This window comes from Pelobates fuscus, chromosome 8, assembly GCF_036172605.1.
Source record: "Pelobates fuscus isolate aPelFus1 chromosome 8, aPelFus1.pri, whole genome shotgun sequence".
NCBI classification, from domain to species: domain Eukaryota; kingdom Metazoa; phylum Chordata; class Amphibia; order Anura; family Pelobatidae; genus Pelobates; species Pelobates fuscus.
In genome coordinates, this window is record NC_086324.1 from 62,104,777 (window position 1) to 62,176,865 (window position 72,089).

Here is a 72,089-nt window from a genome sequence, read left to right on the forward strand (position 1 = left end):
TAATGGCAGAAAAGAGTAACGTTTATGAAGATCGCTGACAGGGAGCAAGGCCTACCCCCTGAGCGAATAGGTAAGGTGGAGGTTGACTGCTGCCCTAAGCGGTTGACATAGCGACCAAATGGATATTGTTGGTTTACAGCTGGAAGCAGGGAATTCTGGGAAAATTACCAACCTACTGGTGAACAATGCTGAGGGAGCCTGGCAGTATCTTTCCCCACGCACCCTCCCCAATGGTTCTTCTGTCGGAACCACTGCTTGTTCGGGTGCTTTATACTTATACTGCGTGTCTTTCCCTTGCCCTTCTTCTATTGTACCCGCTCCCCGTTCGGGAGCGCTCCTATGAAAAGAACTCCTTCGACTGCTGAACGGGGACCACTCCGATATCCTATTTAGAACACTGGTAGAACGTTCAAGTAGAACATTTTCACCTCTAGCGTAGTTGCGAAACCACAAGGGAAGCAATTAATGAGTGCTCCCCTGGGTGGCCGTCATTTCGTACAGACGAACGCCAGCCAGGAAGAGCATTCATGGATTGCTTCCCGACTCGTTCGTCTCCCGAATGAGGACCATCCCAGTGCCCTATTGGAGCGCTCCCACCAATTAATTAGAACGTTCGCACTCGCAACATACGTGTGAAACCGCAAGGGAAGTAATTAATGAGTGCTCCCCTTGGTGGCCGCCATTTCGTATAGATGTCAACCAGGGGGAGCATTTCTACCCCAAAAGGAGATGCTTCCCTGGCAGGTTTTAGCACAGGAATCTCGCGAACAGAGATTGCCCAGAGAATGTGCCAGTGTGAGGTCGCCTGGGGTTGGTGGGGACACTTTGGGGTGCTGGCTGGTTTGACGGGCTTTTCTGGGCCTGGGAGACAAAGAGATGGTCCCTTTTCCCGTGCTTTGTCTCCCAGGCACTGAGGCTCATGGGATGAAGACCCTCCGGATGTCCTGGGTGGGCAACCCCCCCCGCCTGAGTGGAGGATTTTCCATATTTGGGAGACAAAGGGACAGCGACTCCCCGTTCCCGCGCTTGGGCTCCCTGGTGTAGAGGATCCTGGGATACGACCCTGTTTGTGTGAGTGGAAGACCCCTTGCATGTTGCTATGCATAAAAGCTATGTGTGGCTCAATAAAATTGTGTTGCACCTCCAGAACTGTGTGTCATCCAGTTATGGTGGGGAAATGGGTCTCTTTATATTACTATAAGTTGTTCCTCAGCGTCTGAATGAAGGAATTAGCAGACTTAACCAGTCGGGTAACCCATGGACTGCTACAGTTCTGTTCTGGAATTGTTTGTGTTGTGTTGTGTTTTCTCTGTTTTTCATTTTGTCACAGCTGCGGGTTTACTGTGCCAGCAAGTCTGGTAAATGAATAATGCCCGGACGGGCTTGGGGAGTTGCAGCCTGAATTTGATTGATGACGAAGGACAGGCTGAAGTGGCTCTGGGAGAAGTTTAAAGTGTACCTGTCTGCTCGGTACCAGCAGCTGACAGTATTTGGTTATGCTGGTTTAACCCCTTAAGGACCAAACTTCTGGAATAAAAGGGAATTATGACATGTCACACATGTCATGTGTCCTTAAGGGGTTAAATAAAGCTGTGACCGTTGCCCTTACCTACTTAACATGGTGTTGAGTTACGTATTGGGAATGGAAGGGTAATGGGATTTGGTGATCGAGGGCATCAGCAGTCAAGATGATAGCTCCCTGTTCCAGCATAGAGGTACATACAGCAGTGTGGATTTGTACTGCTTAATTCTCTGCCATTTAGGAGGTAAATCACTTTGTTTGCTAGAACTTGCAGGAGCCTCCTGTATGTGATTAAAGTTCAATTACCAGAGCAGGAGATAAAAACTTCTAAAGTACACACACTGTAAGATCTGATTGAAAATTAGATCTTTTGTCATGGAGACTGTGTGAGTTACTGCCAAGGGAGGTGTGGTTAGGGCTGCATAAATAGAAACAAAAGTGATTTAACTCCTAAATGGCAGAGAATTGAGCAGTGATACTGCAGGGGCATGTTCTATACACCAAAACTGCTTCATTACAGTAAAGTTGTTTTGGTGCTTAGAGTATCCCTTTAATTTTTTTCCAGCCTTCAAAAAAAACAAAGTTTTGCTAAATATATGGTATGAGTAAACATAATATTAAAATTAAAAATCCAAAATGACAGCTATTGTAAAATACATACAACAATATGCACATTTTAATAGACGAGCTAGTGGCCCTGTCTGGCAAATTGGGCCCTGGGCAAGTGAGATGAGTGTGGTTGGTGGAAGGAGAGACTATTGGTTATAGGAGAGTGTAGGATGGAGCATGCAGGAATAATGGAGAACTTTAGATTATTGCCCGGTGCCAGATATAATATTGTTGTATAAGCTATTTAAATTATGTTATATTTTTTTATTAAACTTAAAAAAAAAACTTCCTCAAAAAAAATAATCTAAAAAAATATCATAAATAAAAATATATATCAATATATATATATTATATCAATATATTAAAAAACATCAAAATATAGCAAAATTTAAATATGCTTTATAATATTAAATCATCTTAAAAATGTATCCAAAAATATTAAATCATTTAAAAAAAGTATCCAACAATATTAAATTAAGTCCTTGGTTGGCTGCAATGTTCAGATTATTCATCGTGTAAAGTTTTGTGTTGACTACAGACATTAATTCCAACTTAACAACATGTTTTGATCCACACTGTAATAATAAATTCAACAGTTTGGTACATGTAGTGACTGAGCATATCGATTGGCCAGTTAGGTTTGAAACATACGCATTTTACAGCTTGGAACGTGTGTGGTATGTGTCACTCGGCAGGCCAGGATGGTATCAGCTATCATGGTAGTTACGAAGGTTTCCAAGAAACATAGTTTCCTCATTTCTATCTCTGTGACATGAGCCAGGGTTAAAGCCATAACTTAAGAAGTAGATCGAAGAGGGAGTCCAAGGAGGATGTAGAGGGCACTGAAGACGGTGATTTTTGGCAGTAGAATTATTAGTGCAAAGTGGATGATGATTCACAGTGTCCTTTCGATTGGATGAATTTAAAATATTATTCTATTGATCTACAGAAGCTAGATACCAAAGGCTCTGAGACAGACCGGGATAGTCCCTAAAGTGTGAATTACTAAGATTCCAAAGATAATCCATAATGAATTTACAATGTTCTAATTATAAATAGCTAAATTGGGAAAATTCTGTTATAGCTATATTATAATGCATCATACAGATAACACATTAGAAATAAGTACAAACGTTGAAACGAAAAATAAATAAAAGCAAAAAATTTAAAAAATGAAGTCACATACCTGCAAAGTATGCTTTGGTGCATTGTATGGTCAATCTCCTTGCAACTGCTGGGAGACCCACTCACACATTATAATGAGACCTCTATTATCTACTGCTATGAATGGGAGTAGGCTCAATAAGCTATAAGTACAATGGCTGAAGTACCGCCAGTGCAGTCAGTACAGTTGTAACCGGGGCCCATCACTAAAGGGTCCCATTAGGCATTGGCTTTGGGTGGCCCATGCCTTTAACAGTGCTCCATAAATGACAGAATGGGATAAAATGAGAGCCTGTCACTTCCTGCAAAAGAGATGTTGAGCCGCGCGGGAAAGAGCAGAAGAAGGCAGTAAGGAGGGGGTGCAGATCGAAAGAACCAGCCCATAACTCCCAACAGCCTCAGTCTGCATTATGGACCCAAAAGAAGCCACCATCCTGCACTCAAAAGGTAAGAAACTGGATGGTGGCTATAAAAGTGCACATTTTGACCACCAACATGTGTGTCATGTGTGTCTGTCTGTATGTCTGTCAGTGTGTGTGTCTGTGTTGTGTGTATATCTGCATGTGTGTCAGTGTGTATCTGAGTGTGTATATCTGTGAGCAGGGTCGGCCCGACCATTGGTCCCCATGGGACAATGGCTCCTGGCAGCACTTTGACATAATGCCGCCCCTGTACCTTTAACAAATGTGCTGTGCCGCCCATTTGCATATATATATTGAGTAACGCTATATATGTGTATATATATATATATAATTCAAAATTTGTAGCTTGGCACACCACCTTTAGTGGAAAAATCAATAGTACTTGCCTGGGTGCAGATCGTAGGCGTTAGGTCCATAGAGAATAAAATGAAAAGACCCAGGAGGGGTCGAAACGTTGATTTAATATGCACAGCATGTAATATTTGAAAATACACTTTTTTTCTGAATTTACAAGACCTGAGAGTGCATCGTGATTTATTTTATTCTCTCTCTCTCTCTCTCTCTCGTTCCGCGCGGCACGCAAAGCGTTACTGCTCTCACGGCTCGCGAGAGGAAAGGACTGAATACTGCAGCCAGGAGATGGAGAATCAGATCTCTGGGACCCCTCTTCACAAGAAACCTTCCTGTGCCACTGGATCACCAGGGAATATCGTGTCCCCCATTCCTGCCCACAGGTAAGAGGCAGGGAGGGGGGAATACATTTTATTATTCATTATACAAAAATGACATCCCTCCCCAGAGCCCACAAACACACATACACTACATCCAGTAGACAACACTACAAACACACAAACACTACATCCAGCACACACCACTACAAGCACACAAACAATATATCCTGTACACATCACTACAAATACACACCACTACATCAAGTACACACCACTACAAACACACATACACTACATCCAGTACACACCACTACAAACACACATACACTACATGCAATACACACCACTATAAACACACATACCCTACATCCAGTACACACCACTATGAATACACATACACTACATCTAGTACACACCACTACAAACACACATACACTACATCCAGTACACACCACTGTAAACACACATACATACATCCAGCACACACCACTATAAACACACATACAATACATCCAGTACAAACCACTACAAACACACACCACTACAAACACACATAACCTACATCCAGGACACACCACTACAAACACACATATACTACATCCAGTAAACACCACTACAAACACACATACACTACATCCAGTATGCACCACTATAAATACACATACACTACATCCAGTACACACCTCTACAAACACACAAACACACTGCATCCACTACACAAATACACACACTGCATCCACTACACAAATGCACATACTGCATCCACTACAAAGATACACACACTGCATCCACAACACAAATGCACACACTGCATCCACAACACAATTAAACACACTGCATCAACTGCACAAACACACATACACTACATACACTACACAGACAAACACATACTGCTTCCACTACACAAACACACATATACTGCATCCAGTACACACCAGTATATAAACACACACGCTGCATCCACTACACACACATAGACACTGCATCCACTACATAGATACACACACTGTGTTCACTAGACAAACACACACACACATTGCATCAACTACACAAACACAGACACTGCATCCACTACATAGACACACACACTACATCCACTACACAGACAATGCATCCACTACATAGACACACACACTGCTTCCACTACACCCACTGCAGCCACTACACAAACACAGACAATGCATCCACTACACATACACACACACACACTGCATCCACTACACAAACACAAACATTGCATCCACTACACAGATATCCACTGCATCCACTACACAAACACACACACTGCATCCACTGCACAAACAGACACTGCATCCACTACACAAACACACACTGCATTCACTACACATGTGTAACTTTATATCTGCATTTGTGTCAGTGTGTGTATCTGTGTATCTGCATGTGTGTCAGTGTGTGTATCTGTGTGTGTATGTGTATCATAGAGTGCGTGGCAGTGTATGTGTTTATGTGCATACATGGACACGCAAGTGAGTTGTGCAGCTATTGCACAAAATGATCATAGCTCTTCCTCTCTTTTATTATCACTTTTATTTATTCATTTTTTTTAAAGCTATTTTAGATTTTGCACATCTTTTTCTGCATTTTTACTGCATTATCTCTATAAACAAGGAAATATAAAGGGTCAGTTCTACCATGGAGTATTAATCATAAATGCGTTTAGTAAATCTACCCATTTCTCTATTTTATCCATTTCATCTCCTCCAAATTTGTTGTTGTGTTAATGTAAATATATATATATATACTAATGTACATATTATATAATTTACAGAACTTGAAATGTACGGGTATATGCTGAAAGCTCTTAAAAGTTACTTGATACTTGATAGTATATAGAAAAAAGGGAGAAAGGTAGTGCCAATAATATATTTATACTGTTAAAATCTATACAAATTGTATAAAAGGACTATTATAAAATATAGGAAATAGCAGATAAAAAGGTAAACAAAATTCCACAATAATCTCCAAAATAAATATAAAGTGCAACTTGCAAGGAAACAGGCAAGATCAAGGAAGATATTATTCTTGTGCAAAATCTTGGATCAGAATTGGCTTGCACTGTCACTTGTTGATAACGTAATTTTGACGTCAATTTAAAAAAATTGGTTTGTATGTTATCTCTTATATAAGTCCTTGTCTGCCAGGCTGACTATCTATTTCCACTTTATAAAACACTGTGTGGTGAAACGTGTTGTGGATTATATATATAATTTTAATACAGGAATTTTGGCTATTTTAACACAGAATTGTGCTATTTTCCTTAATTTTATTATTTTATCTTATTTTATTGTGTTTGCCTTGTATCCTGTTCTTCAATTTCAGTGAAGACCTCACCAAAGAATCTAGAGTGTGGATTATACCACCTATGCCTTATTCACTGAGTGGTCAGGCTGCTCTATAAAATGTGAGTAAGATTTACCTTTTCTATACTCCTAGTTTAATATATACGGAGAGCACTATTTTTTGTCTGTTCAGTTTTTCCTCTTTGGGTCTTATTACTGCCATACTGCTACAAAACCTGACCACTACATCTACTTATATATCCTAGAAGTGGGGATTATACCACTCTATGCCCTTTACACTAGAGCTTGTATTAGCTCTGGTAAATGTGAGTACATCTAATTTTTGTTTATTACCCAGTTAAGTTGATTGGACTATACTGTACCATTGGATTCTTTTCTCTACTTTTTTTATATGTTCACACGAACTGCAAACCACTTCTGATGCAAGATTTTGCACAAGAAGAATATCTTCCATGACCTGGCCTATTTTCTTGCAAGTTGCACTTTATATTTATATTGGACCTTATTTTTTTATTTTATTTTACCTTTTTATCTGCTTTTTCCCATTTTTTACAATAGTCTTTCTATACAATTTTTATAGATTTCAACAGCATAACTATATCATTGGCACTACTTTTCTCCCTTTTTCTATATACTATCTATTTACTTGTGAGGTTTGGGAGGGAGTCCCGTTGACCTAGGTGAGCTGCCCTTTCTTTGTTTGTTGGAGCCCAAGAGCGCTGATCCACAGTTGCCTTTCCTTTATATCCACAAAAGTTACTCACCTGATGTTGTATTCATATGCAATAAATCAACAAACTACAAATAAAATATTAAATAAATAAAAAATCAGTTACTTGCCACTGCAAGTCCGTGTATACTCGGTAGCGCTAAATTCTCACCGGGCAATTTTGATCCCTGTACATATATAAGATGCCAAAATAATTTGGCATCTTGTCTACTCTACTAATACGGCTAATCCAATCTGCACTATATGTATATATATATATATATAATTTTATTATTTATATAGCGCCAGCAAATTCCGTAGCGCTATACATTGGGATTTATATATATTTATACTTCAGATTGGATTAGCCGTATAGATTACACATCTATATATATATATATATTAGCCGTATAGATTACATATATATATTTAAATGTTCGGCGACCATGTGTGTTTTGTACATGGTAATGCATGCCATAGTTTGCCGACCCCTATTCTGTAGCATTTCTGAGCCTATTCCATTAGTGCTTTATGGGCACAGTAAGATTTTCAGGGATTTGTATTTAAATATCAGCTTTCCGCTGTAGAAATTTGAAGTTGAACTACACATCCCAGAAACCAAAGTCATGATATCATGTACAGCAGTATTTCTGGTGGAAAAAAAATTAAAACTGGATGTACAGAGAAAACAAAACAAAACAAAAACAACACCTATCAAACTAAATGCAGTCCAACATATATATTGCACCAATATATGCGGATGCCACTGTCTGGAGTTCCACTTAAAGTAAAATAATCCTCAAGACATACTTCTCTGAGACCAAATTAGAATTTATTCCAGGGACATTCCAGGACCTAAATTTACTGCCATGCAAATCCAGGACAATACTGGGATATGTTTCGAAGATTACTTTGAACGTTAGTAAATGTATATCAGTAGGACACAAACATAGACATGTATATTCATTTTACATATATTAAACACCCAAAAAGAAGCATTACTAGCATTTGCCAGAGAGGTTGTAGCAAAAAATACCTAACTGTTCTTTCTATAAATGAGTTCCTTGAATGCAGTAAGGGCTTCTGCTCAAATGTGTAGCATTACGTGTTCATATGTAGTACATTTATTTTAATAAGTGACATGGGATTGGCTAAGCTACCTCAGCCACTTCTTCGTTGAAATAGATAATGGCTGGTAAAATCCACCTGGCAGTGCCCCTTTAAGTAAAGGGACCATATGTGCTACGTAAGACATGAGCTATTATCAGCCTCACCAGTTGTTCTAAGGCTCTCCCTCTCCGTAGCCTCTGTCAGGACAAACGAATGTACAGACCAACAGAAACATGAGATACAATTTAGCCTTCTGCCCTCCAGGTTTATCATTAAGGTGTTTATTTAAAGGCCCAGCAGGTCTAATAATAATATCTGTGACTTTTTAACATAAAATGGCAAACTGGAAAAACGTAAACTAGTTATGTTAAGGTAATGATATTTGCTTAACTCTGCATTTTATTTCCAACCCATGATCAGTGCCAATGTCATTGGTCATATCTATCAGCGCAGTATGGTAGTCAGTAAATTAATATTGCATTACATTACTTTTTGCAGTATTATAGCAGTTTACCGTAAGTCACATACTATCACGCAACAGATTTGCTACTCATTATCCACACATGAATAAACGACTAGGAATTATATATGTGGTTACACTGTAACCCACACTCCCGATATGTCAAATGGACAAACAGGGATACCTTAATTGTACAGGTGTGAGTGGAGGAGAGGCCAGGGGAGGGGCTGCTCTGAGAAATTTTAGGGTACTTACTAATAAAAATGTATGCAACTGAAATGTAATTTAGAACAAGATCAATGTATCCTATTTACGCAGGCTGATTTCTAAAAACAATTGTTGTGGTTTAAAGACACATTACTGTGAGTATTATTGCTGTGGAGCTCTGTTACACTCAGACACGGCAACAATATGGAGATGAGGGGCATTAGGATAGAAAAGAGGGACAGAGGGATTTGAGCCCAAAACAGGGACTGTCCCTCCTATGTTTAACTTAATAAGCTTTCTGTTCCAATGACTGGTTTTGATCCAGGTTTTTAAACCAGGAAGACATCCAAACCTTAATGAAGCTCACTTGCCTTTCTATTTACAGGAACAAAAATTTGTATACTATAGGAACCCGCCCCGAGCGATGTAAAGGATTTAAAAAAAAACAACAATTTTTCCCACTTGCCTAATTCAAGTGCCAATGTCCCTCGTTGCTGGATCAGGCTCCTCCTCCGCCGATGTCAGGGGGAACCTAATGCACATGTATTTTTCGTACATAGGCCTTTGTCAGTTTTTTTATTTCTATTTGTATAGCACTGTCACTTTAATGGAACACCATGATATTTCATATACACATGGAGTGTTATACTTACATATGCTTACGTGCTTAGGGTAGAACAAAATGCGTTAGGTGGACAGGAAGGGTTCGTGTGTACACCAAATTTTTGCATTTAATAAAGAAGATTGTTTCCTTTTGAGCTAGCCACTACTCAGCCGATATAAATAGTTTCTGTTTTCTGTAACGTGGACTGCTGTGTTTGCTGGAACTCTGAGATGTGGTTTTCCTGGGGTTTTCCTATGGTAATGCTTGTGGGGTTTACCGCCTTAATGTCTCAATATTTTGCTTTATTTCAATGAAAATATTTTTACATGACCACAATTTTCTCTGGAGTCTATCAGTATTTCCGGATAGTCATGGGGGGGGGGGGGGGGGGGCATGAATCTTGATTACCTGGTGCTTCATTGGCTGCAGTTCACAGTCTGTACTTTCTGTGGTGCAGATCTTGAATCCTTCCATCTTAACTTTGGTGCTTTTCTGGTGGAACATTGCATAATACTGTATCTGGGAGGGTTAGTGGTGGTGTTTGCACCTGCTGGTGGTGCAGACCACAAGATCCAATGTGCTTTGGGCACTAGGGAACTCTGGTCCGGCTAACGAGATCCTCCAACCTCCCCAACTTGCCCATTTGGATCTGGCAGCCTTGTGTACCATGCAATGGCCCCCCATTACTGTCTAGAAACATTGATAGACCCCAGGGGAAATTGTGGTCATGGGGGGTGCCAATCTTTGTTATCCCAGTCTTGCGTCTTAAAGGAACACACGTTTACAGGACTGAAAATTAAAAAGGTTGTCCTTGCAGGAACTTTTGAACATTCTCCTGCTCATTGGTGGGAACAATAAAATGTTAACGGTGAATTGCCCCTTCCCAGCCCACATCTATATGGAGTTTATGAAGAGAACAAAGAGCAATTTGTGAATACTAATCCTTCCTGCTTAGACCTTACTCACTTATATTTAATGTGAACATGTTGGTGTAAAATTATTTTTTTTGTGAGAATACCTTCAGGGGAAAAACTGTTATTTAATTGTCTCGTACTACAAATTGTTTGCAAGCCTAAATTCTCTATTATCTGGGCAAATGGCACATTGCTGCTAGGCATTGCAGTAAGCTGAAACTAGGAAAATCACTAAAATTTCCCTAGCAGTGCATGGATTTACTCTATTCTTCAGTGAGGTAAAATGGGCAATATTTTTATAAAAAAATAAATTTAAAAAAAAGATGCAAATAAATCAAAAGGAACAGAAAAAGACATTCTGGTGAAGATTTACTGAAGCATTTATGAACTGTTTTCCAACGCTGGGGAAATTATGCTCTGAAACTTCAGAAGAGCCAGTGCCAAGTGTTGGATAAAAGTTTTATTAACAGAGTCATTGCTCTATGAACTGTTTGAGTCTACTTTACTCAACAGCTCTTTAATATGACAGAGGACATCGCTGAAAAGTTTTATGTGAGTCTTATCACTGCGTTCTGGCCCCTGAATGATTAATATGTCCCCAAAGAGAACCGATATATATAAATATATACACACACACGTGTTAATTAATAATATGTGTACCATTTTTAAAGAAAACATGAGTGAGCAGGCAAAACACATTTATTTTATTTCTTATGGGATTCATACCCAACTGTAGGTTATAACAGAATGTCACAATCATAAAACAAAGCATGGCAACCAAGAAAAAAAATGAAATGACCCCTGTTCAAAAGTCGGCATACCCTTAGTTCCTAATACTTTGTATTGCCCCCTTTAGCATCAATGACAGCATGAAGTCTTTTGTAATAGTTGTCTATGAGGCCCCTAATTCTTGCAGGTGGTATAGCTGCCCATTCTTCTTGGCAAAATACCTCCATGTCATGCAAAGTGTTTAGTCGTCTAGCATGAACCGCATGTTTGAGATCTTCCCAGAGTGGCTCAACGATATTAAGGTCAGGAGACTGTGATGGCCACTCCAGAACCTTCTCCTTTTTCTGCTGTAATAACTGAAGGGTCAACTTGGCCTTGTGTTTAGGATCAATGTCATGCTGGAAAGTGCAAGATCGTCCCATGCGCAGCCTTTGTGCAGAAGAATGCAAATTGTCTGCCAGTATTTTCTGCTAACATGCTGCATTCATCTTGCCATTAATTTTCACAAGATTCCCCGTGCATTTAGCGCTCACACCCCCCCAAAACATCAGTGAACCACCACCATGCTTCACAGTGGGGATGGTATTCTTTTCACTATAGTCCTTTTTGAAACCTCTCCAAATATAGCACTTGTGGTTGTTACCATAAAGCTCTATTTGGTCTTGTTACTCTAAATTACAGTGTGTTAGCAGCTGTGAGGCGTGTCAAGATGTTGTTGGGCATATTGTAACTGGGCTTTTTAGTGGCATTGGCGCAGTAATGGCTTCTTTTTGGCAACTCGACCATGTAGCTCATTTTTGTTTAAGTATCGTCGTATTGGGCACCTTGAAATAACCACACCATCTTTTTCAAGGGCAGCCTGTATTTCTCATGAGGTTACCTGTGGGTTTTTCTTTGTATCCTGAACAATTATTCTGGCAGTTGTGGCTGAAATATTTCTTGGTCTACCTGACCTTGGCTTGGTATCAAAAGATCCCTGTATTTCCCACTTCTTAATAAGTGATTGAGCAGTACTGACTGGCATTTTCAAACCTTTGGATATAATTTTATATCCTTTTCCATCTTTATAAAGTTCCATTACCTTGTTACGCAGGTCTTTTGACAGTTCTTTTCTGCTCCCCATGGTTCAGTATCTAGCCTGCTCAGTGCATCCACATGAGAGATCACAAAATCATTGACTATTTATACACAGACACGAATTGCAATTCAAAAAGGTGTGAGAAATTAACCTTTAATTGCCATTTAAACCTGTGTGTGTGTGTGTCACCTTGTGTGTCTGTAAAAAGGCCAAACATTCAAGGGTATGTAAACTTTCTATCAGGGCCATTTGGATAATTTCTGCTATCATTATGATTTAAAAAGGAACGAAACAACTATGTGATAGTAAATAGCTTCATGTGATCACTATCCTATAATAAAATACATTGTTTTGCATGATCAGTCATATTTTCAAAATTAATGGCAAAATTTCACAATTTCTGCCAGGGTATGCAAACGTTTGAACATCCAGTGTGTGGATGGAGATAGATAGGTATATATTTTTTTTCATCTATCTACATCCACACACTGACCAAAAATGTAAGCCCTTCCATGAAGATTGGAACTGTACTATGTTGGGATATACAATTCTGTTATTTCTGTGATTTTATGAGATGGATGTATGCAGGTAATTCTAAATTACAATTAGGTACTAATGTCATCTGCATTACAGTGATTCAAGCATGGTGGAAAATCTAAAAAAAAGCGTGCATGTCACACAGGACAGATTAGATACAAAAGGAATAAAATTCAAATACACAAAAGAACATATACAAGAAAATTAAACATTAGCCTTGATTGTCGCTACAGTTGGATCAAAGATATGCATTTCTTGAATTAGGCACGATTAGGTTTGGATTTGCTTATTTAACGAATGGAACTGGAAATTATCAGCATCACAACAGATTTAAGTTATTTGTTGTATATAAAATAAAAAACAGAATTTGCTGCAACTCTCAGACAAAATTATTTACTACAGTGTAAACCATTGGGAAATCTAAGTGAATTTAAAATTTACAACCAAATTAAGTGAACATGAAGTCTGGTTTTAATTTCGCTACTTTTGAATCCCCTTGAATTTCTAACAATTCAGACTTTAGGAAATGATCTTTTACATTCAGATTAATTGATTGAAAAAAGTTATTTGCCAGTTACAAAGTGAACAAATATTCTCAAAATAAACCCGTTGAGTTTCCAAAGCCTGGTAGCTCAGTTCATTTGCTGTACCCTTTGCATTCCCCCAGAAGCATCTTTACAGCTATTTATGGGCTTTGCTCCAAAACGCTTTTGAGCTTGATGACCAAATCCCATATTAAGTTACTGTCAGTCTTGTTGAGGCTCCCTCCGCTTTACTGCAAGGACTGCGACAAAAACCATTGACTGCACAACGACACAAGATAACCAATCACAGTTCCCCAGGACCAAGAAATCCCAAACACTCAGTGTTGGGTTCCCACCCCTGTAACTCAGTGTTATCTTAGTACCAAGTTTGTTAACCCATTCACAGAAAGACACAGTCCGTAACTGTATGTTCGTTCACCAGCACCACTGTACACAAGAGAATCAGAGTCACACAGGCATTGGTGACACTGGGACTTAAAAGATTAATTAAATAATTTTAAAATAATGAGAATGTGGTTAATTCATTAAACAGTGAGTTGTGATATATCAAACACTGAATCTAGCTTTCATTTTGCCATCTCAGTTATCAGTTTATCTCAATTAGCAATTTAGCTTATATAATTAGCTTCCTGTGCTTAAAATATACACTTTAAACACTAAAACCACTTTTGTAATAAAGTGGTTTTGGTGTACAGACCTTTTCCCATTAGTGGTTCTCAGACTTACAGCCACTAGAGGCATCTTTTCCCTAGGACCTTCAAAAATCAAAGGTCTCCACATTCGGTGTCATCACACCCAGCATGATGACTCTGAACGCTGTTCAGGGAAGCATTTGAATTGGCAAAGAACAAGGCAGAGTGTGAAGTAGGTCCCATGGATTACAGGTAGGTTTTCTTTATTTTTAAAAAATCTTTCTAATGTTAAAAGGGGTGGAGCCATGGGGACTTCTCCATTCAGGTCAGTGCTCAGCCAATGAGGTAAGTTTTAGAGCAGGCTTCCCCAAACTTCGGCCCTCCAGATGTTGCTGAACTACAACTCCCATGGTTCTATGAATGAAATAGTAAGGCTGAGAATCATGGGAGTTGTAGTTCAGCAACATCTGGAGGGCCAGAGTTTGAGGAAGCCTGTTCATGACAATTCATTTCCCAAATGAATTGTCATGAACCTCTACTGATATAAATCACAGGATTATATTTACTGTATAAGTGAGAATTGTTGGGAATTCCATTTGAATCCATTCACTGAAATAAATTAAAAGTACATGTGCAAGCACAGTCTTTTAACTGGAGTACTTGACTACGATCCTTCAGCCATGGTAGCAGTAATTAAAGTACCTGAATAGATTGGCACAAACAAAGTGAGCTCAACAATTTAACACAATATATCATGTGCTATAATACGACCTGGGATTTGTATGCGCTTGTGAAAAAACAGAACTGACTAAAGTTTATGCATCAATGAGCCTGCATTGAGCTGGCAAAACTTTTAACTAACCATGCCTGTGCAATTTACATTAAATTGGCTAAAATTATCATTGCAAAGTAAGAGGATCAAGTATTGAATACCCAGCTATCTCAGGAACACTAGTGGTACTTGTTTTGTCTTTGGGAAGTGTAATTAACATCTTAACTTGAATAGCAGGGAAGAAGAGAAACTGACTCCACTGTTCTGATTAAAGGGACACTATCAGCACCCAGACCACTTCATCTCGAAGTGTTCTGGGTGCAGCGTCCCCATAAACCCTCAATTGTAATTATTGCAGTTTCTGAGAAACTGCAATGAATATCTTTCAGTGTTGACTCCACCTCTAGTGGCTGTCTACCAGATCCTTAGTGGGATTTTGGTCCGCGAAAGGATGCTGGACACTCACATTATGTATGAGGACCTCCAGCATCACCTAGAACCCCATAGAAAATCATTGACTCACTGCTTTCCTATGGGAAGTCCTAAAGTGATCGTAGCAATCGCCGCGAAGGCGCATTAGGTCCCGCCCCACCGGCTGACGGTGGAGGAGTGAAGCCTGACCAAGTGCCGAAGAACATCAGCACTGGAATCAGGTAATTGACAAAATGGTTTTTAACCTGCTCAGCGTGGAGCAGATGTACTATAGCGCTAAGAATACAACTTTGTATTCTATTGTATCCCTTTAATGACAAGCACCTACATGCAGGCTGGTGGGAGTATAATGAACCACTATTAACCTATATAGGAAATTAAAAAATAAATAAAAAAAAAAAAGTAAATACATTCTAGAGGGTGTTTTTTTTGTACAACAGATAATTTCTCTCCAGTACCTTTATTTTAGTTCTGATCATTCAAGTCTCCAAACAATAATTTTACACTCTTATAAAATAGGAAATGCAAATAGTTACATTAGGAAACAAACAGCATTACTGTTACGTGTAACTTAGGACACAAACCATTAAGTTTTCGAAAGGGACACATGGCATTCCTGCACTGCTATTCCGGTCTCAGACTGAACAGTTGTGTAAACAGACAGAAGTTTTAGACAGTGATCGTTTTTACTACGTGTATGTTTAAGTCTTTGAAACTCTTGTGTCCTGCACATGCAATCTACATGGAGAGGAGAAAGCCTCTATATCAGCTATGAACCAATCACTTCTATATATACTACTGTGTGGCTGCTGCCATCTGCTGGATAATAATTTAACTGCTACACAGACAGTTACCTGGAATGAGACAGAATTGTCAAGAAGTAGTTACAGTGGGACTGTCATGAAATCCTCCCAGTCTCTGAAGCCCCCCTCCACAACTTTTAGTGACCCTGAGACCAGTGATTCATCTAATTTTTTTTTCCCCATTGTGCTGGTCCCGCCAGGTCTTTTTCCTCGGTGTCACCATCTTGAAGTTTCCAAGATGGCAGCCTTTGGAAACAGCTTTGTCTGCCCCTCCAGTACATAGAGTGTCTGAACGGACAGTTAGTGACAATGCAGCCTGAAATTAAGCGTTGCTGGAATGAGGAGAGTATGAACACAGCAACCAATGACAAAAGTTGACAAAGGACACAAAGCTAGTTTAACCCCTTAAGGACCAAACTTCTGGAATAAAAGGGAATCATGACATGTCACATGTCCTGTGTCCTTAAGGGGTTAAAGCTCCACATTTTGTCAACCTTAAGTTGACACATAAGGCTTTAATTAATTGCTAAAGAGTGGCGAGCTAATTCACTAAACTTAACAGAAATTCAACAGTGGACAGCACATTTACGGCATAAACAAAATAACTAAGGAGAAAAAAAAAAAAAAAAAAAAGGCTACAGGCTGTTTGGGAATAAAACAGAGCAGCACACATTGATGGTAGGATTATATAATCATGAAATTGCAGAATAAGTCTTAAAAATAATACACCAGGTATATTTTAATGCTCTGGAAAAAAAACGGTAAAGTAGTCATGAGAATCCCCCCCCCCTCACACCCAATGTTTCCACAAGACAGAAAACATTCCAAAAAATATTTTTAAAGTGGTAGGACAGTTAAACCGAGCGATCTCAAACATACTTCAATATATTCCTCAACACTAGTAATACTCTATTTACCAAAGGAGGAATTTGCGGAGCACTAACAGGAGAACTGTACATTTAAGGTGTTTCAATAATTTTTCTAGTTTGGCCATTTCAACTTCCGACTTTAGTGAAAGAAGAAAAAAACATCTCTAACATTTACGCAAACTGCTTATTACTCCTTTTTATCTGTGTTCTGCATTAACATGCTGCATTTTTTTTTTTTTTTACTATATTACTCTATACAACAGTCATCTTGCTGCTGACATTTTTAGCGGTTGTTTGAAAGCCCTAGAGTCATTGGTATAAAAACCACAAGAATATGATCAGAGTTAGAAGACGTGGAAACCTAGATCAGCAGATAAGAGGCCCCCTTCAAAATACAAAAGTATATATAGATAACAAAATAACACCATTTTAGCTTTATTTATGCTAGCTGGGTCCTCTTCATCCATGTCCAGATTGGCCAAATGCTATCACAGTAGTCCATTGTCTACTTCCAGTTTTGTATACTGAATAATAAGTATAAAGCAGGGCAGTTGTAATCTACAACTGTTCAGAATACAACCCTTGAAGCCCGAACCGTGTATTTGTACAAATTCCAAATATACAGCACAGGGGACTTAAATAAAATAACCCAGAAATAAATTTATTAACACCTGTACAAACCATGTTCATTGTAGTAAAATCTCTAAAAAACAAAAGGACTAGTCTCTCCATGCAGCAGTAAAGTCACATACTTTGCCTGTTTAGTCTTAAAGGAACACTAACAGGTCAGGAACACAAACATGTATTCCTGACCCTATAGTGTTGAAAACCCTATGTAGCGCCCCTGGATCAACTAAATTATTTTAAAATCTTATATTTATTCCAGTCTACTGCTGCTGGCTCTGCCCCTGAAGTGCCTCCTTGGCTGACATAATCAGAAGTGGTGATCTCAGCCAATCACAGTGATTTCCCAAAGGAAAGCATTGGAATTGCTGCTACAGGGGCACAGTCAGCACAAGCCAAACACAGCTCTGGCCAATCATCTCCTTAGAGATGCATTGAAAATTATTATTATTTATATAGCGCCATCAGATTCCGTAGCGTTGTTACAATGGATGGAATCACTGCATCTCTATGAGGAAAGTTCAGTGACTCTATTTAGAGGGTACAGATACAATGTCAGTGCTGCATACTGTGCAGCACTGCCCTGGAATATTAGCCAGTAGGGGTATCCCTAGGCTGTAATGTAAACAGTAGCTTTTCTCTGAAAAGACAGAATTTACTGCAAAAAGCCTGCAGAGACTGACTATACTCACCAGAATAAATAATAAGCTGTAGTTGTTCTGGTGACTAGTGTCCCTTTAAGTAGTTTGTATAATGGAAACATTTATATAGATCAGCTCAAAAATCTCTACCTACTCCGTTAAATCCGCTCTGTCTCTTTTGAGGAACTGTGAAAATAAGGATAGAACTGAAATGTTTTATTCCGTTTTAGAATTATTAAGATTCCCTTTTTATAGTGCAAAAGAAATACTGCAGCAATTGCCTTAGAACTCACAAATTGAAAAAATAAAAGATGACAGTGGACACACAGATTAACGAAACATAGATTTTGATGTTTGTAATCAAATTAAGAAACAATTGTTTGATTTTAGGGTCCCTTTAAAATGTACAGTATGTGATAAATTAAGGTGCACAATTAATTTTAAGGGAGGCAGAAATCAAAAAATAAACTGATAATTATGTTAATTTGGGAAATATAAATGTAAGAAATCCACGCTATAGCTAAATCTGAGTCTTTGTTCCCAACGTTACTTTGAAGAATAGTAAGAGGAAATAAATGGGAAGTTGGGTTGTAACCGAAGTGCCCAAAAAGTGAATTGGGCTTAGTAAATAGTCTAAACAAACATCCGAATCAAATTAAACAAAAAAGTATTTTATTTCAATAATTCTTCAATGTGTACAAGCAAACTACATTATAAATCATATAAGCTGGATATTCTAAAACGTGCACGTTTGTTTCTCACTTATACAGGTTTTCACTGAAAGATGTTTTTTTTCATGGGGAGGGACCACCTAACAACTAATAAGTAAATTAAAGGGAAGCTGTCACTTCCCAAGATCTTTAATATTAGGTTTCCTTATTCCCTATATTTACCACCATATATGTCTTTGTGAGATCTAAAAAATAAAAAAAAATGAAATGTAGAAATTCACACCGCTGTTTTTTTTTTTTTTACTTCTAGCCAGAATTAGTGCCTCCATCTTTGCTTCCTTTCAGTCATTGTCATAAATGCTGCTTTTTTTCTGCTACTTACCATAGTTAGTATAAGAGGAAAAACAGAAAAATTAAATATTTGTTTCTCCTTCAATACAATGTGTGCCCTGACTGTGCACAAACTGAACTGGCTTGCTAGATCACTTTATCCAAATCTGTTAAATATATTTAACATAAAATGGAGCATCTTTAAACAAAAAAGGTTACCACAAGTTATAGATGATTTTCAATGTTTTAATGGTTTAAGTCCCAGAGAAGTGATAGTTCCCCTTTAAAAACATTGAATTTCTTTTCCAGAAAACACGCAAAGGTAAGAAGTTAATGAGCAATAAATGCCAATCAGCCTCTGTGTCACAACTATAGCAGACAGAGGATGTTATAATGTGCCAGAGATGACAAGATGATGCCTATGCAGGGTTTAAAGAGTCATGCAACACAGTTACTTTTTACATTCAACTATTTACAGTTCACTTTTTTTGTCATATGCCTTTAATAAGAAGTTATACTTTTCACAGATAAAGTCTGTGAACAGAGTTTCATATCTGGCAGTGTACGAAAGCATCACTGAATGCTGGTTATCAATGCTAAGCTGTTTTTATGGCTTTTACATCAAGCATTATTCCATGACGCTGTCAACGTGGAACTAAGAGGGGTGGGGGGTGCACTAAATGGTTCTCAGATTTCGAAAGCTGGGAACCTGGCTCTCGATGGTTCTAGTAAATCAGACAGGAAGTAAATTGTCCCGGCCATACCTGTTGGAAGAGGAGAGAAGATAAAGGTGGTTAAGGGAATCAGCATGCATTGTTTTTCAATCCAAACAGCCTTTTATAACATCTTTAAAAACGAACAGGGCTTGATACACTAAAAACATTTCACAAGGTTAGGTTATCTGCTCCATCTCATTGAAGTGGTTTTAGAATTTGGACTCTCCTGGCACTATATTTCTGTTCATTGTTAAAGGAAAACTCCAGTGCCAGGAAAACAATCAGTTTTCCTGGCACTGCAGGTTCCCACTCCCTCCCACCCCCCAATCGCTGAAGGGGTGAAAACCCCTTCAGTAAATTACCTGAGGCAGCAACGATGTCCCTCGTCGCTACTTCCTCCTTCTGACTCCGTCGGCCGGTGGGAGAGACTGATCCCCGCCCAACGGCCGGGGAGACCTAATGCGCATGCGCAGCAATGCCACGCATCCGCATTAGCGCTCCCCATATTAAAGCATTGAAAAAGATTTTCAATGCTTTCCTATGGGGAAATGAGCGACGCTGGAGCAACACAGTGTGAGGACGTCCAGCGACGCTCTAGCACAGGTTTCCTGTGCTATGAGTCAGGAAGTTCCCTCTAGTGGCTGTCTAATAGACAGCCCCTAGAGGTGGAGTTAACCCTGCAAGGTAATTATTGCAGTTTATAAAAAAAACTGCAATAATTACACTTGCAGGGTTAGGAGTAGTGGGAGTTGCCACCCAGACCACTCCAATGGGCAGAAGTGGTCCGAGTGCCTGGAGTGTCCCTTTAAACGGTTTTTAATGTTTTAATGCCAAACGAGACAGCTGAGCAACCCATCCCCTCTGTGTTGCTCATAATGAGCAGGAATAGGTGTCAGAGACTAGATAAGATGGAAATTTTAGGCTGAGAGAGATCAGCCTGTCAGAGTCACCGATTGCTGGTTTGAATTGGCATGGCTATGGAAGTGTATAATGTCTGCCTTTGCCATACTTCTAGCGAGGGCTGTGCTGTGGGCATCCAGAAATCTCACTCACAGTTAAACTGTTTAAAAATGGTTTAACACTAAATAGACGGATAGGGTCAGGGGACTGCAAGCATAACCTATTCAATGAGATGAACTGGTTATAGTGCCTATAGTGTCCCTATAAATTGAATCATTTATACAGTCAGTCACTTTAAAACCCCAGTGGAATTTTGGCACATGTTAAAGTAGTTATGATCCAAAACACTAAAACATCAGGTATTCAGTGTTTTACGACGGCTCACACTTACGACCAGGCATAAGTGCGAGTCGTCGTGGGGATTCCTTGCTCTGGTGTGCATGTATGTTCGGGGAAACTTCCCCAAACAGACGAATGCACGAGAGCAGGGAATCAATCTAATCTATGTTCGGTGAAATCTTAGCGAGCATAGATTAGAGGTATTCCCTGCTAAGGTGTGTTCATCTATGTTCGGGGAAGTTTCCCCGTACATAGACGAATCCATCAGAGCAGGGAATCCCTTAAATCCTCACTTACCGACCAATTCTTTCTACGACTGGGTTGCAGGAACGGAACCCGGTCGGTAAGTGAGGAGTATCTGTATATATTAAAAAAAAAAAAAAAAAAAAAAAAAGAAAAAAGGGCCACTGTCTACATATACCTTCAGCAAAGGTCTACAATGCTGGTCAAAGAAGCCAAATGGTGTTCAGCCATCGAATTGTGACTGTCGAGTTAGGTGGGACAAGAAGGGTAATTAAGAACATAATTCAATGTTTTACCCAACTAGCTTCTTATACCCACTGCACAAAACATATCCTACGCATATATTTTTTAAGATGCGAAGGTTTATTTAAATGCAGCAAAACATATTTTTAATTTTAAATGGTCTGTGTGGCACTGTCAAATCTTGTATATTGCAGTCAGTCTCAGGGTTTGGTTCGTTCTGCCCTTCTCTGCTTTAGTGATAATGGAGCTTAGACTGCACCTATAAATGCTCAGCAATCCCCCCTGCCAAACAGAGTAAAATTAAAAAAAACTATACAGTGCTGTTTTTTTTTTCTCATAATATTTAAATTCCTTCTCGCCTACCACACATGCTATTTTAGGTCAAGAAATAAATAGGACATGATTCACAAACTGTACCTTCAAACATAGAGAAAGGAGTGTCTGGTGTCCTGCAGCCATGCTCACCATAATCCATACAAAATTCTGCAAACTAGAAAAAAGAAAAAAAGAAAAGGTTAGCTCGGAACAGGACACATTGCACAACTATCACGGAAACAGAATATACCGTAATGTAAATATTATTTAACATCACAAGGACAGGTGGAAGAGTCAACTACAATCAAAGGGTTTTAAAACAGAACATTTATTTGCTCATCCTAAGAACAAAACACAGTAGGACAGTAAGTTCAGATAAAAAGAGAAGCCAAAAAAAAAAAAAAAAAGGGACCGATTAACCTTGACAGACTAATTCAAAAATAAGTAATAAGTATCCATGGCTAGCTGGCTGAGATTCATAGGAATTATACTTCTACAAGTGGAGAGATATATGCTGGATGCAGCAGATCTAGAGAACAATCATGTAAACAAATCCAAAGCCGTAACATATAATGTAACAAACACAGATGACAGCAGAGATGGATCCTAGAACAAACGTACTCATACATTCATCCAATGGTAGCATACCATAATCAGAACTTAAAATTATCATCGAGTACATACAGGCATGGATCCAGGAGTGGAGCACCTGGGCAAATGCCCACCCCGAGTTACCTGGCTAGACGGGTATCCATGCCGAGTACCTGTATGTCTGTGTTTCAGGGCTGGTGGCTAACTGGAGGACAATAGAGTCAGAGTCCTGGAAGCAAGAACACAGCATGCTCTCCTAGGACTCTTAGATGCTGGGCTGTGAAGCAGGTAAAGAGTGCAAGGATACGGTGTATCTCCACCCTCTACACAAAACATCCAGAACTTCATAGAGTATTGCAAAAACATGCTTGCTCCAAGGACTCCAGATGTGGAGAAGTACACAAGAAGGGAGAAGAGGATAAGCAACACCCACAACTGCATACAAACAAGCTAGTCCTCAATACTACTACACCACTGCAATCACAAACTGGCACACCATACACATCCACACATGTTCACACCAACACTCCACACAAATATATACCTACATTCACACACTCAAGAGTTATTCACCATTGTCCAAATAGTGAATTGAAATCCAGAAGAGAAAATGAAGGCTGAAAGAGTCAAGCTCAGACTATGAAATTCTCTAAATCAGCAGTTTGCCTAAATTTTGCTGTGTGGATTTAATTCACTGCAAGTCAGAGTACAGTAAATAAATCCTATTGTGAGAGAGCGATATTAAATGTTCTAGTGCCTCTCCCAGAATTGGGTTCTAGATTCTTAAGTGCACAACTACCGTCAACTAAACAACAAATGAGCTCCAACAAACTAAATCTCTCCTATCTCAGATGACCTTGTCAAGTTTAGATCAGAAAGACCCGGACTAAATGCGACAGTTATCACAAATCAGTTACAATAATACTCGGAATGCAAAAGTAAACCACTCAATTGAAAGTACACAACCATGTTCAGTTCATTCCAAAAGTGTGTACAAATATATTGAGGGCCATCTTCAGCTCAAAATCATACAAATAATCAAAAACCAAACCAGGACCAAAGATTCAGTGGATGATTTGGAGTAAAGAAAACCAGTTCTTAAACATTAGGCATCATTTAAACCAGTCATCATGATACACAGAGCACCAAGGCTGTGTTGCATCTTACAAATGATTCTTGTGAAATGGCAACATTAGTCATCAAAGGAACATGAAGTCTTGTGACTAACAGCCAGATTCGCAAAACATAAAGCTGCCACAAGATGTGGCTTCTTCTGTTTGAAACATTTTGTGAAACAAATCGGCAACAATGTGTTAGAGAAGACTGGTGCAACTGATATTATTCATAGTTAAAAAAAAAAAAAATTGTACATGAATCAGGACTAATCGTACTAAATATGCATTAAAAAAAATTACAATTACAACCAGGAAACTCTTTACAAGACCTACTTAGAGCAGAGATTACAGATGAAAACGTATCATCGAGTTATGAATTAAACAGTTAATAGAGAAAAGATAAGGGAATTCTAAAATGTTTTGTTAAAATGAGCCTTGAAAGTTCAGCTAATACAGGTTTCACATTTAACCATTTTTGGCATAACATTTGCAATCCTCCGATATGCATAACTCCCATTTAGTTAGTAACCGACAGAGGGATTATAGCAACTGACAGAGGGATTATAGCAATGTATGAAATTATGCAAGAACAAAATGATATGCTGCTTTACAGTGATGTATGATGTAGTGAGATTAGTTTTAGCTATGTACAAAGAGGTGAAACATGCCTTGCATAACATTCCTTTATGGAAGGAAACAGGCTTTTTGAATGTGTGAATCCTACTGATGGAAAGACACTTACCTTGCATGCTCTATGTAAGTACTTTAAATCACGGGTCAAGTTGTAGAGTGCAAGAAAGCTGTACGCATTTCCAGCTGATCCATGGCACAGCCCATAGCCTTTCCTCAGTAACCCACGCTGCCAACATACTTCTGCACAATGCAAGGCGTCTATCAGGTATTTCTGATCGCCAAAAACCTGGAATGGCAACAGTCAGGGAATTTAATGTTAGAGGACTTATGGGGTTATTCACTCAAGTGAGAATTCAAAGTGAATGTCAAATTCAAGGTAAAAAAAAGCCAAACTTGGAAACATTTCTTATGTCAGCTATGCTTCCAAGTTTGGCTACTTTGGCCTCAAATTTCAAATTCACTTTGAATTCAGACTTTAGTGAATAATCCTGACATTAAGACATGATGGTCATAGCTCTAGATCAGTGGTTCCCAAGCCAGTCCTCAAGAACCCCCAAAGGTCCAGGATTTAGGGATTACCCCGTTGTGTCTAAGGTGTTTAAAACAAACAAAAAAACAACCTTTCGAAACAACGGGGAAATCCCTAAATCCTGGACTGGTAGGAGGTACATGAGGACTGTGTTGGGAACCCCTGCTCTAGATTTAGTCATTTTTTTATTGCGTTGACTAATACTTGTAAACATGGCTATTAACCCCTTAGTGACCAGATCGCTTTTCAATTTTCTTACCGTTAAAGATCAGGGCTGTTTTCACATTTCTGCGGTGTTTGTGTTTAACTGTAATCTTCCTCTTACCATTTAATGAGTCTTTCTAAAGATGCCATTATTCTCATATCATAATTTACTATAAATCTTTAATAGGATTCAAAAAAGTAAAAAAAATATATATATATATATATATATATATATATATATATATATATATATATATATATATATATATATATATATATACATATACACACACACACACACATATTTTTTTTTTTTTTTAAAGAAGGCAATAAACTTGGGGTATTTTGACTCTTTTCATGAAATTATTTTCCACAAATTTATGCCAAATAAAAAAAACACACATAGCAATTTAAGAATACATGTACTGAGAACTTTTGGGTGTTCTTTGGCAGTAACCCTTATACCGTATATACTCGAGGATAAGCAGAGTTTTTTTAGCACATTTTTTGTGCTAAAAAAACCCAACTCGGCTTATACTCGAGTCAATAGTCTGTATTATGGCAATTTGCATTGCCATAATACAGACTGGGGGAGAGGGGGGCTGGCAGAGCTGTAACTTACCTTTCCTGCAGCTCCTGTCAGCTCTCTCCTCCTCTGCGCCGTCCGTTCAGCACCTCGGTCAGCTCCCAGTGTAAATCTCGCGAGAGCCGCGGCTCTCGCGAGACTTACACTGGGAGCTGACAGAGGGAGCTGCACGGACGGCGCGGAGGAGGAGAGAGCTGACAGGAGCTGCAGGAAAGGTAAGTTACAGCTCTGCCAGCCCCCCTCTTCCCCCCCTGAACTACCAATGCCACTGGACCACCAGGGAAGGAGAGCCCCCCTCCCTGCTATGTATCAAGCAGGGAGGGGGGACGAAAAAAAAAATAATATTTAAAAAATTATAATAATTAAATAATAAATAATACTAAAATAATAATAATTAAAAATAATACTAAATAATAAATTAAATAAAAAAATAATAAATAATAAAAAAAAATTAAATAAAAAAAAATTAAAAAAAAACATTGCCCACCCCCCACCAAGGCTCTGCAACACACACACACACGCTGCACTCATTATACACACACTGTAAATAAATATTCAATTAATATATTTTTTTTAGGATCTAATTTTATTTAGAAATTTACCAGTAGCTGCTGCATTTCTCACCCTAGTCTTATACTCGAGTCAATAAGTTTTCCCAGTTTTTTGGGGTAAAATTAGGGGCCTCGGCTTATATTCGGGTCGGCTTATACTCGAGTATATACGGTATATGTTCAGCAACATCTCCTGAGTACAGTGATACCACCCATGCATAGGTGTGTTGGGTTCTCTGGGGGCTAAGAGATCTTATTTGGAGATTGCGCATTACAGTTTTCCACTTGGAATTTTTACAGCTGGTCATCATGCACCCATGTTCTATTTGGGACATTTTTGAAGCCGGACAATGTAATTTATCAAACCATTTTCTTTTTTAAAGTAGGGGTATGTACAGTCCTTTTTGGTAACCACTTAGTCACAAACATTGGCCACATTTAGCATTTATATTTGTTTGAATGTTAAAAATGCAAAAATAAAACCATTATGAACGCTAACTTTGGCCAGTGTTTGTGACCAAGTGGCTCCTAAAAAAGACATCACATACCCCATTGATAATACATTGGGTTGTCTTCTTTTGCAAACGGTATGCCATCACGGGGGAAATTCTAATTTCTGGCCTACCATACGTTCTCAAAAGGTAACAACCAAGCTGGCAAAATTTAAAAAACAAAAACAAAAAAAAAAAAATCAAACCTTATATTTGACCCTGTAACTTTCAAAACCACTATAAAACCTGTACATGGGGGGTACTGTTATACTCGGGAGACTTCGCTGAACACAAATATTAGTATTTCAAAACAGTAAAACGTATCACAATAATGATATCATCAGTGAAATTGCAGTTTGTGCGTGACAAATGCAAAAAAACTTCACTTTCACTGACAAAATCATCGCTGTGGAGCGTTTCTGTTTTGAAACACCAATATTTAAGTTCAGCGAACTGTGTAAAACAGAACCCCCATGTACAGGTTTTAGGGTGTCTTGGAAAGTTACAGGGTTAAATATAGTGCTAGCAAATAAAATTATCTGGACTTTCTGCCTGGGTTGTCAGGCAGGTCCCAAAAATTGCAATCAATAAAATATTTTTTATGTATTAATGTATTTATTAATTATGTAAAAATATTACCTAAATATGCACATAGAATTTTAAATATACATATTTTATATATTTGAAGACTACGTGTATGTATGAAATTATTTATGTAATTATGTATATGTACATATGTATATTTCGTATTTTTATATACATAGAATATATATATAGATTTTACTCTAAGTGTATTTTTATATTAATATATGTATATATTAAAAATACACTTAGTATGATTTTATATACATACATATATAAATATATACACATACATACATACATATAATATATGTCTATATAATTTTTTTACAAAATGTATTAACTATTTTTTTTACTTTTTACACTTTTTTTTAATTAACTTTTTTCACAAGCAGAGGGAAGGGAGGGAGAGAAGGGGATCATTTTTGAAAATGTATTTTTATTTTACTATTTTTTCTTCACCGAGTGCCTAAACCCCTTGAGGCACTCAGCACAGGCAGAGCATCAGAAGCCTGCCTGATGGCTTCCAATGCACTGCCTCACTGCCGGGCAACCTGGAAGTGATCACTTGGTGGCCCAGCAGTGAGGGGGTGTATTGCAGGATGACTCGTCAGAGCAGCTGGAAGCGATCAGGATCGCTTAACAGCACGCTAATTCGCTGCGGATGTACCCGATACGTCCGAGGTCTTTAATGACCGGTTGTCAGAGGTCCTTAAGGGGTTAAAAGAGTTACTCCAAGCACCATGACAACTTCAGCAATTTAAAAGGGCCGTGTTGTGTGGAGTTTGAATGTGCAGCATTTCAGATACAGAGTTATTTGCTTTTGCTGCCAGAGTTGTAACTATTTCCAGCAGCATCATCATTAGCAAGCCTGGAACGAGAGGTGGTGCTGTGAATTCTGTGCACAGAATGAGTTTGTCGTTAGCACGCATAGCATGCAGTTGATTGACATTCAATGGAGGCAAGGCCATCCCCTCCGTGCTTTACTAAAACAGTAGTAAAACACTGCTTCTTGTTAAAGGAATCCTTTGTGTACGTTTCAAAATCTCCCAGGGGATGTTAAAGGAGTGCTGTCACTTAATGTGAACCTGTCAAGCCAGGATTAATATGAGTTATATTGGCCCTATATGCAGTAATTAAATAATTTATCATAAATATACAGGTGATATTTGCTTTGTATGTTTCCATATACTTACGCCATCTCCATAGTTTTAACGCCATTATACTCATAGGTCTCTGCTGAAAATTCATGGGCAGATACCATATTTTAAAATATACATTTCTAAAAATCTAGTAATTTGATAAATTTTTTTTCAAACTACATTGTATTGATTATTTTTGTGATCAATTCAATAGACATTTAAACATTACAGTTCACAACCTCTGTAAGAAGGATTTTTCATATACCTTATAGGCCCGGATTAACATGTAAATGACACCTGGGGCTCCGTGGCACCAGTGAACTAGCAAATCTCTATGGTCGCCTATGCAGGGTGGGTAGTTGCCAGTCTGGAACTTGAGATGGCTGAAATAGTCCAAACTGGGTCGCACAAATGTCAACAGCTTATCACTACCAAGGTTGCATTCAGGCTAAAAGGGAAAGAAGACATTATTTGTACTTTGCAAAATAAATTTGTGTTGTGCTGAAACAGATCTGTGTCAATTGCAAGCTTATGGGACTAGTCTGTTAAACATTACAAGACTATATGCGACAGACACTCCTGTATTGTACAATTTTCTTTTTGGGTCTTCTAAATCAAACCAGAATTTAAACTACATTAAAATTACTTATTCTATAACGTTTTGTCTTTGGTATTAGAGGAGCAATGCAATTACTTTCCATACAGATTTGAAGAAGAGCAGTAGCTGAATACAAGGGTCGTAAAAAACAAACAAACCAAAAATAGAAAAATAAAACAAGGACACTACTGCCTTCATTGGATTCCAGCAGATCAAATGCCACTTTAGGAAGCTTGGGTTCCTCTAGACTTTAATTATATGTGATTCACATTCTTACAGACCGTGTTGGTTTCCTGATATTTGACTGTAGCCTTGATTAGTTCAGCATCTTACCTGCATTAAGTAGTAGTATATCCCTGCAAGGCCATGGGCAGGGCCAACATAATACTCTCGGTACCACTCATACATCAGTGGGCTCTGAGCGGTGAAGTTTCTTTGTCCTGACAACTGCAGACCTGACTCCAGTACCGTATGGCACACCTGGCAAGAAAGCAATAAAACAAAATATAAGTGAACTTCTATGGCAGATGAGGTTATCAACAAAGTGTAAGCTCCCAACCTGGATAGAATTAAATGGACCCTCCTGGCATCATAATGACCTATGCCATTACAGGCCATGTCATACAGCTGTTAAAAAAAAAAAAAAAAAAAAAACAATACAGAACTACTATACTAATTACTCTCATTCACATACAGACAATATGCTTTTCTCTGACAGCTTATATGTGGAGGGTAAATGCAGAGCAGTCACATCTGTTTGAATATTCACTTATCTGAAAGGCTCCCTCACAATTGTATCTGTAGCAGAGTTTAAAACACACAATTTTTTGAACGAAGGTCCAGACGTGGACGCATAGGAAAGTAGCATCTATAAAGATGCCTCTAAGACAGAGTAGGTATGAAGAGAACTTATCTTGCAGGGTAAGTGATAGAGATCCTCCTTGCACGATAACCTATGCAACAAGAATATACTGCTATAGTGCTGTCACTAAAATCGGTACTTCAAAAAGATTTGTAAGCCAGCAGTGCTGTATGCAACAGCATCAGCTATTCATCGAAGATAGATTTGTACAAATCCACTTAAAAGAAAGCAACAGAAAGAAAAAGAGGTGACAAACAAATCTGTGCACATTCAATTGAAATGAAAGCAGTTTTTATACCTGCTGAATGTATCCCAAAGGGATCTTCTCCATCCCATACTGTTTGTTGATAAAAAGGAGGGCGTAGAGATATCCCGTACGTCCGTAGAGTAATTCATCTGGGAGTCGGGAGTCCAACTTTATCACAGAAGCATGCATCTGAAGGAGGCTGCAGAAAGAAACACAGGATAATTATGGCGGAACAGACTATGGAAAGAGAAGAAGTACTCTATCCAAAAAATAGACTGCAACAACTATACAAAAAGAAGATTTTAAAAATGGCAACGTCAATCTTTAAATGGTTAAACCAACTTAATATAGAAAATACTTCCAAGACTAATGGGGAGAAAGATGGCCTCTGGTATTTTTATGTAGATTCCATTGTATTGCACAGACAACACAGTTTTGGCATTGACAGAACAGCACTGAAGAGGACTGTCAACCAATATCTACATTAAGAGTTACATTGGGAAAGTAGTAAGCATTCAGAACATTGTGTGTTAAAGAAATAGAACTCATGCTAGCAAATATCAAAGTTTTAACTCCCCTCTCTAACCGTATGTGGTGCATTATACTTCACGAATACAAATTTTTGGACACTTCACAAAGCATCTCTGAAAAGACGGACGGGGGAGCTGATGTCAGACGGGAAGGAGAGGTCACCAGCGCCGGATTAAGGCAAGTAACTGAAGGAGTTTTAACCCCTTCAGCGCCACGGGAGGGGGATCCTGAGGGTGGGGGCACCCTCAGGGCAATCTAGTGTCAGGAAAACCGCTTTGTTTTCCTGACACTATAGAGATCCTTTAAGCAACTTAACTCAGGAAGATATGCAGGCTATGGTAATTTTAGAGGACAAAAAAAAAAAAAGTGTAACCATGACACTTATAAAGTTACTCCAATCGCCACAATCGCTTCAGTGATTTAAAGTGGTCATGGTGGTAATAGTCTGGATGTGAGGTGTTTTTGCTTGAAACAAAGCACAATCAGACATTTGCACCACTTAGGCCTCCCTGAACTTTGTACTTCTGCTGTCAGCATGCACACACAGGCCAGAGGCGAAACGGTCCAATTAAAGGCTTCTCTACTAAGTGCATAGCGTTGGATTCCAGTTAAGTCTAAAATATTTTCTTTTTACAGGTTTTAGAGTGTGAGGTGAGGGATGGGGGAAAGGGAATGCAAGTAATGCATTGTAAATTAAAAACAGGGAATTTCCAAGAAGGATTGCAGAGACTATTCTGTAGATCTGATTACCTCCTGATACAATCATCAGCTTCATTTGAGTATCCAAGCTTCTGAAACACAACAGCTCCTATAGCATATGGCCCAGCATCTCCACAAAGGAAAGTGACGTCCCTTCTGGTCAAACAGCGCAGGCTTCTTTGGACATACTCTTGTGCTTTCTGCAAAAGCGATGGCTCTCCGTACACATCTGAGAGGTGTAAATACAACATCGCAATTCCTGGAATATAAAAACAAAAAGTAAGCATGAGCCTATTCGCTGACCGTTATTATTCTAATAATTTTTGAGCAGTACAAGAAATACTGTACATTTGTTATCAATATTTTACACTTAAATTAGGTTTGATATATAAATATTCAATGTTAAACAAAAAAGTTATTTTTCCTGAACAAAAGGACATATAATAAGCATGGGTGCACATCAAATTGCAGGTTTCGTGTTGGTTCAGAACTTGTATAATTGTATCCGTCCTTAAGGGGTTAAAAAAAGGCTATATTTGAACTTTTATATTTCCTAAAAGAAACACACACACACACACACACACACACACACAGCACCCTTTGGATCCATTTAAGTACTTTTGTTTTTTAAAGTAAAAAAAAAAAAAAAAAAAATATTCGCACTTGCGCTATATTTTACCATCAAAGATAGAAAAGTGGGGTAGATCAGTCCTTAGCATAAAGGTCTATATACCAACATTGACAGAGTGACAGGACATATCAGGAGAACCCTCACACAAGCAGTTCTCCATTACAGCAATTACAGTACATGCACTGTAGTTATAATTACTCCTCTAGCAGAATTTAAGTCACACTGGAGGAGTATAGGAACAGTTTATGTGTTCTTGCTACGAGAATCTTAAACAATTACGATTTGTATGTCCTAAGATGTAATGCACCATCATTCAAAATAAGGTTAAAGCAACTTTATGCAATGTAATGCACAACTCCCCCAGTATTGCTGCACGTGTGTCTTGTGACAAATATTGTACATTATATATATTTCTGGGTGAGTGTTTACCTGCCCATCCTGTGTAAGTGGTACAGTCAGCAGGGTCCACAGATTTCAGACCCTTTTCCATTAGCTGAAGGAGCTCCTTGATCTTACTATTCAGGCGGTGTACAAAGTCAGATGACAGCTATAAATAAGAAACCAAGAGATGTCAGATAAGGATGCTTTGTCCCACTTATCCAAGACACTATAAAGACATGCACTGACAATCTACATAACTCTGCTCTCGGTCGTGTTAGAGACATGGGCACTTACCATTATCTCTGGAACAATACATCTCAAGGTCACACTATTTCATCCACAAGTGTCAGGAATACATATCTTACACTTCAATAGAAGGTGTGGAATGTGTATACCTTCTGTATGTCAGATTCGTTAAGGGCACTTATCAAAACTCCTTTAAAAAGACATGAAATCCTCTTCTGCACATACAAAGTATCGCACTCTAAAATAAACTCACCTGCCCTGTGGAGGTGAAGTCTGATGACTCTTGCTGGTTGTAGTCAGGATACGGGTTTTGAAAATATCTTTGCTCCATGGTGTAACAAAGGCCTGTAAAGGTAAGTAAAATGAGCTGGTCTGAAAATGCACTGTAACATGGCGTTTATTTATTGTTTGATAAAACAGCAGTCTAAACCTAGTCACATAATACCTATTAAAAGGTCAACTTTAAGGTTTTATAATACATTTATTTTTTAACTTAGAGGTTTAGATTCATGCTTCCCCTTATAAACTGAAAACAAAATAAAAAAATCTGCATAAAATGCCTTAAACTTAATTGCAATCTAGGTCTTGGGACACAGCAATGTATCTGCCTTAATTTAGATCAGGTGTGATCTCAAATATATATCATATTGAAGACTAATGACACTTGAACGGTAATTGCTGCACAAATTTCTTGCCTTTCATTTAAAGAACATTCTATGTACGGTAACCAATAAAGTCCACTGTTGTGGTTATGGTGCCGGGAGTGCCCTGTTGTCCCACGGTTAGATAACATACTGGGGTCCCAACAGGCACCTACACCACATGAGCCATATGTGGTCTTCTTTGCAGAAGACGACAGATTGCTCTAGAGAGCAAAGCATTGCAGTACTGCGCCTATTGACCAAGAGCGTCAGCTTAGTGCTCTCAACCAAACAAGTACTCGTTTTCTTATTCTTTTTTCTACATCTGGTTACTCGTGGCTCCAGGGCACTCCAGGTTGTAGTGGTCATGGTGCTTTGACAGTTTCTTTAACAGCTTTGGAAATGTCATGCTGTGCAAACCTGAATACCTTTGATTTTCAAAAAGTATTCACGAGGAAGTATCTCTGGTGGGTGTCAGCCTGACAGCCACTGGAGGCATGTTCTCTGGCAAATGTAAATATTGTGATGTCTCTGAAATGGCAATGTTTTACTTTGCCAGAGAGAAAGAACATCATCTATGTGCCCAAATCACTACATTAAGATGACATTATTTTGATTCTTACAATGTCCCTTTAAAAAGTCAAACCTATTTTATCTCTTTTTGTTTGCCTATTGTTACTGAACACTAAAGTGCCTGTGATTTGTTTACAAACAAGGTGCTAAAGTGACTACCAGTTTCCAGAGTGTACCTTTTAACAACTTGTGATCAGTGACTGACAAAATGTTTAATTTCTAACAAAGATATCAGAAGATGCTAAATGATAAGTAATTGCACATTCCCCAAGGGTTAGAATAAAGTGTGAGAAAGGTTAAAATAGTTTACCGAACCCCAACTTAACCCTAAATGTCCCGTGCCTCGTGAATGCACCAACTATAATGAAAGTGTAAAACTAGCTTTACTTACCTTCCAGGACCTTGCTGTGGAGGAGTAGCAGGAGTTCTAGCATGCATGTGCAGCACAGACTCCAGCTGATTCCCCTCACCGGAAGTGAGGACGGTAGGGGTTTTTCCACGGGTAATCAAAAAGAATACCGGACTGGAAAATAAATTTGGCCAAGGCATGTTCTAATCAGGGAATAACACTAGTAGGGGGCGGAGCCAGCGAGGAGGCGTGTTGTCCTCATCACCCATTAAAAGCACCCCCCCTCCAAAGTGAGCATGCGCATAGCTATACTAAAGAAGACAAGAAGGCCAGGAGAGACTGCTGTACATGCGTTTGGTGGCTAATTGGGGTATTGAGCATGTGTAGAGTGAGCGGCTTGTGTGTCAGTGTATGTAGGTGATGCAATGTGTCTGTAGGAGATCTAGCGTATTCGTAAGGGATCCATAGTGTGCATATGGAATGTACTCTGTAGGTGATGGATGTACCCTGTGTCTCTAGGGGTTCTAGCTTGTTCCTAAGGGATTCCTAGTGTATATACTGAATATGCTGTGTGTGTAGGTTGTGCAGTGTGCGCGTTAAGGATGTCCTGTTTGTGTAACGGATGAGAGCAGTGTGTCTATAGTGTTTGTGAGGGGTGAAGTGTGTGTGCTGTGGCCTGTACTTAACGTTTGGCAGAGAGCTACGGACACAGAGAGCCCTGTGCGCATCCAGTGGTATGGGGTGTCTCTAGACCTCACTTCTATGGGAGCGCAACGCTGTGTCGGAGCATTGCCGTAGTAACCCGCAACAATGCTCCGAATCGCGGAGCTCACATGTGTAGCAACTGGCATCCTTCCTCCTCCTACCCTTTCTGGCCGATCTTCCCACTGGCTGCAAATGCACCCGCTCTGTATTTTAGTCTACAGGGCAGATCCTTTGATCTCCCCTGCCGGCCTCAGGCTCATCACGGAGCACTGGGCAGCCTGGGCCTGCACATGCCTCATCTAGATGTAGAGGAAAAGACAAGTTAACAACTGAAAATTAACTTTATTTTCTACATTTAAAGTGGAGGTCACCTCAAACTAACCTTTCTCCAATTGTTTTCTCTTCTCTTCCTTCTTCAGAATATGTTCTTTTCAAAACATAAGACAAGGTAGGGACTATTTTGTCTTCTGTATTTTTCCTATTCTTGACAAAGGGTGGGGCTTAAAACCCAAGACAAGCTCCACTTCCTTTGTCAAGATAGTGGAGCTTGCCTTAATGTACACCTCTTTGTGAAGGTTGTCATGTGTAGGAAAAAACACAAGATAAAAGTAGTCCCTTATGATTTACAGAGAAAGATCAGATTTAAAAAAAACAAACAAACAAAAAAAAAAACCAGATTCTGATGAGGAGACAATGAAACAATAGGAGAAAGTTTGAGATGACAGTCAATTTAAGCACTCAGATCTACCTATAAACATGGCGTATTACACCATAAATAAATACCTGCAAGACACGCGAGTCAGGAGCATGAAAACACTAATGGGAGCTGCTTCGATGACAGCAGGCGAAGTGTGCATGCACGCTTTTTACAGTATTCTTTGTGAAGTGGCTACAGCAATGAACTGTTCAATATGCTTTTATCTTCATGTTCATCCAATTTACAAAACATTAAATACCAGGTGATGGTCTGTATCTGTGAAAGCAGACAAGTAGCACAGAAACACAGAAGTGGACAAGAAAATCAGTCTGAAATTTTTCGCAGCAGACACCCATTGGCTGTAATTGTTAACAATGCCCAATAGCTAGTTTTTAAAGTCAAGCTTGGAAATGAGCCCATATTTTTGCTGAGACTTTGCAGTAGTGACAGAAGAGATGGCCGCTTTAGAGACAAATTTGTATTAAAGGGGCACTATAGTCACAGCCAGACCAATTCACCTCAATGAAGTGGTCTAGGTGCAGTCATCCTGTTCTTTTGAATGTGCGTACCATGCTCACTGAGCATGTGCATCAGGTCCCCAAAGCTCCTCAATGAGGAGCTTCGAAATGGAATATCGCAGAGAGGCCATGCCTCCTCCGTGTAACATGGGAAGAGGAGAGGTAAGCAGTGCCACTGGGAGCCTCTGTGCTGAAAAAAAATGTAAGTACATTTTTATTTATCTGAATGCACACAAGGAGGACCTGAATATAAGTAGGGACAAGGACACTATAGTGTTGGTGATACAGATTTGTATATTTAATGGGACACTATAGGCACATAGACCACTTCATGTCATTGAAGTGGTGTGGGTGCAGTATCCCTGTAACTTTAACCCTGCAACTGAAATCACTGTAGTTTTAGAGAAACTGCAAAGTTTTCATTGCAGGATTAAGAATGCCCCCAGTGGCAGTCCAGCAGACAGCCACTAGAGGCGCTTCCTGCTATTTCACAGAGTGAAATACATTTTGCATGAGGATGTCCAGTATCTTCAAAATCCCCATAGCAAAGCACTGATTTAATGCTTTCCTATGGGGAAGGCCTTATGCACGTGCGCCATGCACATTGGGTTTCCCCTTGTGATGACGGAGGAGGCAAAGTCAAACCCAGCAACGAGGGAATCGGTTAGCATTTAAAGGGTTTGTTAACTCTTTAATTGACGCATGGGTGGGGAACATGAAGGTAAATGTTCCAAATTCAGTTTTGTATTCACTGCTAACAGCATCTAAATTGACAAGGGTATTTTCTTATAAAATGAACACAGACATGAGAGAAAATAAATTAGGGGCAGGTTTTGGGGACTACGGTTCCCATGATGCTCAGTGGTTAATTCAGAACACCAAAACAGTCGGAGTGACAAAAGTTATCAATAATTACCACAGGCTACCTTTAGTTTTCCGCACAGGATGCATTTTTAATGATGCACTGGCTTTTAATATGGTGTTGGGATGCAATCCACAATCACAAGTAATTAGTGGCCAAGCAAACTGTGGTATTGTCTAATTACCTTCTTTAGAACATAAAAGGGTAAAAAAAAAGGCTACAAAATAATTGTGATTTTTAAGAATGGTAATCTGATCATTTGTTTCACTTTTTTTGTGCAAAAACAAACAAAACAAAAGACACTTTCTATTAAGACAGGGTAACAGAAAGGGAATAGACTTATGGCAGTGCCATTGTATTTGACTTTTTTTGCCCAAAGCAAAAGATTCATGTCTTCACTGGTATAGTATAGTATAGTAAAAACCCACTCATATAGTTAAAGGGATTCAATAGTGCCGGGAACACAAAGCCGTGTACCTAGCACTATAGAATCCGACAGTGGTCCCCTCCTGCTGTGTTGAAGGGGTTAAACCACATTCAGTCACTTACCTGAATCCAACTCCGGGTCAGGCTCCGCCCACGCTTCTCCCCCACCATCAGTCAGCAGGGGAGACCTAATGTGCATGAGGAACAATGGCTGTGCTCACATTAGAATTTCCCTGTAGTAAAGTTTTGAATAATGCATTCCTTTGGGGAAAAAAAAATAAAAAATTACGCTGGAGGTCCTCATGCAGAGCGTGAGGACATCCAGCATCAGATAACCAACCAAAGATCAGTTTCAAACCAGGAAGTCCTCATTAGATTTGGAGTAACCCTGGATAGTAATTATTGCAGTTTCTCAATAACTGCAATAATTACTACTGCATGGCTAAGGGACACTGCACCAAGACCGCTTCAATGAGCTGAAGTGGTCTGGGTACCTACAGTGAAACTTTAAAGTGGCACGGTCACCATCCGTGGACAGCCGAATTCACAAAGATCTCCAACTGTGACATGGCCGCTGGGGGCCCGGTGACTGGAGGTGGAAGGGGACAGTGAAGGATGAAATTTACTTACTTGAACCTGTCCCTCGTGGGCTAAGCCATCTTGATCTAGCGGGCCCTCTTCTGCCAGGAGCTGACATCACTGCTATCTATTGCGCATGCGCACAGAATTGATATCTAGGGTAACGGTTCAGGCACTCTGGGATAACAAAAATAGCAGCTTTATTGGGGGAAAAGCAGCAAGATTTCGACCCTGCCAGGTCTTTATCAGCTTGATAAAGACCCGGCAGGGTCGAAATCTTGCTGCTTTTGCCCCCCATAAGGCTTTGTTATCCCAGAGTGCCTGAACCATAATTTTTTTTCTGCATATGAACTAATCAAGGCAGCACCTTTGGCATTGTCCTTTGATTACCCTTTACCCCTCCAGCAGTACAGGAATTCTACATACTCCAAGGGAGCACATTTAGGATTTTCCTTTGATTGCCCTTTTACACCCCCAGTATCACAAAAAAAATAAAAAATCTACCAACTCCAAGGAAGCACATTAGGGATTATCCCTTTTACACCCCCAGCATCACAGGAATGCTACATACTCCAAGGGAGCATCTTTGGGATTGTCCCTCGATTACCCTTTTACACCCCCAGCATCACATGAATTCTACATAATCCAATCTTTAGGAATGTCCCTCGATTACCCCTTTATCCCTCAGTAGCACCTGAATGCTACATACTCCAAGGGAGCATCTTTAGGATTACCCCTTTATCCCTCAGTAGCACCTGAATGCTACATACTCCAAGGGAGCATCTTTAGGATTGTCCCCCGATTATCCTTTTATCCCTCAGTAGCACCGGAATGCTACATACTCCAAGAGAGCACCTTTAGGATTGTCCCCCGATTATCCTTTTATCCCTCAGTAGCACAGGAATGCTACATACCCCAAGGCAGCACTTTTAATGCCCCTGCCACCATTATGAAACAGAGCTGTGTCCCGGAGGCCCTGTTACTATACACAATAGATATGCACCCATCGTGCAGGCGGGTATGCCGCCAGTTTATGAGAATGAAGCCCAGAGAAGGCGACATTCAGCATCCATGCCCCCTCCTCCCTTGGCATGGCTGAATACAGACACACAGCAAGGCCTCTCCGTGTACCATAGCTAGCGGCCTGCAGCATGCGGCTCAAAGCGGGATCTGCCGCCATGCTGGAAGAGGCGCGGGAACCAGCGTCACATTCACAACTCACAGCGGCGACAAGACGCACTCCAGGAGCGGGGAAACACGGAGACAGATAGGAGCCGGGCACCGGGGCTTCCTCCGAATCACACTCCTCCCGCTGCATGACGTCACGACTACAGAAGCCCGGTAGCTCCTCCCTCTCCTATTCTCTCCGCTCGCTCGCAGGCTAACAGACTCCGCCCACAGGGTTGATTGACAGCCCTACGCCAGGCTCACGTGTGAGGCCGCCATGTTTTTTGTTTTTGTTTCTTGTGTTTTTGGATTTGGTATTTTTTTTTTTTTTGACCTGTAGGGTTTTCAGGAATAGAGCAATGCCTACAGGAAGAAAATCTCCCCATATTTTTTTATTTTATTTTTTTAGTGCATAAAAAAAAAAAAAATACAAAAAGAAAGTTACATACCTTTAACTACTACAGCCCAGACAGTGGTTATGGTGCCTGGTAACTTCTAGCAGTAAGGGGTCACACCAGGGGCTTTGCTAGGTTGGTAACAGACCAAGGGATCCAGCCCAAAGATGTATTTGACAGCCCCCTCCTGATTTACCCAAGCCTTTCTCATCCCTCGGGGTGGTATGCGTGTGTATTCCTCATTTTTGGGTATTCTAGCAGAGGTGTGGGAGTCTGGGGGTTCTGCCCGGTATCTTAGCTGTTTCTAGAAGTGCACTCTTCTGGACAGGGATCTCTGATATCCCACCTATCTGCGGAAACCGCTTTCCAAACTTGGGACTACAGCCACCTTAACTTTCCACGTCCTCTCTAGCTCCTCTTTTAGTCTTCGGACTTTGTCCACATTCTCATGTTCCTTCTTCTTAATTTTATGGTAAAGGAGTATAGCCACATCCACCACCACTGCAGTCTTCTGCTCCTTGTCTATCACCTCAACGTCAGCTTGGTTGTCCAGTACTTGCTTGTCTGTCTGGATCTGGAAGTCCTTCTTCCACTGAGACCTTGGTATGTCCAGTCCATATTCTGTGCAGATGGCTTGGTACATAAGCCCATCAACTTACTTATGCTTCTCAGTGTATGCTTTCCTAAAATCTTGCACCTGGCAATTTGCACTGGGTTGGGAGGCTGCTTTGCACCTCAGGTTCTGTCTGGTGTGGTAGACCCCCCGCTACTCTTGATCCTGTTTGTGTGCTGCTAGGAATAGTGCTGCAGTGCTGTCTTTCAGTCCTGTTTTTTTCAACCACTTATAGGATTTCATAATGTGAGCCACATCTACTATTGATACCGGAGAAACTGACGAAAGCCAAGCACAGAGAGATGGACACAGGTTTCTTCAGGAAGGAAGAGATCTTTATTCGATTCACTGACCGGGACTCAGAGGGACTAATGTCACCAAAAACAGCTAAAATCTGAGTTTTGATCGTACAGTGTAGGTCCCTTATATAGACACATTTCTCCTCCTATAATCAGTTCCACCTACATGTACTCTAACCCAATCAACAGAATAAAGACTATTTTTCCTGTTTGACCACTTGGCTTGCCCAGCACAATGGAGGAGGGGAATACTCGTATATCCTGTATTTCAGCACATGCTTCTTACACTACTGATTGTATCGTTGCCACGTGCAACCAACCGACCGATACATCAGCATATGCACGTGCACATACCACGTGGCAATCTCGGCCTACTAAATTTATTTTTACTGAGATTCCACCACATTCCCCCCTTTCATGCTTCTGATATTTCATAATCCCAGATGCATCACTTAATCAGGGTTTGCTTACACCTCAAGTTGCCATAAACCAGACTAGACTTTGCGACTCTCTAGAGATACGAACCCCTCAGCATTCCTCTTCCTGTACGTGTTCTCCTTGATTTAAAGCCTCGTACCTGCAAACAGCCATTATCTGTGCAGCGGCCTTTCTCTCTGCTATATTCTCTATAATGCTCTGCACAGACCTAACTACCAAAGGAATCAGACACGGCAGGAGGAGGCACAGCATCAAGATTAGCATGACTCCACCTACCAATGCCTTGAATCCTCCAAACTGCTCGTACCAATTACCAAACCAACTACTCGGATTATACCCTTTCCATACTTGAGTAGGCACATGTGCTAGTTTAACCATATGGCTATTAAGCTCAGCTATTGCTTGCCCTTCATCATCTATTTGAAGACAACAATTGCTTAGATTAAACTTCCCACATACACCTCCCTCTACTGCCAATAGGTAATCCAAGGCTAATCTATTCTGGTAGACGGCTGTCCTCATCCTAGTGTTATGCTTTGCTAGGAGATTAAGCGCTTGTGATGTTTCATTGGTAATTATCTCAACCACTGCCTGTAATCTTATGATACGGTTAAGCATGTATATTGGGGTTCTGTATCCATAAGTACCATCCTCTGCCCACGTAGCTGGCCCATAATAATCTATAATACGCTGGGGAGGCCACTCATTATCTTCCCAGGTACCTATCTCTAGGGGTCCCCTTTTCTTTCTATGATTTACATCATACACTTTAACTCCCAAAGTCTCTCCTGTTTCAATTGGCAACAAGAAGAAGGATGGTTTGAGCATACCTAATACACATGCCCCTTCCCAGTCCTGTGGTAACTCCGAATAGGCTTTCTTACCACAGATCCAGTACAAATTTGCTGGGGCTTTCCAACTAGATGTAGCAGATAGGTCAAACCACACATGCTTTAAACTGGTATAAATTGCAAACGGATTAGGTGGTTCTGAGACATTTGAAGCTGACCACCAAGTTGTATCTTTTGTATCATCATTATAAGCTTTTTGCCCTAGACAAGTCAATTCTCCTACAGATGTATTAAACATTATTCCTTTCCTTGCTATGCAAACATAACCTATAATGGAGGTCTTTAATCGCCACTCAGATTTACCTCTAACACTCACTTGATAATCAGTTTGAGAAGATATTAACTGTTCAACTGTCTCAGAACCGGAATACATTACCTCCTTTGCTTCCCATGGCCATTGGTCTCCCATATTAGTACCTCCACACACATAGCAGTTGGTTACATTAAGACTACCAGCAATGCTTTCGGCTAGATCTATAAAAAGGGTTTTTCGCATTATGGGGGATCTTATTTTCCACACTCATCTCCTCATAGAAGGAATGAAAGACCTGATAGGTCTGGGTTGCCACAGTATCGGTCTCTATTCCTATAAATAATATTGTCCCAGGATCCAAACCTGTTCCATATATCTGGAACCCAAATAAGTTCCCAAACCTATCTATGAATAGTTCTGGGTCATTGATAAGGCTGATAAGGGAATCTTTTAGGCAAACCAATAAGTTTGAATGACTATCTGTTCCTGACCAAATTAGAGATGTATAAATTGCGTATACGCAGAAGTAAATTCACACTGACACACGGAGTTCAGGTTAAAAGAACTTCGAGGAAATTTATTGGCATCCGTTAAAAAGCGGTCTCGCAGGCCCTTTTAAAGGCAAAATTACATCATTGTAAGAAATCAAGATAGAAGCAAGAAAACATTGTCAATTGGCTAAGGTGTAAAGTGGTTAGTTAAATGCCCTCCTTGTTGGGTGTTACATCTTTATGTCATAGCTGACGTCATGGTGAACCCCTACAGGTCTCGGCACCATCTTGCTGGCACGAGGGAGCTCACTCGATGGGAGGGGGGCTTTGGCAGCTATCCATAATGAGTAGCTGGTACGTTAGTCGTTCAAGGTTAGTATCTCAAGGCCTTTTTAGCAATTATACATTCTATTAAGACTATCTGCTACAGTGTTTCATTTAATCAGAAGATTCTAGCATTTCCTGCTGACATGCTATTTCTACGAACAAAGCAATCTTGTAAGGTTTAAACTATGAGGCCTGAGAACTGAATATGAGAGTATAGTCTTAAAGGGGCCCAGTAAGGGTTATAGTTTATAAGGGGCCTAATAATGGTTATAGGTTTATAAGGGGTCTAATAATTCTACAACAAGTATATGGACTGGGTTACACTCCCTAGACTTACAATATGGTTTAGTAGGCAACTTAGTGACGATCATATCCTTATCTACTGTCTGTCCCCGGGTTGCCCACCCCACACAGGACCAATACGGACAATAATTGTATTCTTTATTTGGGCATTTTGGATATATTTATACTTACTACTGGGGCAAATATACTTATCATTAGACTCATACGTTCTTTCCCATTTAAGATCGCCACATACATTCCACGGTTTTCTACCACCTGATATCAACTTACATGCATCAAATAGTAAAACACCTGGAGAATGTACGGTTTCTAGTATGGTCTTATTTATCAGGGTCCCCTGTGAGTCTCCATTCCGAATAATCAACCAAATTGTACGGGGTTGATACTCAGGGCTAAAACACTTAGGTTCTCCTGCTCCTAAATGGCATACACTATAATCTATGCCTAAGTATCTACACTTAGATACATGTCCTTTACACTCATACTGGGAATGCCAAATAAGGGTCTGGAAAATGCGATTGCCGGTTTTCGTAGTCTTAATGCAAACCTCACAGCCTGGTGTGTCGGTACCTCTACCTTCCTGAATAATTAAAAACACACATAAATACATTATTAAACACATCACTCCTGACATCTTCTTCCTAACTCTTCGACCGTGCGATGGCACCTCAGCTTCCAGGATGTGAGGGCTGCAGGGAATGGAGTCCTTCTGATCCTCACTTTCCTTCACAGAGATCCCTTCAAGACACTCTGGCTATGAAACGTAGGCAGGTGGTCAGGCTTTATTGTGGCCGTCAAAACACCTACTTGTAGATTTTTTTGTTGATGTTCCCTTGTAACAGCTCTTCTCAAAAATCACTTTCAATCCAACTGGGTCACTCTCTTCAACCGGATCTTGCAGGGATTCTCAGGATCTGGTGTAGCTTGCCAAGAATCTGCTGCTGCTGGTTTAACCCTGGAGTGATGAATCTACGGAATCACTTCGGCCACCTTTATAGCTGTTGGGGTAGACAAAAGAACAACATAAGGACCCCTCCACTTTGGCCCCAACGGTACACTGTTCCACTCCTTTATCCAAACTTGGTCTCCTGGATGATAAGAATGGACAGGTGGATAAATATTCACAGCTAACCTATCTTGTACCCATTTCTGTACCTCCTCCATAGTTTTATCCAACTCCACAACCTGCTGCCGGGTAATTCCTTCTCCCAACTGACTCAAACCCCCCCTAAAGTTACTAAGTACGGGAGGTGGACGCCCATACATAATTTCAAAAGGTGAGAGACCCATCCTTCTGGTAGGTGTACTACGAATGCGCAACAGAGCTATTGGCAAAAGAACATTCCACTTGAGTTGGGTTTCTTGACACATTTTTGCCAATTGGCTCTTAATGTTCTATTCATCCTTTCCACTTTCCCAGAACTCTGAGGCCTATATGCCATATGAAGTTTCCACTTAATACCAAGCATATGAGTCAGTTGTTGTAGGCACTGGTGAACAAAGGCTGGATCATTATCTGATCCTATAGAACATGGTAGTCCATATCGGGGTATTATTTCCCGCAACAGAAATCGCACAACTTCTCCTGCTTTCTCTGTACGAGTGGGACATGCTTCTACCCATCCTGAGTAGGTGCACACAGCTACTAGTAGGTAACGATGTCCGCTGGATTTAGGCATTACCGTGTAGTCTATTTGGAGATCGGACATAGGGAGCCCTCCCATGTACTGGACTCCCAGTGGTTTCACTGGACCTTGCCTTGCGTTGTTTTTGGCACATAACACACATCTTCGTACAATGGCTTGAGTCAAGTTGGACAATCTTGGTATGTAAAAATGCTTCCTAAGAGATTCTTCCATACTATCTCTCCCGGAATGTGTCCCATTGTGATAGTTCTGGACAATTTCTACAGCTAGTGATGCTGGAATAACTATCCTTCCATCTTCTAACTGATACCAATTATTCTCCAAATATTTTCCAGCTTCAGTCTTTAACCACTCTTCTTCTTCTTGAGCTGTATAAACTGGAGTCCACTGAGACAGAGGGGTCGGTATGAGAGCAGCTATACACTCCACATTTTCCTGTTGTCCCGATTCAGCGGCACGCTTGGCTGCATTATCTGCCATCCGATTTCCTTTCACCACATCACCATCACCTTTCAGATGCGCTCGACAATGTATGATACCAACTTCCTTCGGCTCCCATACGGCTTCCAATAGTTGTAATATCTCAGCTGCGTACTTGATTTCTTTACCCTCTAAATTCAGTAGTCCTCTTTCTTTATACAAGGCTCCATGGGCATGAGTGGTTAAGAACGCATACTTTGAGTCCGTATAGATGTTTACCCTCAATCCTTCAGCCAATTGTAACGCTCGTGTGAGTGCGATTAATTCTGCCTTCTGTGCCGATGTTCCTTTTGACAATGGCCGAGCTTCTATCACCTTGTCTATGGTTGTCACTGCGTATCCTGCGTAGCGAATCCCTTCTTTCACGTAACTACTGCCGTCCGTATAGTACTGGACATCGGGGTTCTGGATGGGAAAATCACGAAGGTCCGGTCTGCTTGAGAACACTTCATCCATCACTTCCAGGCAATCATGTTGACTCTCAGTAGGTTGTGGCAAAAGGGTAGCTGGGTTCAAGGTATTGACAGTTTCAAGATGCACTCTCGGGTTCTCACATAACATGGCTTGATACTTAGTCATACGGCTATTGCTAAACCAATGATTGCCTTTATAGTCTAGCAACGTCTGTACTGCGTGTGGGACTCGCACGTAGAGTTCCTGACCCAGAGTGAGCTTGTCAGCGTCGGCTACCAGCAGGGCGGCGGCAGCTACGGCTCTTAGACAAGGTGGAAGACCACTGGCCACTGCATCCAGTTGTTTAGACATATATGCAACAGGTCGTTGCCAGGATCCCAAGTACTGTGTCAGTACTCCCACAGCCATCCTTCTTTGCTCGTGTACGTATAAGTAGAATGGACATGTATGATCAGGTAGACCTAATGCTGGGGCGCTCATCAATGCCTTCTTAACATCCTCAAATGCCTTCTGCTGTTCGATGGTCCACAGGAAGGGATCGTGTTCTGTGCCTTTTATAGCTGCATAAAGGGGTTTCGCCAATATCGCATAACTGGGAATCCATATCCTGCAGAAGCCTGCTGCCCCCAAGAACTCTCGCACTTGTCTTCTATTCTTGGGTGTTGGTATTTGGCATACAGCTTCTTTTCTCTCAGGCCCCATTATCCTTTGGCCTTCAGAGATATGGAATCCCAGATACTTGACAGTAAGCTGACACAACTGAGCTTTCTTCCTGAACACCTTGTATCCTGCCTTCCAAAGAATGTGCAGTAAATCATATGTTGCTTGCTGGCATATCTCTTTTGCAACTGCCGCTATCAACAAATCATCTATGTATTGTAGTAATACACATTCTCCTGGGATGGACTTGAAGTCTAGTAAGTCCTGACTTAATGCTGATCCAAATAGGGTAGGTGAATTTGTAAACCCTTGGGGCAATCTTGTCCAAGTCATCTGGCGTTTCGATCCCGTTACAGCATTTTCCCATTGGAATGCAAAGATACACTGGCTTTCTGTAGCAATTCGTAGGCAAAAGAAGGCATCTTTAAGGTCCAAAACTGTAAAGTAAGTAGCCCCGCCCGGAATTAAGGCAAGCAGGTTATATGGATTGGGCACAACTGGATGTATACTTACTACCGCATCATTGACTGCTCTCAAGTCCTGCACAGGGCGATACTCATCTGTCCCAGGCTTTTGAACAGGCAATGGGGTGTTCCAGGGGGAAGTACAGAATTTTAGGATACCATACCTTATGAACTTATCCAAATAAGACTGTATGTTCTTCTTTGCCTTTTGGGGAATATGGTATTGTCTTAGGCTCACTGGATAAACCCCAAGTTTTAGTTCAATCCGTATAGGTGGGATATGACGAGCAAGTCCTGGTGGGTTACTCTCTGCCCACACTCCTGGTATATTAAACAAGGATTCATCACTCCTAGGGTTTTGGCTGGTCTACACTGTATAAAGTCGCCACTCTTCTTCTATCGGTATTTATATTGACATTATACCTGAGGGTCCATTAAACTTCAAGGATATCGTTACGTTAGGCAGAAATGTTATCTGTGCTTGTAACTTCGATAACAAATCTCGTCCTAGAAGTTGGACTGGACATTCAGGCATGTAAAGGAACTGATGTTTTACTACGTGGCATCCCAGTGTACAGAGTCGACTTTTAAGAACCGGTTTAGCAGCACTCCTCCCAGTTGCTCCTATTACAGTGATAGTTCTTCCTGAAGGAGGAGCGACTAGGTTAGTCACCACAGAATGTTCAGCACCAGTGTCGATCATGAAAGAACTCCTTTTTCCCCCTATTGCTACATCGACCATAGGCTCCGCTCGGCCAAGGGGGATGGAGCCCGGTCGGTATCAATAGTCCTCCATGACAGTGTCAGCCAAACCCACAAAGTCTCTATCTTCTCTTTCTCGGGGTCTCTGTGCTGCTGGGTAATACCTATCCCCATGAACGCTTCCTCTATTATTCCCACCATTTCCTCCAGGGCCTCCTCTTCCTCTCACTCTGCCTATATAATTATTACTATATCCTGCCCTTGTTCTATCTCTCTCATATTGTTCCCTCAGTGGACACTCACTTCTCCAATGCCCTTCTTCCTTACAGTATGCGCATTGGTTCCTACTTAAAGGCTCCCTATTCCACTTATTCTCGCTTTTCTCAGTTCCCCTATACACTTACTTTTCCCTTCTATCTACACCCGCGATAGCTACTGCTAACATGTCTGCTTTCCTTCTCATCTTTCGCTCTTCTTCCTTTTTTCGTCTCTGTCTCCCTATTCATATAAACCTTATTTGCTATCTCCATTAGTTGAGTTATAGACATCCCTACAAACCCTTCTAACTTTTGTAATTTTCTCTTTATATCTCCATAGGCTTGGCTGACAAAGGCAGAGTTAACCATCCGGGAATTCTCAGGAGCCTCTGGATTAAAGGGGGTATACAACCGGTATGCCTCCAATAATCGATCTTAAAAGGCACTGGGCGACTCATCACATTTCTGCAATACCTCAGCCGTCCTTGACATATTGATCGCCCTTTTTCCTCCGGCTTTCATGCCAGCAATAATGGCGTCCCTGTAAGCTCTTAAACGGGCCATATCTGCGCCATTAACATTCCAATTCGGATCTGTATTTGGATAATGGTCTGCGGCCCATGCTGCCGAGTTGGCCTGATTTTGAGTATGGGCCACTTCTTCAAGCGCTTTAATTGCCGCCTGATTTATCCGAGTTCTTTCCTCGTTATTAAACAATGTCATAAGTAATTGCTGGCAATCAGCCCAAGTGGGATTATGCGTCTGGATTATAGAGGTAATCAAATCTGTCATGGCTTGAGGTTTATCTGTGTAGGAGGAGTTATGGGTCTTCCAGTTGAATAAGTCAGTGGTGGTAAAGGGAACATAGACAAATACGGGATCAGCATGTTGTAACTGGCCCTCACCGTTAATATGTGTCGGGCCCGGTGTCAGTCGGAGAGGCATTTGATAATGTCGGGGTTGGAGGGTACCGGTCAGTTGTCGGGTTAGTATGGGACTTTGTTTTTTAAAGTCACAGTTCAGTTAGTAGTGGTTATGATGTTAAACATACAATATGAACGACAGTTATTAGTGGTTATTTACAGTATCAGTAATTATAATACATGATTATGGTACCGTGCGCTATGATACAGTTACACACTATTCACACTCTCGCTAGACGTCAGAGCTCACGCTATCTAGCAAGATATACACTCTTCTACAATAAGTTTTAACACATTTACAGTTTCCCAACTAATCTATTGGCCAGTACTTCGAGGGACTACCTAAAACTATTTACATCCGTTTTGGTTAGCCGTCGCTGCCCAAGCACCACATATAGCGAACTAGAGGGCGGAATTTACACAAAACCCTCTTAGTCTGTCTACTCTATCAATAGTCTAGTGGGTTCCAGATTTACACGCCTTCCCACTTAGCCAAGATAGGTTGAGATCTAGCGGACAGAATATATACCAGGCTCCGCTTAGTCTCCCGGTCCCTCCGACCTAGCGAACGAAATATACACCCTAGATACGCTAGTCTAGACAAGACAGCGGTGTCCGGCTTGGGCTATTTACACAGGACCCAGCCTGACTCCAAACCAAGATTAAACGAGCTGACTACAGGGCGTTTAATTACGAGCGGTGCGCCTTCGCTCCTTCCCTCAACTTGAGGGGGCCAATTCCAGATACAAACCCCTTATGGGCCTACCGCACAATCGGTATCCAATACCCCTAGTTGGTCCACCGTCTAAAACAGTAGTCGTCTTACCTCCTCGTTCCTGAACCTGAGTTCACACTCATCGACAGGGGCACCCCAGCACTTACTACGTAGAGGCCGATGATCTCCTGGACAACAGACCAGTGGCGCCGAGATGAAGGGAGGTCCACGCAAAAGTTCAGGGGTGCAGCCGTAGAGAGCGTGGGCAAAGATAGACAGTCTCACGCCTGTTTCTTAGCTACCGTTGAACGATGAGATTCCCGGCCAATGCACCAAATGATACCGGAGAAACTGACGGAAGCCAAGCACAGAGAGATGGACACAGGTTTCTTCAGGAAGGAAGAGATCTTTATTCGATTCACCGACCGGGACTCAGAGGGACTAATGTCACCAAAAACAGCTCAAATCTGAGTCCTGATCATACAGTGTAGGTCCCTTATATAGACATATAGCTCCTCCTATAATCAGTTCCACCTACATGTACTCTAACCCATTCAACAGAATAAAGACTAACTTTCCTGTTTGACCACTTGGCTTGCCCAGCACAATGGAGGAGGGGAATACTCGTATATCCTGTATTTCTGCACATGCTCCTTACACTACTGATTGTATCATTGCCACGTGCAACCAACCGACCGATACATCAGCATATGCACGTGCACATACCACGTGGCAATCTCGGCCTACTAAATTTATTTTTACTGAGATTCCACCACACTATCTGCCAATGAAAGATGTCATGGTGAGGTTTGTCTTTCCATGAAGCCTCCTTTTCTGCATCCTCTATCTGTTGTTGTCTCAGGCATTCCCTTTGCAGTATATTTTGGTGACATTTTCATGATGTGCTTATGGTTGCTCTGACTTCCATTCAGGATTGTGGCCAGGACATTCAACATGCCCCATTCTCCTTCCTTCCAGTTCATGTACAGTCTCCAGGTGCTGAATTTTGGGTGGAATCCTCTATTCATCAGGGGCAGTTTGCAGGTCTTGTTCTTGCCATTGAGCTGGGACTTCAGGATCTGTCTGACTTTCTAGAGGTACCTGGATGTTGCTATCCTCCTTGCATCTTCCTTGTGGTTGCCTTGTGTTGGTGGCATCCCTATACTTGTAGCTGTTCTCTACATCTTCTATTTGGCCTTCTGGCATTTCAACTATTTCAGTTCTCATATCTTGCCTCTTTTTTTGCTTATCTAGTCCTGATGACATTCTGATGTGCTTGTATATCCTAGTTTGGTGAATCCTTGAGTCCCGCTCATTCTTGAAATACAGCTTGATATAATCCATGTAGAGCAGGTGGCTGATGGTATCTCCTCCTCTTCAACCTGTATCCCAATCCACTTTTCAAAATAATCTGGTTGAGGGACTTGAGGCCTCAACCAGATCATGCAGAACAGCATCAGGGACAGCGAATCACCTTGCTATATGCCACATTTGATGTTCACTTGTGTAAACGTCCTGTAATAGGCTTATAGAGTTATTTTCTACTTGCAGATTGAGTTTTTGATTAAAGCTCTTAGAGTTATTGATGAAGGCTTTTGTATAGAGCTAAGCATTGCAGTATTCATGTGTGTGGCATTGTATTGTATACTTTCTTGTTTTTTCCAAGGCTGTTCACAGATTGGTCTGTCTGGTCTTGGTTTGTCTGACTTCTTGGCCTACCAGCAGTTGTTTTGAGCCTTTGGTGTTGTTTGCCAATTCCCTTCTTATTCTTTATTTATACCACATTTTATCATCAGATAGCACTATCTGTTGTTCCTATTTTTTCCCCTTCTCCTGAGAATTGGACAGCACCAGACCCAAAGTGGAAAAGAATTTGTTATATCCTACAAGCAGGGATTATACTGCTGAACACCTGTTACTCCTGAGCTGGTTATAGCTCATGTAAATGTGAGTGTATTACATCTTATTATTTATTGCCACGTATCTTATACACTCTGCACGATTGGTCCTTTTCCCTTTGTGTTTTCCTTATCACGGGAGGATTTAAAGTATCAAAGAAAAAGAGAATACTCTACCAGTGGAACGTGTGAAACAGACATTTTATTATATCTTTTTATTTTTTCTATATATTGGGACTAATCTTATTATATTTTATATATTTTATTCCATTTTTATTGTGTTTTATCTTGGCGCAGCCTTTTTTCTCCTTTTCCTGTACAATTCCCTTCTTAGTATAGCTCATGGATTGACTCATGTGCCCATTGATCTTGGCAGGAACTTGCATGTTGTGGGGAGCCATGTGAATGGTCGGTAGTTAAAGTTATTTCCTCATAAGGGTCCCTTATGACCAGTATTGTTGTGCTTCATGATAGCCAGTCAGGGTGGAACCCTGTTGCTAGTAGCTCATTTGGGTGTTAGTTTTTTTTTCCAGTAGGTTTTGATCATGTAAGAATCTGATGCTGAACAACCCTTCACTTGGCCTAATCGTTATTGGATTTCTGACTGTGATGGTCCCTGTTCTGGGAGCATGCATGGTATGCTTTCAGGTTTAATAACCACTGGGCCTTAGTGTTATGTAATGCTTCTTCTTCTTTTTTTTTTTTTACATTTAGAAACATAGAAACATAGAATGTGATGGCAGATAAGAACCATTCGGCCCATCTAGTCTGCCCAATTTTTAAAAAATACTTTCATTAGTCCCTGGCTTTATCTTATAGTTAGGATAGCCTTATGCATATCCCATGCATGCTTAAACTCCTTTATTTATTTTTAATGTTACACATATACATACACACTGTAGTCCTCAGCCTCTGGCTACCTTACTCTGGTGGTCCAGTTTATCTCCTGTGCATCTCCAATGGATGCTGGCAGTGTGGGTTTCTCTCATGAGCTCTGATGCTTAGAGTGTTGCCGTAGTAACCTGCCAAAGCTCACAGGAACTATGCCAGTGCTCTGCCCTGGGCAGAGTAACTCTCTGTTCCCTCAAGCAGAGGTCTCTAGCCTGGGTTAGTTTGTTTGCGAATGGTTTGAAACTTCACCTTGCGCCTGTAATGTTTCCTGTCTCCTTCATACATCTGGATTCCACTTTAGATATGTCAAGTTTGTGTAAATCTTCAGGTTATTTAAAAATAAGGTCTCTTTCCCCGTCAATCAATTTGTGGCATAGGCCTATATGACAGGGCAAGTGTGAGCAAGAGAAGGAAGCTGTCGTTTATGTAAGCATAATTATAAAATCTTGCCCATATCCAGGGCTCTTCGACACCTTCGTACAGGAAGTATTCTTACTGTTTCTAGATGTGAATCAAGAAGGAGCCAATCCGGGACAACAGGACAGGACATGTAATTCAAGACGTTCCTGCTGGATCGAGGACAGGATAAACCAACCTTGTTTTCATAAAACATTGTTTTTGGTTAAAGTAACCCTTGCCGTGCTCCTCTGTCCCAAAATAAAAATAAATAAAGCTAAAACTCACTTTGATCTAGCTCCACGTCCATTTCATAGCGAAATGCTGCACATACAGGTTCCAGACACCATGACCACTGTGGCAAACACAGCCACTGTCTATTGTATTCCTGTATGTCTCATGTTATTACATATGTGTATACCACTTTAAAGAACCAAGCGTATGTGTATTGTGTATACAGGGTTCTGGTGATCTACAGCGTTCATATGCTGATGGCATGAAAACCGCCAGCATTCAGGTAATTGTTTCACGAACAGTGAATTCCAACACTGTTCGTGAAACAAACAAACTACCGAATGGAGACCACACTCAGGAGGTCGTGTGGCTCCCATTAAGGATTGCAACATTGTTGCAATCGGTAATTAAGAGGATTCAGGGTGGCCGTCGTTCGACTGCCGACCACGCGGCGGTCGGTGATCTTGGATCCTTTGTTAGCCCAGCGGTAGTTGGTCGTCGAGTGCCTGGAACTAAAATCGGCTACTCGACTGCACGAATACCGCTGGTCTTCCAAGCCGTTCGGGAGCCCCGGTCTTTCGGTAATGTGTTTCTCTATAGGCAATCGGTAGTTTGAAGGCAACTTAGAAATAATGTGTGTTTCGTGCGGCGTTCGGTTATTTAACCCCTTAAGGACACTTGACATGTGTGACATGTCATGATTCCCTTTTATTCCAGATGTTTGGTCCTTAAGGGGTTAAGCAGGGATCTGAGCGGTACTTTCACGAAATGTGCGCTCAGACCCCAGCTATCTACCGAACGTCCATTTGTTCAAATCTAACGAATATTGTGAAAGTTATACATTTTTATATAGAATATTGGTTCTGCTGCACGAGGGGATAATCCACTTAAGTGTATATTCTAGTGGGAGTGTCCCTCTCGTGCAGCAGTGTATGATGGGAGAAATGTCCAGGTTGTTAAGTTCCCCATGTAGTCCCCTACTGTACAACCCCTGGAATGTCTGTAGGGAAACCCCTTGCATGGGGAATCCCATAAATACTGTGACCTGTGAATAAAGAACTCAGTTGACTCCCAGCCTATGTTTCGTCTAGTTCTTGGGAGGGAAGGATTCTTATAACGCTACAGGGATTATTGTATGCTGTACCTGCCTATGTGGATTATTACCTGCTTTTCCTGTCTACCAGCAGAGACCTTGTGGATTATACTACCTCTCTGCTACAACCACTTCATATCCCAGAAGTGGTCATGGTATTTGGAGTTACCCTTTAAGTACAGATTTCTTACAAATGCATAATTGTAACTGCATATGTCATTTTTGTATGTTCAACTGTGTATAATGTGTATATGAAGGCCTGTATATAAAGTGTGTTTGTATGTTTTTGCATAATACATGTAGGAAATAGTTGGTGAGTGGGTAGGTGAATTTACCTGCTTTGGTGAATAGATATAGGTTGTTTGGTTTGACTACCTCCATTAACTCTCCTGAGCTAAACCCTGCAGTCCAGTGCCAGCTCATGGGCTGAGAGCTTTAGATAATCACTCTAAGCCAATGAGCTACGCCCTGCACTGAGAGACGGGGATTGGTGCATTGTGGTGGTGACAGGGAGTGGTGCCTAGTGGACCACAGGTAAGAAGTTACTAATCAGTTTGACTACATACATTAGTGGTTGCCATGGCAGTTCTGACACCATGATCACTCAGTGTGCTGTTGTGATTGTGGTGCTTAGAGTATTACGTTTTTGAATAATGGTTATATTTTAATTGCTAGTGTACACCTCCCTTTCATGTTAGCAGATTTTTGTACATTATTTCAGTCTTTCCCACAGGGCAAACCCCTGCAAGTAAGTGTATACATACAACTAACTTAAAGGACCACTAAAGGCACCCAGAACACTTCAGCTCAATGAAGTGGTCTGGGTGCCAGGTCCCTCTAGTTTTAACCCTGCAGATGAAAACATAGCAGTTTCAGAGAAACTGCTATGTTTCACTGAGGGTTAATCAAGCCTCTAGTGGCTGTCTTACTAACAGCTGCTAGAGGCGCTTCGACGATTCTCACTGTGAAATCAAATATGTATTCCAAATGCTATAGTGCCCTAATCACTGTTTAGGTGACTGAGCTAGTGCTGCCAAGGTTAAAAAAGTTAGTTTATATACCTTTTCTTCCTCGCTTCCTCTGTGAAGCTGTGCTACTTTGTCTGAGATCGTTGATATTGATGATCCCAGTCACTCCAGTGCTTTTCCATTGAATTCACTCTTATGCACTCAGCCTGTGCATATTTTCTTTTCACCTTTCACACTAGTGATGTAAAGAAATCTTTTGACCTCTATTCCACTAACACTGGATATAGATTCATTCACCTTATTGTCACATGCACAGTGCATGAGCCCCAAATTCTCCTGCCTTCCCTTATCCATAGACATGCTTATCAAGAATAAACTAAAGTGGCCAAGGACCAGGATGTTATCTTAAATGTAAGGGTATTTAAATAGGTAGTAAAGTTGTTGTTTTTTTAAAAAATGCACACAACCACATGTTTTCTGCAAGGTATGCATTTTAGAACTGGACAGTGTCCAAATTTACAAATATATTTTGAAGTGTTTGGAATTCATGACATATATAAAAATAAAGAGGGAACTGAAATGTAATATAAAACCAAAATCTAAATAAGTTAATAAAACCACTTACCTGATACCCAGGCAATCTACAGAACTGGTATATGAAATAGAACAAAATCCACAGACGTAAGATAAATAATTTTGTGGATCTGTTATAGATAAATATATCTAGAAACAATAATACACAATGCACATAGGGTTATAATGTACAGGAAACTAAATAGGGCAAGAGCTAATATTGCACTCACAATTACATAAGATATTGAAGCTTGCAGCTGCAATCGGGGCCCACACACTCAAGGGGCCCATGCAGGTAGAACTACCCGATGGGTATTGCTGAACTTGGGCCCAGTTGGACTCTGCGGCCCTTTAATTGCACAACCAGGCCCCTGTGATATCAGTGACCTGGGAAGTGAGTTCAGATCACTTCCTCCCTGTTACAGGGAGAGCCAAGACGGACTGATAGGAGGCAGATATGACTGTCGTGTGATAATCTATCATGCAGTATGTAAACCCACAGAAAATCCAAGCACGTATTACCGAACCTTAGAATGGTCTTGTTTAGTGTAGGTAGAAAAGAGTAGTCAAGGAATAGCCAAAGTCACGATGCCAGAGATCAGATCAGGAGAGCGATACGAGAATAGCCGGGTCAGGATACCAGAAATCAAAAAGTCAAAATACAAGCCGAGTCAGGAAACCAGAGAAGTCAAAAGCCAAGCCGAATCAAAACACAGAAATATCAATATAATTACAAGGAGAACCAAACTGCACTAAGGGGAACACAAGGAACCACAATAGGGCAAGGAACAAAGCAAAAGGCGCCCTTTTTAAGGGAGCATTTTTTGCTTTAAGACCACACCCCCAAAATGTTCTGGGCCAGTATTGATATTGGTATTGGACCGCGTCATTCACATCATGACATTGCGCTGCATCATAAAAAGGGGCATGATTCCAGCGTCCGGCGTGGGAACATACTGTGAGAGGGGCTGGCCTCGGATCCTGCAGCACGTGGGTGCAAAGGAGTAAGTACCTTGTGGCGAAAGTAACCTCGCCATTGGTACTTGGAGGGGCCTGGTTGCAAGCCTCTTGCCCCAAGATTATGGGCCCTGCAAAAAGACATGTTAAAAGGGGACTTACATGGAAAAACCAAACCACTGAACCGATCTGGGTGATTTTTGGATATTTTTGGATATTGGCGGGCATTCCCTCCAATGGCCATTGGAGCAACTAAATGACCTCCATTTGTCTAAATATACATAGGGATTAAGGAGAGAGCGCAGGTAACTTTTTCTTTTCTTTGGTTTTTACTATATATTGGGGCTGATGTGTATTGTAGTCCTTGCTGCCGGCCCAGTAGTAATGGGAGTGAGCGCATGACTTATTTTTTTGTATTTGTATTTACTTTGTATCACACAGCCTGGTTACAATGCTGCCGCCCATCCCATGTGTTCCCTATTAAGGGTTAATAAGTATATAGGGGTGTATATAAAAAATACCCCTCTCTGTCTCATTAGAGATATCTTTGCCAGAAGCTCAAGGAAGCAGGCTGAAGGGTCAGTGTTAGGACCCGCTTAGGGGGGTCTGCCTTGACGTTGGCAGGCGGGCATTCCCTCCAATGGCCATTGGAGCAACTAAATGACCTCCATTTGTCTAAATATACATAGGGATTAAGGAGAGAGCGCAGGTAACTTTTTCTTTTCTTTGGTTTTTACTATATATTGGGGCTGATGTGTATTGTAGTCCTTGCTGCCGGCCCAGTAGTAATGGGAGTGAGCGCATGACTTATTTTTTTGTATTTGTATTTACTTTGTATCACACAGCCTGGTTACAATGCTGCCGCCCATCCCATGTGTTCCCTATTAAGGGTTAATAAGTATATAGGGGTGTATATAAAAAATACCCCTCTCTGTCTCATTAGAGATATCTTTGCCAGAAGCTCAAGGAAGCAGGCTGAAGGGTCAGTGTTAGGACCCGCTTAGGGGGGTCTGCCTTGACGTTGGCAGGCGGGCATTCCCTCCAATGGCCATTGGAGCAACTAAATGACCTCCATTTGTCTAAATATACATAGGGATTAAGGAGAGAGCGCAGGTAACTTTTTCTTTTCTTTGGTTTTTACTATATATTGGGGCTGATGTGTATTGTAGTCCTTGCTGCCGGCCCAGTAGTAATGGGAGTGAGCGCATGACTTATTTTTTTGTATTTGTATTTACTTTGTATCACACAGCCTGGTTACAATGCTGCCGCCCATCCCATGTGTTCCCTATTAAGGGTTAATAAGTATATAGGGGTGTATATAAAAAATACCCCTCTCTGTCTCATTAGAGATATCTTTGCCAGAAGCTCAAGGAAGCAGGCTGAAGGGTCAGTGTTAGGACCCGCTTAGGGGGGTCTGCCTTGACGTTGGCAGGCGGGCATTCCCTCCAATGGCCATTGGAGCAACTAAATTACCTCCATTTGTCTAAATATACATAGGGATTAAGGAGAGAGCGCAGGTAACTTTTTCTTTTCTTTGGTTTTTACTATATATTGGGGCTGATGTGTATTGTAGTCCTTGCTGCCGGCCCAGTAGTAATGGGAGTGAGCGCATGACTTATTTTTTTGTATTTGTATTTACTTTGTATCACACAGCCTGGTTACAATGCTGCCGCCCATCCCATGTGTTCCCTATTAAGGGTTAATAAGTATATAGGGGTGTATATAAAAAATACCCCTCTCTGTCTCATTAGAGATATCTTTGCCAGAAGCTCAAGGAAGCAGGCTGAAGGGTCAGTGTTAGGACCCGCTTAGGGGGGTCTGCCTTGACGTTGGCAGGCGGGCATTCCCTCCAATGGCCATTGGAGCAATTAAATTACATTACATTAATACATAGGGATTAAGGAGAAAGCGCAAGTAACATTTTCTTTTCTTTGGTTTTTACTATATATTGGGGCTGATGTGTATTGTAGTCCTTGCTGCCGGCCCAGTAGTAATGGGAGTGAGCGCATGACTTATTTTTTTGTATTTGTATTTACTTTGTATCACACAGCCTGGTTACAATGCTGCCGCCCATCCCATGTGTTCCCTATTAAGGGTTAATAAGTATATAGGGGTGTATATAAAAAATACCCCTCTCTGTCTCATTAGAGATATCTTTGCCAGAAGCTCAAGGAAGCAGGCTGAAGGGTCAGTGTTAGGACCCGCTTAGGGGGGTCTGCCTTGACGTTGGCAGGCGGGCATTCCCTCCAATGGCCATTGGAGCAACTAAATTACATTACATTAATACATAGGGATTAAGGAGAAAGCGCAAGTAACATTTTCTTTTCTTTGGTTTTTACTATATATTGGGGCTGATGTGTATTGTAGTCCTTGCTGCCGGCCCAGTAGTAATGGGAGTGAGCGCATGACTTATTTTTTTGTATTTTATTTTTGGTTTTGTTAGTCACCCAGATCAAGGCTATCTGAGGATGTGACTCTTGTGGGGTTTCAATGGATCTTGGGGGTACTTTTGGGGTGTTTGTAAATTGTGTGTTTTTCTGTACCTGGAGATAATTATCTCTGAGACACAGAGGAGGAGTTTGTTAAATGTATTGCTTGTGCCTCTTCCCCTCCCCCTTTTTTCCTGTCCTATTGTTTCCCCAGCAGGGCGTTGTCCCAGGGACACTGCCAGACCAGTTTAAACTGGCTGCTTTGTCCCTCCTCAATCTCCCATCAGCCTTTGCTATTGTCTTACCCCACCCTTCCTTGTACTATAGTGCTCTATGTTACCTATTGTGTGTAAATGAGGCTGTTGGGGTTTTAAAATGTGTGTATAAATTGTAAGTGCTGGCTTGCATTAAACAGACCTGCTTTACCCCTTCATGACGTCTTGGCTTATGTTTGGGGGATTGGATAACTACACTCTTGGGGATTGCTATTATCACAATACTCCCCTGAGTATAATCACTAAGCTCTTGTAGGGGCTTGTTCCTGCTACGCTCTATGGAGTAGGAGAGGTCTGCCCACTGGGAGCTGGATCCTGGTGTTGGGTCCAGGGTGGGTGGAGGACGGTGAGACCCCGGCACAGCTGCATCGCTGGAAGTGGGGTCTGCAGTGCTTATGGTGTCTGGTGGAATGCTTGAAGCCCTCAGAAAGCACTAGGAGCATCGATTGACGGAGGTATCCAGGCGGTCAGTCGAATGCCTCCTCCCACAGAACCGCCCACCGGGGGGGGGGGGGAGGAAGGACCAGGTCGATCAGGGAATCGAGCATGGAAGGAGCGGACCAATCAAGCAGCATGGACATCCAGAGCATCCTCCCATGATCTCTCTTCAGGTCTGTAACTTCTCCAATCAAGATATTGGAGTCTACCACGGGAAACCCTGGAATCCAAAATAGATTTAACTTCATACTCTTTCTGTCCATTCACAGGAATAGAAGAAGGCCTCAAGATAGGTTTCCTAAAACGGTTACACAACAAAGGTTTGAGTAAAGAAACATGAAAGGTGTAGCGGACCACGGGTAACCCGACCAGTTACCTCTGCTATTTCCCTTCCTTCAGCCGTTCAGGAACCCTTACAACAAGCAGGCATCCATTTTACCCCCAGTAACTGGACAAAACACAGTAATGGAGGTTACAACACTGACTGACTTTGTTTATTTTGTACACATGATTTTTACAGACACAGACTTCTACATTCTACAAAAACAACAGGGGTTTCAATCCCAAGAAGCTGAAGGTGGAGGGATGAAGGACAAAACATCTAGGTTAAACTGGGCTGGCAGTGTCTCTGTGGCAACGTCCTGCTGTGACAGGAAAAGAGAGGGGGAAAAAGGGGGAGAGGTCCAGGCAGACACTACATTCACAAAAGGAAGGGGGAGGGGGCCCACAGCTGCAAATACAGACACAATACATGAAACACATAATACATTAGGTATCCTTAATGAAGACATTAAGAGCAACTTATATGTAACAGGATTGAGTTTCCTAAGTATCTTAAAAGGACCGATGTAACAAGGATCTAACTTCATAGACGGAACCTGTAACCTGATATTCTTAGTGTTAAACCAAACCCTTTCACCCTCCATGTATATAGGAGCTGCTGATCGATGATTATCAGCGTAAGTTTTGTGTACAACAGCTTTATGCTTTAGGATCTGTTGTAAAAACCAATCCAAGTCTCATGAATCTCCCTCACTCTTTCTTCCACAATAGGCAGTTGTCTCAGGTAGTATAATGGGATCAAACCCATAGTTAATATAAAATGGACTATGTTGAATGGATTTGTGTATATTGTTATTATGGGCAAATTCTGCCCAAGGTAGGAGCCTGACCCAATTATCTTGAGGTTCAGAAATGAAGCATCTGTTTAGGTTTTGTTTCATTTTTCTGCAGCACCGTTAATTTGTTGGTGGTACGAAGAAGAAAAACACAGTTCGATTTCTAATTGTTTCCAAAAAGCCCTCCAGAAACAGGATACTAATTGTGACCCTCTATCTGAGACTATCTCCTTGGGTAATCCATGTAACCAGACTATCTCTTTGGTGAATATAGAGGCCAATTCTGAGGAGGTAGGTAGTGTAGGTAGAGGTATTAAATTAGACATTTTGGAAAACCTATCTATAATAGTCAAAATAACTGTCATCTTTTCACATGCAGGTAGGGCTACTACAAAATCCATTGCCAGACTAGAACATGATCTGTTGGGTATTGGTAAGGGTTATAGTAAACCACAAGGTTGTTTATGCAATGACTTAGTGAGTCGCATAATCATGAATGTCTTTTTTATAAGAAGGCCTCCAGAATTGTTTAGATAGCAGTGCGTCAGTTTTATGGATCCCTGGATGACCCACTTTCTTGGTCTCATGTATAAGAGAAAGAAGAGTTTCCCTATGTTCCGTAGGGACTTATAATTTATTAGAATATAAGCAGACATCCATTCCCCCAGTAACCAGACAAAACATAGTCCTGGGATTCAACTGATTTTATTTAGGCCACACACGGCTTTTATACACTGACCCCTACATGGGGTTTCCAACACACAAATACAGGGTTTTCAATCCCAGGATCCTCTGTGCCTGAAAGATGATTGCGTGAGAAAAACCTATAATCAAATTATCTCAGAAAATCCATACAAAATGTACAATACCCCAAAAGTGTCCCCACCATACTCACCACCGCAAAAAGCACATCCCTGATCTGAGTGTATAACATATCCAAAGATCACTCAGATTGGTTCGGTGAAACGGGAATGCCATCGAGGTAAAGTTTTGACCGGCCAGACAGGAGGCGCTAGTCCAAAACAGTTCCAGGGAAATAGGTGTCCTGGCCGGTCTCTGGGGGTTTCTGTGTGAACACCATGTAAGGGAATCTCTTCGTTTCAGGGTGTGAATGCTCCCCCTGTTCGGTAGTTCATATCTCCCGAAAGTCGGACAACCTTCTAGCATCAGCTATATAGGAGAGATTTTTATGATCTGTTATAACCATAATTTTGTGTTTAAAACCCTCTAATAAGTACCTCCTTAAAAGCTAACACAATAGCTAATAGTTCCCTGTTCCATCATCTTAATTCTTTTCTGGATCAGACAACCTTTTTGAAAAGAAACAACAGGGATGGAGGGGTTTGTCATACGACAGCCTCTGTGACAGTACTGCTCCCACACCCGATTCAGAAGCGTCTACTTCCATAACAAAGGGAAGAGAAGGATTAGGGTGGTGTAGCACTGGAGCAGAGGCAAATGCTTTCTTGAGAGTTTCGAAGACCTTAAGGGCTTCAGGAGTCCAAACCCTAGGGTGTAGACCTTTTTTAGTCAGCTTCGTTATAGGAGAGATAAGTGGAGAAATGACCAGATATTCGTAATGCCCACTACGCGTATTGAACGCTGTCTTCCACTCGTCATTCTCCTTTATACGGACAAGGTTATAAGCCCCCCTGAGGTCTAATTTAGTGAAGTACTTAGAACCTTTAACACGATCAAACAACTCAGTGATGAGGGGGGTAGGGTAGGCGTTTTTAATCGTTATATTGTTCAGACCCCTGTAGTCTATACATGGCCTCAAGTCGCCCTCCTTCTTTGCCACAAAAAAGAAACCAGCACCAGCAGGAGAGGAGGACCTTCTAATAAAACCCTTACTTAAGGATTCCCGTATGTACTCCTCCATGATCTGGTTTTCTTTCTCAGAAAGAGGGTAGACCTTACCCCTAGGAGGCATAGTACCCGGTAACAGGTTTATGGCACAGTCATACTCACGATGTGAAGGTAGCTTATCTGCCTCCCTTTTTTAAAAAAACAATGCAAGGTCTGCATATACAGAAGGGACAGAAACAGAAAGTGGTTTAGCCGTGGGCACATTGAGTGAACAAACAGGACGTACATGAGCCATACACGTCTACGTCTACGAATGCCTGGTTTGTTCCATCGCACTTCTGCAGCATAAGTGAGAAACTCTAGAGCATACTCCACAAGAGAGCGAGACCCTTGTTTCATCCTAAGAAGAGTCTTAGCTGCATTCGCTCGTCTTCCTGGAGGACCAAAGGTTCATCTGAATCCATCCCCTACGCAGTCTACAGGTTACAGTCCAGCTATTCGAACGACTAGGTGTTCCTGTTTCCCCAAAAAAGACAAAGGGACCAGATACTGTAATTAATTTCTATGGTGTTCAACTGGACTCAGTGGCCATGCAAGCCAGCCTTCCAAGTGAGCGTAAAAATGAGCATATCCTGATATATATCGACCAGTACATAAGGGCAAGCAACTACAATCTTTGTTAGGCTCACTCAATTTTGCCATGAGAATTATTCCTCAAGGCAGGTCGTTCATTTCACGTCTACTCTGCCTAGTCCCAGGTCTCCATGATGACAATAGTCGCGTCACATTATACCCTCACACTACTGCAGATATAATGTGGAGGAAATTCCTCCTTAGCTCAAATAGGAAGAGTATGTTCATTCCACAATGGACTGACAGATTATCTACTATTTGGACAGACGCAGAAGCCATCTTTGGTGACAAGTGGCTATGGGGCAGTTGGCCGACTGAAGCCTTACACATACCAGGTTTTTCAACCACATCAGCTCTCTTTGAAATCTACCCAATTGTGGCGGCTGCAATGACATATGGTCAGGTCAGGCAGTGAGATGTTTTTTGGATAATCTGGCTACGTGCCACATAATAAATAAGGAACACTCATCATCACTGACCATAATGCAATTCTTCAGAAAACTGACATGGTTGGCTGCCAATAATCAGTACTTTTTAACCTGTGTTAATGTTCCTGAAATTCAAAATATTGCTACTGATCACCTATCTCGATTTTGTTTTCAGGAATTTCACATATCTCTGGTGACTGCCTCCCATCTAGCCATTCCCGCACCATTGTTCCAAGACACGACAATGGACTAAATAACCCTTTGTCCCACGGCTGTAAACTATCCCAGCTGGCTCTGTCTGCAAACACAGCTAAATCATATGAAAGAGCATACCAGCTGTTCCATTTGCTATGGAATCGTTAATCGATTTCCCCTCCTTTTGACACCTTAATTTAAAAAGATCATTTAATACCATAAAACTATATTTAACTGGTATACAACACCGTATGCTTACTCAATGCTTCCTGTCATCATACCAGATAAGAACCTGAAAGGCATACAAAAGACAATCATCTCACAACCACCATCCAGACTGCCCTTTCATAGTCAGCTATTTCAATCCCTGTCTGAACTTGTGGACACATCTCCTTTCGAACATAATCCTAATCATGTAATTAAAACTCCTATCTATCTGGCCTTCTATGAGTTCCTCAAACCCAAAGAATTCACCGCCATAAATTCCACCACCACTGACTATATCAAAAGGTATCAGAATACAAAACTCACAGATCACTATTTACTCTCCCTTATGCACTCCAAAGTCAAATGGGTGATCCAGTTGACATTCCCTACTACACTACTCACAACAACTGGTATCCCATAAAGGCCTTAGATGCTTATCTACAGTTCCATAACAATCTCCCTACTTAACCTTTACTAGTATTGTCTGGATCAACTCTTACCAACTCATCAACGTTCATGTTGTACATACGCATGCTGCTCATAAGACTTAGTCTTAACCCTAAAGGAAAATTGAGACAAGAAGTCTCAATTAAAAGACTTTAGTCAGTGGTGCACAGATGCAGAATCTGTTTTCTCTGATAAAACACAACACAATCACCCGAACCTGAGAATATAAATTTCAAATATTGTTCCCTGTCTAATCTCTGTAAGCAACAAATTTGCTTAGAATGGGAAGTTACTAAGTTACAGAATTATCTCAGTAAATCCATGATCCCTAGGGGTCTCAGAATTAAGTTAGCACCCAATGTACAAATGGATGACCCCTTCCTCCTTCAGGAATGGGAAGAGGCAGCTAACACATGCTCCAGGAAATTCATGGACATCATCTGCAGATTTGAATCACGTAGATTGAAATCTGTAGAGGAAAAGGTAAAAACAGCAGCTGAATGTACAATGCTATAAAGAAGATCCCTCCTTCCCACTACAGAAACAAAAACTTAAGCAAATATCAAAACACTATCAAAAGTCATAAACATAATACGTTTCTTAGAGACAACAATAACTACAAACCGTGTAAAGTCTACAGACGTTTAAAAAAATCCACATGAGTAGACTCAGATCTGTGCACCACTTCGAAATATGAAACATCTGATACCGATAACGAGAGCTCCCAGATGCCACACACGTGTCTTAACACCTAGTCTTCTAAGGGGACCCTATAGAAAGGGGTTTCTGTTTTAGGGCTGAACCCCCAAGAGGGGGAGAGTCAGCAACAACACAGACAGACACGCAACAGGGGGAGAGCCCGCAGACACTTCTAAGTGTTGATACAAAAATCATCAACCTTTCGGATATCACCCTCACCACTGTAGAAACTAGAGTCCTGATGAAAGGCTTGTTGTTTGTTTCTATCCCACCATTTAACCATTTTGAATGGATTAAAGATATTAATTTGGCAGACCACTTGCACTTCATAAATTTCATATGGTGAGAGACGAGAAAAATGCCAAAGAATTGGGGTTTTACCTCAAAGAATATCAGTGTCTACAGGATTTGGTATCTCTTTTAGATAGCAATGATGTTGGTACCCTCAAACCCTACACATATCTCTATCCCAGAAGCAAACTTACTCCTAATTTTCGTGACTTTAGGAATATCAATCTCTTCGTGGAGTCGACCTGTAACACCATCCAAAAAATTAACACTAAGTCACTACTTCTGAGACCACAGGGTAATCTCACTAGGGGTGAGTGGAAGGTCCTGAGTGACCTGCGGGACAATGAGGACGTCATCATAAAACCAGCCGATAAGGGCGGAATCATAGTTAAATAGGCAACATTATATCCAGATTTCAGAGACTTTACGCCATGACAAACGCACCTACAGTTTACCTACTGTGGATCTGTCTTCCAAGTTTCTCCTTGATAGTATAGGTCCCATCATGACAAGGCCTATGATCAAGGGGTGATTACAAAAGACGAATATAGTTACATCTACATAAGCAACCCAACTGTTTCCACCTTTTACTGCCTCCCCAAGGTCCATAAACAAGATACGAACCTTACAACCAGACCAATAGTACCGGGGTCTATTAACTTGACAAGTAGGGAAAGCATATACGTGGATAAAGTGTTACAGACTTTTATAGAGAACCTACCCTCTTACTTAAGGGACACCAAGGACACCCTTAAATGCCTGTCATCACTTAAGGTACCCCAAGGTGCCATTCTCGGCAGTCTTGACAAGGAGGCCTTATATTCATCAATACCACATTCTTTAGGTATTGACCATGTCAGATCGTTTATCGACACTAGGGGTCCAGAGCACCAGAGACACACAATCTTTGTCTTTGACCTCTTGTCCTTTATCTTTTTTCTCTTCTGGAATGTGGTCTACCACCAGGTGCGGGGCATGGCGATGGGGACGGCTTGTGCCCCATCGTATGCCATCCTGCAACTGGGTTTGTGGGAGAATAACATATTTTTTCAGAAACTTTCAAGCAATACACAGACTGTGTTTTCTTATGGAAGAGATATATTGTCTGGACGGGCACCAGGGAATTCTTCTCCCAATTTGTAGAAACGCTCAATGTTAATGCCCTTAACCTTAAATTCACCATGGAAGTGGGAACTCCTTACCTTAATTTACTTGACTGTACCCTCACTATAACGGACTTGCTGGAAATTCACACCACCCTCTATCGCAAACCCACCTCGATGAATACCATGCTCAGATGGTACCACCCAAACACCCTTAAGAGGGGAATTCCGGTGGGTCAGTATTTGAGGCTGAGGAGGAATTCCTCTTCTGTTGAAGAGCTTAAATCCAAAGCAAGTCAACTCAAGCAGAGATTTAAGGAAAGAGGATACCCTAACAGGTATTTTAAAAGGGCACACCAGAGAGCACTGGCTTGCAAGAGAGGGAGACTCTGTTAGGTCAGACACCCCTAAACAGCTTAGGTGTGTAGTATATTTTAATTCAGGATGGGATTTTGCCAAGAAAATATTAGATTCTGGCAACTCCTGACTCAAGATCCACACCTATCGAATGTGGTTTCTCCAAGAGTTTCACTAACAGCTAGAAGGGGAAAAAACCTTAAGAAAATGTTAGTACCAAGTCACCTGCCAGTCTTCAGTATAAATAGGAATTGGATTTCGGTGTTTGGTACCTACCAATGTGGACGCTGTGTGGCTTGTCTGGACATATCTAAAGGTTCAAAAGTATTGACAGATTCCACAGGTACAATCAAAGTTTCAGTAAAGCAGTTTTTTTAACTGCAATACCTCTGGAGTGGTATATCTTTTAACATGTAAGTGTGGCCTAAAATATGCGGGCAAAACATTACGCCCATTTAAAAGGAGAATAATGGAACATATTCATTCTGTGACAACATTTAAGAATACTCCAGGCGCCCGACATGTTAGGTTATAACACAAAGATTCTCCCAGGGGTATGAGATTTGCTGGAATAGAAAGTGTGTGTATGGGCAAGAGGGGCAGTGACCTGGATTTAGCCCTCAAAAAAAGAGAATGCTTTTGGATAAATTAGATACCTTGGCACCTAAAGGGTTAAACAAGGGATTCACGTTCACCCCCTACATTGGCATTTAAGAGGCTTTATGTTAATAGTACAAGGGATATTTCATTATTCATTTTTACACGCTATTTTTAGCGTGCTACACAATTATTATTCTTTTCTTTTTATACATTTGATTCAGAAGGGACTTTAAGTACATTTGATTGCCCAGTGATATGCTTGGTTTATTCGATCCTATAATCAACTGTGGACACAGTTAAATATTCACCACGATTGATGACTTCCACTCATCACAGAAAGGGTTGACGTTAATTGTGGCTTCAATACCATTGTCTTGTATAAAGGGTTAATGTATACATATTGACAGCTTGAAATGCTCATTCAAACACCCCTTTACCCCAAATAGACTGTTATAGCTGTGCTGTGTATCACAGAGAATTTTATTGACATTTCGCCCACATGGGTGGTTTCTAGATGTGGATGTGATTCGTCACTCTGACGAAATGAGAGGCGCGGCATGCCCTTAGTACTATACATACGAGGAGAGAAGTGATACACACCCCCTGGCCCCGATTGGCTGCCAGATGTGGAGCACACACCCACTAATGCCGTATTGGCTAATTCGGATGCTAGCCCGACCTCCACTCCACTTTTAAAAAGCAATCCAGTAAGGCGATCAGCTGGTATGCCCCAGACGAAGGTGCTTTAGCAGCACCAAAACGCGCATCTGGCTCTCTGTTCTTTTTATCACACTTCACTTTTTTGTTTTGGCACTGATGTTAGCTTTGTAAGGGATTTTTTGCAGATATGGCTGCGAGGGTGGTTACTTACCGTGATTGAGCCATTTTAGGGACATTTATGGGAGATTAACAGGTCGCAAGGCTCTTTTCAACAGGGTTTTACCTCCATAGAATGATCAAATAAACAGCAAACGATATAGATTCACCTGTGTGCAGACAGCAAACACACTTAGTGGGTATTAGGTGAAACAAACACACAAATTACCCTTAATTAGCTGTATTGTAGATAAAGGATTCCTCTTATATCCTCAAGGCAATAACAACAGAACACCAAAAATTGGCAATCTACAATACAGAAATAATAGAGACGGACATGCGCAATATTGTCGCAGAAAATAAAAATAAGGGATATAGATAATTGCACTCACAAAAATAATTTGATTGAAGGCCTATCAAATATAATGATGTGGAAACTTCAGAACTTGTGGAACATCAGTATCATGCATAGGAGGAAAAAGAGAAATAATAGTGCAGAGTATCCAAGTAAAAAAGTTACACGCTTTATTCACAAATACACTTACAAAATAGAAGTGTCAAACAGGCACATCAAGCTCAGGTGGAATAGCGAATCCCAATGGAAGGATCCAGTGGAGCAGGAAAAACAGATGTACAGACAGGGCCGGCGCCACCTGTAAGGCGACCTAGGCAGTCGCCTAGGGCGCAACTTACCAGGGGGCGCCGGATCCCTGTCCCCGCTGCGCCTCCTCATGCTGCGCCGCCTGAGCGCTTTAACAAGCTCCAGGCGGCGCAGCACTGCTGCATGGAGGGCGGCCGGGTTTCAGTGACCGGCAGAAGGGAAGCGCAGAGCGCTCCCTCCTGCCGGTCTCTCCATGTAGCGTGGCCGGGCGGCGCGGAACCCGGGACAGGAACCTCTGTTTCCTGTACCCGGCCGCCGGCGGACTGAGTGAGCACTTCCTGTCAGTCCGCCGGCGGCCGGGTACAGGAAACAGAGGTTCCTGTCCCGGGTTCCGCGCCGCCCAGCCACGCTACATGGGCAGGAGGGGAGGGTAAGGACCACTATGGGAGGGGGGGATAACGGACCACTAGGGGAGGGGGAATAATGGACCACTAGGTGAGGGGGGTGAATAACGGACCACTAGGGGAGGGAGGGGGGAATAACGGACCACTAGAGGAGGGGGGGGAATAACGGACCACTAGGGGAGGGAGGGTGTGTAAGGACCACTATGGGAGGGGGATAACAGACCACTAGGGGAGGGGGGGGGGAATAACGGACCACTGGGGGGGGAATAATGGACCACTACGGGAGGGAGGGGATAACGGACCACTAGGGGGGATAAGGACCACTGGGGGTGGGTAAGGACCACTGGGGGGGTAAGGACCACGAGGGGGGGTAAGGACCACTAGGGGAGGGGAGGGAGGATAAGGACCACTAGGGGAGGGAGGGAGAGGGGGGATAAGGACCACTAGGGGAGGGAGGGGGTGGATACGGACCACTGGCGTGGGTAAGGACCACTGGGGGGGGTAAGGACCACTGGGGGGGTAAGGACCATGAGGGGGCGGTAAGGACCACTAGCAGAGGGGAGGGAGGATAAGGACCACTAGGGGAGGGAGGGAGAGGGGGGGATAAGGACCACTAGGGGAGGGAGGGGGGTGGATAAGGACCACTGGGGGTGGGTAAGGACCAGGGGGGTAAGAACCACTGGGGGGGGGGTAAGGACCACTAGGGGAGGGGGAGGAAGGAACACGAGGGGAGGGAGGGTAAGGACTACTAGGGGAGGGGAGGAGGGAGGAAGGACCACTAGGGGAGGGGAGGGTAAGGACCACTAGGGGAGGGGTGAGTCAGGACCACTGGGGGAGGGGGGTGAAGGAACACAGGGGGAACAGGGGTGGGAAGGTAAGGACCACTGAGGGAGGAGGAGGGGAGGTCCACTAGGTGTTTGGGAGAGGGAGGACCACTAAGGGGGGGAAGGACCACCAAAGGGGGGTAAGGAGGGAGGACTACTAAGGAGAGGGAAGGAGGGTAAGGACCACTAAGGGGGGGGGGAGATTACCACTAAGGGGGTGGTGGGAGTAGGGGAAGGTCTACTAAGGGGTTTGGGAGAGGGAGGACCACTAAGGGGTTTGGGAGAGGGAGGACCACTAAGGGGGGGAGAGGGGAGTGAGAAGACCACCAAGGGGGGACTGCAGAGGGACAGGGGGCCAAGGGAGAGCACTAAGTGACACACACACACACACAGAAACATACAATGCATTCCTACTCACACACAATACATCCCTTACGTTCTCTTACATAATTAATGCACCCCTTACAGACACACACTGCATTCAATTACATACACAGAAACAAACCTTGCACCCCTTACACACACACACACACACACACACACACAGAAACATACAATGCATTCCTTACACGCAAACACACACTACATCCCATATAAACACACTACATCCCTTACACAAATTGCACACATAAAAAATCCCCAACTCATGGATGGGCCATGTAGGTGGATTTATGGGTGGGCATTGTAGGCGTATGCCCCCTGGGGGCCCAGACATTGAGCTGTGTAAGGGGCCCTAAAAAATGGAGCTGCTTCCTGTTCGTTAATTGTTGTGAGCACTGTTAAAAACAGTCTCCAGAGAGCCTCTTCTACACCAGACCTGTGGAGCCAGACTGAGCCCAACATCAGCCTCTTGTCCTCATCTGGTGGTAAGTAGGCAATCCAATATATTATTAGTGGCACTAATCTCTAATTTACCTCACATTAAATGGATACTATAGTCACCAGAAGCACTACAGCATAATGTAGTGGTTCTGGTGTCTATAGCCTGTGCCTGTAGGCTTTTTAATGTAAACACACTGTCTTTTCAGATAAAAGACACTTTGTGAAGACTGGCGTTGGCCCATATGGCAGAGCATATGGGCGGGGCATTGTGATGTCACATGGTGGGCAGGACATATGGGGGGGGTGGCAAAAAATGTTTTGCCTAGGGCGGCAAAAATCCTTGCACCGGCCCTGTGTACAGATAAAATAAAATAAAATAAAATCAGTAATAAAATACTCAAAACACTGTAATGAACAAGCCCTAGGGGCAGGCTGCCAAAAAGGCGGGTGTAAAGTTGTATGTTGCAAAACTGTTCGCAAAAATCCCCAGTGTAGGCGATCAAAGGCCTTTTCGGCGTCCAGGGAGAGGAGTACACTACCCTGACATTGTTTTTGTATAGAGTACAGTAAATTGAGTGCTTTATGGTTCATGTTAGCAACAATAAACCATTAGTACATAAGAATATCAAACTTGTTAATTTTCCTTATTTTTTCCCTTTCTTTTCCTCTTCTTTTTCCCTTTTTTTCTTCCCTCTTTTTTCTTTCCCTTTTCTTTCCCTTTTTTCCCCTTCTTCCCTCTCTTTTGAAGAAGAAGAAAAAAAAAAGAAAAAAAAGTTGTTTGACTTTTTGTTTTGTGTTTTGTTGTTTTGGGGTCTATTGGGAAAATATAAAAAACACGGGCAGTTAAATAAATAAGATTCTAAGCAGACTATATCACAATGACAAATGAGGGGCCATTCCTTTAGGCCCTTGTACCTTTAGGCAATATAAGTAGTTAATAGGGAATACAGCACTACAAGAGAGCTACAGTATCAGTATTATTACTTACTTCAATTGCAACCTGCTTCTACTTGCTTCGTTTAACTAAGCTGATATTTAAAGCTACAGTATCAGTATTATTACTTCAATTGCAACCTGCTTCTAC

At 41.4% G+C, this 72,089-nt stretch overlaps 1 protein-coding gene across 2 annotated transcripts; it reads right to left on the reverse strand.

Annotated features, from left to right (window-relative positions):
* Positions 1–19,601: 19,601 nt before the first annotated feature.
* LANCL1 (LanC like glutathione S-transferase 1) lies at positions 19,602–39,463 on the reverse strand. 2 transcript variants are annotated; one of them, XM_063429953.1, is made up of 10 exons: positions 39,324–39,463; positions 33,005–33,096; positions 32,554–32,671; positions 31,545–31,752; positions 30,315–30,462; positions 29,488–29,634; positions 28,822–29,004; positions 24,581–24,757; positions 22,235–22,307; positions 19,602–20,140 (listed from the first exon to the last, which is right to left on the reverse strand). In XM_063429953.1, exons 2-10 carry the CDS (start codon positions 33,080–33,082, stop codon positions 20,064–20,066), a joined length of 1,209 nt encoding a protein of 402 aa, XP_063286023.1. In that variant the 5' UTR covers positions 33,083–33,096; positions 39,324–39,463; the 3' UTR covers positions 19,602–20,063. The 2 variants fall into 2 exon arrangements, with proteins under 2 accessions (XP_063286023.1, XP_063286021.1); XM_063429951.1 differs by having other exon boundaries at positions 39,233–39,463.
* Positions 39,464–72,089: the final 32,626 nt, after the last annotated feature.

Excerpts from the sequence above, each read along its gene's own strand:
- LANCL1 (XM_063429951.1), bottom strand. The coding sequence starts at position 39,419 with ATGCAGCGGGAGGAGTGTGATTCGGAGGAAGCCCCGGTGCCCGGCTCC. Across the intron at positions 33,097-39,232 it reads GCTGCAGGCCGCTAGCTATG|GCCTTTGTTACACCATGGAG; the intron begins GTACACGGAGAG and ends TTACCTTTACAG. Across the intron at positions 32,672-33,004 it reads ACTTCACCTCCACAGGGCAG|CTGTCATCTGACTTTGTACA; the intron begins GTGAGTTTATTT and ends TCTTATTTATAG.